Below are 72089 nucleotides of genomic sequence, written 5' to 3'. Positions count from 1 at the left end.
ACACACACACACAGACAGACACACACACACACACACACACACACACACACACACACACACACACACACTCACACACTCACACACTCACACACTCACACACTCATACACTCATACACTCACACACTCACACATGCACACACAGACAGACACAGACAGCAGCTAACAAACACATATTGCACAATATCACAGATAAGACATAGATAAATATCACAAATCAGAGCACATCAGAGGACAGCTCCCCACCTCTGGCTGTCCAGTCGGGGATGAGTGTGTCCCTGAGCTGAGCCCAGCCGGCGTAGTACTGGGCCAGTCGCACCAGCGCTGCAGGGGAGCACGGAGACTGGGAAAGCTCACACAGCTCTGACACACACTGGCTGTGCCTCTGCAGAGCACTGGCCATCCTGAGAGAGAGAAGGAGAGGGGGGGCACATACACATGTGAGGAGCAGTGGACCAAAAGTGTGCCTGGTAAATTCTTCACTACCTTTGATATGAATATATGTTGTGTGGTTAGAAAATGGCTCAACAGTGGCTGTAATGTGTGAGTGTGTGTGTGTGTGTGTGTGTGTGTGTGTGTGTGTGTGTGTGTGTGTGAGAGAGAGAGAGTGAGTGAGTGAGTGAGTGAGTGAGTGAGACTGTGTGTTTGTGAGAGTGTGTGTTTGTGTGGTCTTTTTAGGTCACCTCAGGAGAGGTTGCGCCCTCTGGTGGCAGCTCAGCTCACTCCACCCCTTTAAGCTGTTGGCTGCACTGGAGACAGAGCCACTCACATCCTCCTCCACTGCACACATCAGGCTGCAAACAGTCCTACCTGCAGAGACAAGAAGGCATGGGAGACAGAGACACACATACACACAGAGGAGTGTGTGTGGGGTAACAACGTTACTCAGTTAGTCTCCAATACCACTGCCACCTTAACAGAGATAACTTTGTAAAGATGTTTTAGTTTGGGACTACACTCAGCCAAAGATCAAAGAGAAGGCCTGGAGTATCTGAGCTCCATGTCCTAATTTAGAGATGTGCGAGCAAGTGTGCCCTGAGTCGCTGGTCAGTTTAAACTTAAGCCTCTGCAAAAATGTTAAGGTGTTCTGCATTTCACTTAAAACTCACACCACAAAAAAACTTAAAAATCACTGCACAAATGAAGACACAAATAAGACTACCATCAGATGTGACACCAGACTAGACTGACAAACAAGGATGAAAAATCCATCAACAGACAGAAAAAAAAAACAGGAAAGCTGAGATTTCTGAGGGGTTCTCATTTCTCACCCATGGAGTCTGTTAGGCTTCGCGTCTGTCTGCCTGCTGGGTGAGCGAACTTCCCCTCCACAAACAGGCCGAGGGAACCATCCTGCTGTTCCAGCCAAGACTGATAGACACACAGAGGGAGGACTTTAAGGGAGGGACGATTCCTGATTGTACTTACATGTGCAATATAAATCCATCTAAAGATGTTTCTCTCACACTCAACCAGTCTTGCATAGGGGGATACCTGAGATATAAATGTTCTCTTTCAATGTGTTTGTGTGTTTGCGAGACTTTATGTGACTGAGAAGGTCATGAGAACCTCAGTCTGCTGCTGATAAAAGCAAGTTAAGTGCAGCTAAGACCAAAGGCTAGAGCTCTATTGAAATGACCTGGACTCTTACGGGAATTCACTACCCTTGCGGAGAGATTCATGTGGGAGTGTTCACTCAAAGATTACAGGAAGGATTCAAGAACAAAACATGGTCTATTGGCAGACACTTGTCACCACCTCCCTTCGTTAACCAATGACAACGATATCGTGGTGAATGTTTCACCCCGTCAGTTTGAAGCTCCACTCTTACTCTGTCACTCTGTCACAATAGTGAACTTCAAGCCCGATCTTTGGCCTGGGATATTTTTTTACAGAAAACCGAGTCTGGCTCTCTCCAATCACAAGGTGCAGATGCATGAAATGTCAAGCACAACGTTGAACCCCGAACCTCACTGCCGACTCACATGTCCAGCATGTGAGTTCACTCTGAACATGCTAATTACATTAGCGTGCTCGTGCTGAATTCACCCTCATACATCATAACGAAAACTGAGAATAGTTTTTTGACGGTTAAACACCCAACGTTAACGTTATCCGTCATAGAGCTGTGAAATGATTTCATGTTATCGGTAGGAGCCAACGTGCGCCTGTTTGACATCTGTCATTAACTTTACCTGAGCAGTGGAGAAGGTCGAGTTGGATGGTCCGTAATCCATTGTCTGAAAAATCTCGAAGACCGTTTTAGTGGTGCTACCAGCCATAACACCTGTCCAGTTGATAAGTCCGTCAAAGACCAACGTTACATCACAAAGATAACTTTAGACAACTACAGCTGATACATTTCTTTTTTGCAGCATAGCTAGTTTATAAAGTCAATACCGCTGAACTGCGCTGAGATTCAAACAATATATATACAGACACTTTATTCACGAACTCCATTTGCAGTATTATTTTAGTATCCATTGCATAGAAAATACAGACCTTTTCCCACAAATACTAATAATGCTGCAGAGCCACAAACGTGTTCCCCAGTATGAAGCAGAGAAAGTCTTACTATTTCCTTCCTATACAGTAATTTCTCCGCCCACAAAATGTAACCTTCGTCTTAAACGGCAAGTACAGATTTAACAACCATCAGTCACGATTGCTCTCAGCGATGCAGTGGGAAGTTTCGACTGGCTATATTATCTACTTGTGGTAAAGCCTATACCGATGCCATGGAAGAGACCAGAGTGGATGGATTCAGATGGCAAAGCTGTATACAAGCGCTCTATGTGTCCTATCATAGTATGGCCATGTTTACTGCTGCAGTGTAATACAAGGAAGATATACATTTGCACTATTAACAGCAGGAAGTTGCCTTAATTTCATAGATTCATTTCATAATAAAAGTCAAAAGACTGTATATTTTTAAGACTGCGTTGCCAATATCAGAAAAGATTGTTAAAAATTAAAAATAAAACATTTAGCCTATCTATTCAGCAGGGGAAGGTTTCTTAATAGTACCATGAAAGCAACTTGAATATCTTTAGTTATTTGTTTGATCTATAACAGCTAGTTCCCTATAAGGTTGCACTCATCCCACTTGAAATGTCTTTTTTCGTTTTCATCCCACACTGCAGAAGGCCTGCATCTGTTTCTCTGCAGGGCAAACAGGGTCACTTGTAGTTATCAGGGCTGCAAAACAATACGTATTTTCAGTCACTGAATTGCTGTTGTTTTGTGTCATAAAGAGTAGGGGGAGAGTGTGCAGGGAAGTTGTGCCATCCCCTGTATCTAGAGAACCATAGAAGAACTCATTGCATGAGAGATAAGCACATTTAAGTTTAAAGGTTACAACGTTGTTTGCCTCCCAAAGTTTAATTTCTATGATCAAGATTTTCTAAATGTTGTGTTTGAACAGTTATAGACAAGTTTGAAAACATAGTAAGAGCTAGCATGATTTTAGCTCAAAATTGCTGGATGATGCATTTTTTCCAAAAAAGGTGGGATTGGGGTGATTTGTGCCAAAGGGCCTGGGTTAAGTTGTGTAACTGAACATGTGTTCATGTAAATTACCTTTAAATAGAATTGCCTGTTTGTTTAATAACTCAACTTTGTTCTGATGTGTTCATGAAGCCCTAGGCCTTGTTTAAGAACATTAACCTTTGTTGTGCTCATGTCGCACAATAGGCTTGTAGAAAATTGGCCTTTGATGTTGTAAAATAACTTTAAATAAAACTTAAATTAGTAATTTTGTATTGAATTTGTCTAGCTTTTATATAGCATCACAGTTTCTGAGATGAAAATATACTGTTTTTCTTAAATTATCAATGGCACAATTTTCCCCAATGTATTCTCTCTAACGGCACATCTTAACCCGCACAACTTACCCCGCATATAGCTTTTTTTTCCCCAGAAGGCTATATTTCTTAAATACTATATTTCAGATCCAAAGTGATTGTTCCCAGGAATGCACCACATCCTGAAATATATGTACATAGTTTAGTTGGAAGCATTACTGTCATGGCCTCGCTTTAAAGTCACTTTAAGTAAAAACTGGCACAACTCATCCAACTCTCCCCTACTGAACACTCATTTAATTTATCCAAACGCCAGAAGCTGTTAAGTCCTCTCATATGCTCTGTTTTCAGGCATTTACTTTATTAAACTGGCAGGCCTTTAAGTGCTATACAGTTCAACTGGAGCTTTCTAAAGCAGCATTAAGTATAAGCAACGTCACTGTTTATGTGTGATAAGTCAATGAGGCTTCATGTGGTACTCTGCTGTTTAAGGCCATTTATACACTTTTATCTTTCATATAAAAGTTTTATCTGATCATATTACAATAGTAAAAGTAGTTATACTTAGTATAGTTAGAAATATACCCTGATAAATAGAAAGTATACAGTAATACAATTCATTTTCATGAACTTGAGTGAAATATACCTGAGATTTATTCTGTTGAGAAAATCATACACACAGAGGACACACAATGAAAATTTTGGCGTAAGATTTTATTGTTTTTATTGATTTTTTGTGGACCTTTTCTTTTTAAATTTGATATGTTTTGTCGTATTTTGTGTTTTTTGTTATTTTATTGTTATTTTTCCTATGTGTGATGGAGAAGAGTTGATCAGGTAAGTTAGCATTCACATTCAGACTTTCATTCTTTAATAATAGAGCTGTTGTAAGTCTCGCCTTTCACAAACTTTGTTAAATTACTGTTTATTCATTTTTTCATTGTTTCAAAAATATAAAAGGTAAGTAATAAACATTCCATTGAAATATATTTTATACAGTTCTGTAGACTTTTTTCTTTTTTATATTTTAAAATCATATTCAGCATCAGTCTTCAAAGCATAAACCATCCAACCATCATTTTAATAACCATCTCTTTCCTCCTGCTCTCCAATTTTCCCCTCTCTCTCCAGATAAGACGGCAAGTTGGTGCCGTTGTACACCTCCACCAGTTAGCATAGTTGCAGGTTAACTTGTGTACAACACAAAAAGCATCTGAGATAGGCTTTCTAAAAAATTAAGCACATTGATAATAATAGAGTGAGAGTAAGCTTCTTCTTAGCAAACAAACAAACAAACAACAAAATGATACAAGTTGAGGGGACAGAATTACTGCTTTTTTAATCCCCTGATATAAAGTAATGCCCTTTCCAGCTGCCTTTTCACCTCCACAGGCCCCCCACTCTGTCCCAGGGTGACAACACAAGGGCTCATCTGGTTCTCAGGAAGGGGACATAAAGTAAACAACGCAACACTGTCTTTTCTGTGATTTTAGATTAGATTTCCCAGCACCATCAAAGTAACCATCTGTGCAGACGTCATTCATCGGTCTACCTCATGACTGAATAATTCATGCTGACTTTACTGCCTGTCTTGTATATATGTTATGACTTATTGACTTTTTTGGCAGTCACTTCTTGAACCTAGTCTTGAGGTGGCTCCCTGCTTAGGCTGAAATAAAACAAATCCTTGACTTTGTCTCCCTGTTCCTTCCGTTATCGTTTGCATCAATATCCGTCAAGGTCTATGAAGATATGGCCATAAGAGGTGTTTCTGATGTGTGAGTGAATGTGTTTTCCTTTGTGTGTCAGGTGATGTTCATGTGTATGTGTGTCTGTGTGATTGTTTGTCTGTCTATCTATGACTCAACCTGCAACACTGGGAAAACCCTGCTTCATGAAACTCATTTGTAGGGCCGAAACATAACAAAAACATACAAAAACAGAAATAAAAGAGAAAGGGTCAAAATGTAACGATATTTCTGGTTCAAGGTTATGCTTTTAGTTTTGCCCTCCCTCCTTCCACTCTTAAACAGATGAAGAGAGAATCAGAGCAGGATAACAGGTGAAAGAGAAGGTTATTTCAATCTGGCCATTCACAGATACATTTAAGTTTTCTTTTTTTCCCCACGCATGCATTATAATTCAGCTTCAAACAATATGATAGAAGAACACAAGAGAACAACAGATGCAAAATAGCTTCCTCCTCAAAACCAGAACAGGAGGAAGAGCAATGAAGGTGGGGATGGAGGGAAAACAAGAGGAGAAGAGAGAAGGGGAGTGGCAGCTGAATCTGGCTCGATTTGTTCTGCGCCTCATTGATATGTTTTATATTTGGGTTTCAAGTAAACAGTGTAGCTGTCAATCACCTCACATGGGCGTGGCTTTGCTCTGAAACACAGACCCATTCATGATGCATCCCCCCCCCAAAGCTAAGACAAACAGAGACAGGCAGATTCACACTCAAACACGCACTCGCACACACTCATACACATAGTAGCAGTAAAACACACATAGTAGCACTAACAATCAATGACATTCACAAGGATCCCCTGATTGCTCTGTGTGGGTAGATTCCAACTGACTTTGGAATTTGTCATCCTATTACAAAATCTTCATCCTTCTGCTGAGAAAGTTTGGACTTGTTATTGCTCTATCAGACCCCCTTGGACTGTGGATGAAGTACTTTTTTGCTGTTAAAAAGGGGCTATGATAGGCCTGCCTTTTTACCTCTCTTCCACTCACTCTCCCTGATAGTAACTCATCCATACTGCTTATGTCTACCACTGCCTAATTCTAATCTGGTGCCTAACTGAACTGTCCTGAAGAATGGGGAAAAGAGATGCGAGACTGAGGTACAGTTAGCTGGGGGAACAGGGAAGTGAAATGAATGTCAATGTAAGTGATGCTAAAAGGGGAAACCGACAACTGCATCACTCTTTTACCTGAAGTCAATGACCCTGTCATGGACCATATGCATGGCTACAGTGGGACTGGGCTAAAAGTGACCATAGGGACTACTCACTGACCCTATGGTGGCTCCTGCTTAAGTGTCCAAAACAGATAGAACCTAATTTGAGACTGGCATTCTTGTGCAAATAGGCCCTGACACTACGGCTGCACTCTTGCATAGTTAACTGCTCACCTCAGAGAAGATTCTGGTCAGGTCATTTGCACGCTGGTTGACACAAATTGAACCGTCAGTGCAGCACTCATTCAATTGATCCATATGTATCTCGATGGATAATCGCAGTGATAATTCAACTACAGTGGATATTCATGTGTGAGAGTAATATTAGGTTGGTTATACATGAATGACATTAAGTCTCATTACAGGCCATGATGTAGATGTTATTCCCTACACCTTATCTCTGGCCAAACACCATTGTAATATGAGCAGAAGAGGAAAATACAACAAAGAAAAAGCAGCACACAATTAATGGCACCAATTATAAATAATAATGACAAATAGTCACTATGTCCTTTTCAAACATTATCACTTGCAATGCAAGTGTTTTTCTTAATTTTCATTTATCATTTTAAAATAATTCAAATCCCCAACAAGAGATTGTCTTTTTGGATATACAGGACAGTAGGTGGTGGTCCAAGGTGGAGACTAAACCCCAACAAACAGTAACTGCATGAACAACAACTTTTATCATGTCAACATAGTATATCTCTCTTGCATGTATATCCTTGCTGGTCTTATCCATATAAAATCTTATCCTGAAGTTATCAGAACTAAAATGACTGGTTTGACACAGGGTAGATTTGAGCCATAACATTTTTAAGATGGACACATTAGTGTTGAGCTACAGAAGAGCTGAATAATGGCGAACAACACAAAATATGTAACTTTTAAATCAGCAGCATAGAGCAACGTAGAAGTGCTTAGTGAAGGGGGTGGGGAGCAAACATTATTGTGAACCTGTGACAGCTATGAAGTTGTGATGATGGAGAAAAAGGATCTGAAAGGAGCTCCCCCTTTGGAAGATATGGAACTAGTATTGCTGGGCTACAATCGCAAAAGTTTGTTCAAGTCGTCTCATACTGTCCACCCACACACTGAACCTCTGTGAATGTACAACTCTTCAACAAACAGAGCAACATGGACTAAAATAATACACTCTACTTCACATTATCTGCGCTGGTGTGGGTAGCATCTCCTCCAGTGAAGCGATACCCCTTGACCTCCTGATGTCAGCGCACAGCTGTGGGTGCAGAGGGGCGAGAGGTCAACATGGGAGAGGAGAATCGTCATGATGCAGCCTGTGCAGCAGGGGGCGACGGTGGGAGAGGCTGACAGCAGTGCAGTAGGAAGGAGCAAGCAGGAGAAGTAGTACAGCCGTATACAACAAGAGTCCTCATGGTAGGATCAGTTACAAGAACAGTTGTAGTTATAGAAGTTACTATAGAAGCAGAAGTAGCAAGAGAATTGTTCACATCCAGTACATTTGGTGGGGTGTCTTACCTTATATCTAATAAAACATAGTTTGTTTATCTTGCAATCTTATATTTTTATTATTATTTTTTGTATTCAAAAACAAAATATAGATCCTCTTTTAATATAATCCTCTTCTCTTCTAAGTTGCATATAACATAAATCTCTTTTGTTTTTTCCCCATTTGGTTTTGTTTTTGAAGGGATTCCGAGCCCCTTGCTCTTTTCAGGGGCCGCGGCTTGCCGAAGTAGAATCATGCAAATTAGTCATGCTGGTAAACAAAGTAAGAAAATGCATTTTCGATTTGCGCTTTTTTTCTGAATTGTTCAAAGTTCACCATACTTCCATTCTCTGTTCTTCTATTGGCACCATGCGTTTTTTTTTAATTCTTCCAGCTTGAACAAGTCAACCCATGTGAAGGTGAGGCGCTTGCATTCTCTCTTTTGTCCACTCTGAACTCTTTGTCAGCAGCAGGGCTTGTGGGCCACGAGCCAACTTCATGATCAGAGATTTTTTTTTTGTAACAGAAGAAAATAAGGACAACGCAAATGCGCCTTTGTTTGCTAACTGAAGTTTCTTCCTCCATCTACTTGTTCTCTACTTCCTTGCTTGTTTTTTTTTTCATGCCATGCAGTTCACTACAGAGTAGACACGACGAGATGCAGACAGGTGGAGGTTGAGAGGGGGGAGAGAGGACACACAATAGCATGACCGATAGAGGCAAAGAGAGAGAGAGACAGAGAGAGAAACCAGCTACAGGGTAACCAATCATCAGGATCTCTCTCTTTCAGCAACTTTTCTGTTTTGCTGAGTCACAAGTCCACGCCAAAGAGTCCCAAGAGTGGTGCTGCTTGTAAGCCTTCATGAAGCGCAATTTTCTCTTTTTGTGGTATGTGCATACATCTTTGGATGAAACTAGGTGCCGAAATCTATGGGCTTTTCCATTGAGACCAGAATAATTTTGGGTGGACAGTAGTGACTACATCCTCCAGCTTAGTTGCTATGATCAGCGAGTGCTGGAGTAGTTTTGACAAATCTGTCAGCTATACAGTGGTAGTCACAATCCCATAAGTCCCAAAGCTTCAGTCTTTGATATTTTGTATGTCTCTTGTATCTCTGCATTTACTATAGTATATAAGATCCTAAGCATTGAGTATGTGTGTGTGTCCAGTGAGGTCCGGTTTCTTGATGTTATTATTTCATGATGTTAAAATTTAGTTTTTGTCCACTCTTTGCCTCTGTTACGATACTTGACGTAGAATAACAATGTGACTCTCTTCTTTTTTCCCAGTGTCTTCTTTTCCCCAGGTCGTTCACTCTCTTTCTCTGCCTCTCTCTATCTTCTACATGGAAGTTGTAGTTCTTCTAATGGTGCTTCCAATGGATTAATGGTATCATTTTCTGTCTTCTTTTTGAGAGAAAGGGGGGGGGGTAATTTAGAAACTCAACACTGCAAAGAAAGGGAGAAGAAGCAAAGAGACAGGACATCAGTGGAGACAGTCGGAGTAAACACTAAGTCCACTCAGCAAAGGAAAACCACTACAAGAACAGTTCTACACGGTGGACAACAGAGCAACTGAGGTAAGCCTTCGCAGCTCACAGGCATTTGCATATCCTTACTCATAAGACAAACCGCACATGCCTGTGAGTGCACACACAAACATATGATGATTCATGAAATTAATTTCTTCTCAGCCCAATCTATCCATCCCATGTGAATGTGAAACAAAGAGGAACTGATGAAGAAGCCCACCTACATGCACTCAAATCAAAGACAGATTTGCCAAACTTTGTGTTGAAAACAACATTTGTTTCTCATTTGTACATACACTTGGCTCATACCTTTCTCTGCTCCACACACACATGTACGCACACACACACACGCACGCACACACACACACACACTCACAAACGGATGATGGTAACTCCAGTCTTTGAGGCCCAAAGTTCTGCTGGTCACCACTTCTTGTTAAATTGAGGATCAAATGTGAGTTTGTGGCTCATGAGAGTAAAGCACAAGACTGGCAGGTGACCCCTGCAGGACTGAGGACCCCTGAGGACGATGGAGACAAATCAGAAGAATCTCCCCCTCACAGCAAACACAGAGAGGGGCGGGTGGGTCCCAAATGACACTCTCAACCCTCTGCTCCACAGTCTCCCAACTACCACCCCAGTGCCCAGAGAGACCTGGCTGCCTTTGTACTGGGGACTAGTGAACACGGAGGGGGTCATTTGCGACAGCGAGAAAAAACACGAAACACAGCAAAGAAAGGGAATAAAAGCTGAACACAAAACCACAGGAAAACACAGCACACAGTTAAGCACACTGCACTGAACATGAAACATGGCAAAAGGCACACTCACACTCACACACAAAATCACAAACAGGACATGAAACACACATTCTTACACTGAGAAGCGATCAGTTTCCATCCTCCTCTCATTTTCATTTTGTTCTTTCTTCCCCAAACTGTCCTCCATTTCAGGGTTTCTTCCTTTGATGACAATCCTCTTTTTCAAACAGTTCCTACTAGTCCCTCACACAGAACAATCTGTCCATCTTTCTTTCATTTCATGTTAGGGTCTGTCCGTCTATCCATGTGAGCTCTTTGTAATCCATTTCCAGCAAGATCAAATTGGAACATGTTTGTTTTGTTAAACCTCAGTTCATTTTTTATGCAGTTCAATATTTTTGGTTAGTTTTTGGAAATTGTACAAGAAAAATACATGAAAACAAAGAACGAAAATGGAGGGGAAAATGAAAATAAAACTGACTAAGAAGGTAGTAAAGACACTGAGAACAAATGTAAGGGGAAAGTGGAAGGAGTATGAAGCTCACAGTCAGGAATTATAAATTCACAATTTCTTCTCCACTACATTCTCTTAGACATCATTTTGGAAGCACTGATTGGAACAGAAGAGGAGGATTATACCTGAGTAGTGACAAGGGAAGAGGAATATGGAACATTCTGGAATATACACTTGTTCCAGAATTATGTTTGTGATATGCTTCTAAATGAATGATAGCCTGGGTTTAAAGGAGTTCTTTTCGGTGATCCTAAACTTTGCACAGGCTGTCAAATGTTTCCAGTGCTCCACAACAGCAGTGCCATTGACATCAACCTCTCCCTGAGTGTTGTCTCACCTTTCCTAGATAGCAACTAAAACAACCCAGCTCACTTCACATCACACAAATACTATCCCTCTCGCTAAAATGGAGATAGACCATGCGATTATATACAGGGGGAAATTAACACAAGATGCACATGGATGCAGTAAGAAGCATTCTCATGACTCTCAGGTCTGCATGCATACAGGTTTGGATATTCAACTCAGATTTTTTTTACAGGCCTCTTGCCACCATTAGGCTCCAGACTCCAGATCTGCTCAAAAGTAAAGACGCCTTCCCCAAACCTGTGAGAACCATCTCACCATAAGCTGACTGGTCTCACATCTTACATAGGAAACATTCCTTGAACGTCTTCCCAAAGCAAAGCATTGCTACTGTAGAATCTACGCTGACAAACAACAGCTTATGATGTAATTGAAACTGTGGATTGTAATGCTACGTCAGTCCCTCCAGGTGAAATACCTGGATCTAAGCATGAGTGTTGCCATTGGTATTCGAAAAAGCCTCTCTCCTCTGATTCTGTGGAACACTTCATGGGAAATGTCAACTAAGAGAGTTCAAAGCCTTGAGTGGGGCATGGACAACTTGAACCAGTCACTAGTAAAGGCTAAGGAGTTAAGGGGCGGGGGGTGGGGGGGTGGGTTGGGGAGGTTGAGGAGGGGGACAAATATTGGTGAGATGAGGATGACTGAACACCCTGTTGTGTGTTTGTGTAGAGGTGTGCAGTGGAAATGGATCTTGATTGGTAAGGTGGACTATGCAGGGGGAATGACAGCTTGTTTCAGTGTTAATTCACAGCTACTGCTTCTTTTTGCATATATCTGATAAGCACATGGCTTTCAGTATAGTTATCTGTGAAAAGATGAAAACAGAACAAATAATAAAATGATAAGATAGAGATCATAAAGGTCAAAGACAGAAAAAAACATTAGCAGAACAAATCCTTAGTGTAGCATTGCCCCGATCCCCATTCTTTTCTTTAAAAAAACAAAACAAAAAAAAACACCCAAACCAGTCCCCTCCCTTGACAGTAATAATGGTCTCTGCAACCCAATAGCATCCTAGCATGCAGATCTAAGTCCCACCCGATTCAGCAGTCAAATCAATTACAGTAAGAGGATTGGAACAAAATACCAATCTATTGTAAGCATGCCATCAATCAATATGTATGTGTATATAATTACATACATACACATCCATATGTTCACACACTTACATATGAATATACACATACATAAGAGTTCTGATAAAATCTGTTTGCTTATAAAACATACTCCCTAATCATTATATTATATAAGTCCTTATTGCTCGTGATGAAAACCCATGCGGGGAGGGGATGAATTAGAAAACTGTACACGACTTAGAGCAGCAGCTCGCTTGACCCAAACACACTCATTTAGAACAGAATGACTCAGACCATGGAAATGAACAGAGGCAGGAGAAGAAAGAGAATTAAAAGGGTTACACAGAGATAGAGTCAGTTGTTGGAGAGGGTTTGCTGATGTCCCTCAGCATTACGGTCCTGAAACCTGTCCATCTGCCTCACTTACTCCGCCACTCTCCTGCCTGCAGATTTATATCTGACCTCCTCTCCTCCTGTTGTTTCTTGACATTTCTCCCTCATGTCCCTCACATCTTGATCCCCACCTAACTGATTAGGATCATCGTGAGTGAATGTGGTACCTGAAAAGGCTGACACAGTGCATCCTGAACAGTTAAACCCTCTATCTTTGGAAAGAATGATGACATTTTCCCCCTTTTCTGTTTTAGGACCCTGATCTGCTCAGCTAGGTGATCTTAACCTCTCACTGCAGTAACAAGCTACAACTCATTCTTCTGTGATAAGCCTCCCTTTTCATTCACTGGCAAAGAAAATGCAACATATGACATTCTCTACTAGCATCCATCTGTGTATGGATGACAAAAAGGCTAGGAGAAGGAGAGATGAAGACAGGTATGAGAGAACTGAAGAAAAAATGGCAGAAACAAGCTACAGACTAGCTGGTAAAATAAAGACTAAAAGTTTTTTCATTAAAAAACAAAATAAAAAAAACAACAACATTATTTGTCACAATTCTATCAACAATGATGATCATTCTTTTCTCAAAATGTGAAATTCTGCCCAAAGAAGATCGCCTACTGAAAATACAAATAAGTAACATTTTCAACTCATAAGTTCTCATCAGCTTCTCAAGAATGAAGTCATATTTGCTTTACATGCACCTGCAGAAAACAGGTGCACAGACCTTCTCTCTTTTTTAAACAAAACTTGACTTTAAAATAAGAAAGACAATATCAGTTATTTCTGCTTTCCTTCTGAGAGGAACATACAGTACTTGTAACTCATCATGTTCTAACGAAAATGAAAGAAGATAAACAAACTTTTGACAGGCTTGAAGGTCATGACTGACAACAGAGCAGCACATCTCCATGGCAATACATTATTAGTTTACATTGCATATTTTCCTTGTAAAGGTTGCTCGCTAAAACATTTGCCATCTCTTTCCTTTTCTTCTCTTAATGACAGCTGTCAGTCCAGCATCCATTCCATGCCCCCTCCTTTTAAACACAATGAGGTGAAGATCAGCATCCAAGAAAGTGAGGGAGGCCGAAAGGAAAAAAAATAGAAATGAAAAACGAGAAACCCGAGAGCACAATAGGTCTCCTGTACTAAGTACAGAGTCAAAGCAGTCAGAGGAGCAACCAGGATGAGAACAGAAAGAGAATGGAAAGGAATGGGAGTCATGAGGGAAAAGCCCAGCCGAGTCTCAAGTGAGAAGCAGGTAAACAGGCAGCTGCAGGCCTCTTCACCCCTGCCCTCAGGAAAGGGGTTGCAGTGATATGGCGGCATATATATATATATGAACAGTTTGGTTATGGGAAAACTGTGTTTCCCATCATGCACCTGCACAAAAAGGGGGTGGTGCTGGTTCAGTGCATAAAGGTTTCTAGGCCCTTGATTGGGAGACTCCTCCCACCATCTGCTTTTCTCCATGGACAGGTCTTTACATGTCTTCATGACCAATGGGTGAGTGGGGTGGTGGGTGGGTGTGTCAATGAAAGTATCCCAATGCCCAGTCTACACATACCTTTAGCTCATTTCCCTCCCCTTAAAGTGCAACCCCACTTTGCCCCTCTAATCCACCCCTTAATGGCCTGAATCATTCTTAGAAAAATAGTTTTTTTTAATCATTCACATTTTGTGAGTGACACGAGATCTTCTGATGACATTATCTATTCTAAATAATTAGATTTTGAATCACCTGCCACAAGCATCCGGTTGATAATCTTAGGATGATGTTTATAAACGCTGGCTATGATTGAACAAATGAAAGAAGATGTACTGTGAAACAGGAGTCTCTGAATTATGACAGGATTGGTGAAAGTGGCCTGGATGAGGTGAATAATACATTTCAAATAAATTCTATACTGAGGGGTGGTTCTGGTTTATATATCTACATTGCACTTTTTTCATACTGCAGTCTAGCAAATTATTTTTGTTTGCACTGTTAGTGGACAAGGGGAGGGTTGTATTTTCTTTTTTGGTATAAAATTCTTCTAATTTTCCTGATTTAAGTCACGTAGATTCTTCAAGCATGCACTATACATACATGTTTGGTTTTGTATGTTTGGTTGCTGTCATTCCCTACGATTGCATCACTTATTCAGTCTTTCATGTGTGTCTACAGCAGGTTTTCTTTGAGGCTTTGAAGCGTTGTATAAAAAGAAGCGAATGTGTCTGGTCATCTACGTACTTGACTTTACAAATCCATGGTGAATGTTCCCATGGTGACTGTGGCAGAGCTATAGGGGCAGCCAGCTAGCACACTATGGCATCCCATGTCATGTACCTTATAAATGACCTGTTTCTTTCAGGGTCTATGAGCCTGGCTATATTTAATCAGAAATAGTACTGTTTTTTCAAGGCTAAATATTGCTATGGACAGACTGCAATCCTAATAGTTGCCAGTTTGAAATATTGCCGAAAGCAAATGTATTTAATGAAACTGTTTTTCCCGAGGTGAGGCATATTTCTAAAAGGCATTGTACTTTACTTCATAATATTGGGGATTACTATCTTCCAGGTCTGTGGTTATATCAGAAGATGTCTATCGATATGGGTTTTTTTATTTTTTAAACTTCGTCAGAATTTTTTCCCTCTCTTCTTGTTCTCGCCATGCTACAAAATGGAAGGAATTGGCGATCTGCAGCGGCGCAGTGGCCCGGGGGTTTCAAAGGAGTCGTAGGGGCTGCTGTTGATGGGGGTGATGGGCGTGAGGCGCAGGGGAGCCCCCGTCATGCCAGATATGTTGTTGAGACTGCGGGACTTCTCATAGCCAGTGGCTAGACCACAGAGAAGGTATTACCAGGAGGACAAATTTAATTACACGTGTGACAGAGGAAATCAGATATTTTTTCCACAAATATATAAAGGAACATATCAATGTTAGAGTGTATAATAATTTTTGCGGCATTATATGTTTTTTTTGTTGGGTTACATTGAAGGTTGGTGGAAAATCGAATGGGTTTTGATTTTGACGAGGATGAGGTTTGAACATATGAGTAATAGTGGTAATGTAATGAATACATGATTCAGTAAATAATAAAATAGGAGTAAAGGACAGGCAGAAGCAGACACACAAACAAACATTGAGACAGACAAACAGACAGACAGAGACACAGACAGACAGACAGACAGACAGACAGACAGACAGACAGACAGACAGACAGACAGACAAACAGAAGGACAAAACAGAAGAATGAGAGTTATGAGATATGTCAACAATATCTTGCTACAATAGTTTAGAATGAAGACCCCGCTCCCTTTAGTGGCAATAGCATACTCATTAACACCAGGTGCATTATGGGAGTGTGTGGATAAAGCACCCAGTGTTTCCCTGAGACAACTGGCATCCCACTGAGCAGGACCGTCTGCTCCAGAACTGACACACAGGTGTTTGATCCAAGCACTGACACAGACCTTTGCACAGGTAAAGAAAAGAAACAGAGACAGCCACAGTGGAGCTCTGCGGCCCGAAGCTCAGAGCCGGCTTGAAGTGGACCGCATGAAGAGGTCAGAGTTCAAATCCAGTCACAGTTTAAACCCTCTGCATTGAAGCGGGTCCATTCATAGTCATACATTCTTAAAGTGATAGCTAACTAACTAGCTAAAGGAAGGCTGCTGGGGTACCGTCAAAGACAGCTTCTGTGGTCTCTGGGTGTAAATGTCCACGTCGACAGCCGTGATGCCCTTATTAGTGTTCTGATATACAGTATATACAGCGTACACTAGTGCCTCATGGAAACACTGACATCTTCACAGGGTCCAAAAGCACCTGGCTGCCATCCTTTCACACCCCTACATTCCTCTCAGCCACTGAGTGACCTTTAAATAGTCAATTTCTCTGCCTCTGTCAAATACCAAGAGCTTGTAGGCTTTAACTAGCTTGTTTGTTATTCTATATATCAGTGTAAAGTGTGATCAAATCTGCCTATTTTTCCAAGAGAATAAAACAGAGAAGGACAGAGTATGGCAGAGATGGGGGCACTCTGCTCAGCGTGGCTTAGATTGAGTGTGGATGGGGAAAGGAGAGCAGAATTAACATGTCATCCAATACATTTCCCTTCTAAACAGACAAACACAGAAGGACACCTCGAAACCCACAGGAACACACAGAGTAATCATGGGAAAAAAATCTGAAACAATAGTAAATCAAAACAGGAAGACGTATGTCCGTAGTGATCTGAGAACACGCAGTAGGCATTATTTCTGACTACTCCGTAACTTTACGACATCAGATCAGGTCACAGGGCTGATTTAGAGTGAGACACACTGGGACTGCATCATGGTGAAACATGTACAAACACACACACACACACACATACACACATACACACTACTGTGTCAGAACACCTGACTCATGATGGACCATTCCCCTCTGCTAATGTGTGTTTGTATGTGTAAGTGGAAAGGATCTGTTTCTTTAGAGCTATGTGAACATCACATCACACCATTCCCTCTTTCTCTATCCTGTTCTACATGTTTTGTCTTCCATACAATGGCTCTCCCATTTCTGGCCTGCTTCTAACTGGATTGATTTGGATAAGTATGGGAATAAGCATGTCTGACAAAAGTAAAAGGTGTCCAAGCTGAACTGAATATCAAGTCTTCCTTTATTCCATTGCGAAAGAATCCATGGAATACTAAAATAAGTGATGTGTAAATTGTACATAGGCTTTCTATGACCCTCTACCAACACAGCACACATACCATGCAAAATGCAAGTGAGAAAATAAAACATGAGAATAATGAAGGGATATAAAAGAAACTAGAAATTATTGGATGGTCCTCTATAAATATCTCCAAAAAGATAACAAGGAATGGTGTGTAACTGGAAAGGCAATGGCCATTCTCATTAGAAATATACACGTTTCTAAAGCAATGCTACATGAATGCAAAGTGGTATAACAGATAAGAGTGACACACACATACCCACCGAAAGACAGATACATATACAAACAAGTAGCAGTTGTGCAGTACAGTGCAAGTACAGTGTCTGCACTACAGATTGGAATCTAACTGAGAGATTACACCAACATTAATGGGGAGTGCTGAAAATATAGCACAGCTTGCAACTGAATCACATGATTAACTTTATTGCTTTTCTAAGAGTCAACAGTAATAAAAACAGGTCAGTCATTTTGAAAAGACAATGTGTTTGCTATTAAGTGATGTTGTATTTCAGATTAATCTTCAAGTAATCTGAAGATTTAATCTTCTGGTAAGTAAATGTAAGTTTCAACATAAATAAATATTCCAAAAAATTTGGTTGAAAATAGTCATGCTCCATGTAGCCACAATGGAAAGAATATCATGTAATACATTTTGTCACATGCAGTTTAAAAAACTGTAAAAATAGAAGAGATTGTGCAATGGGAAATGTGGTGAATGAATAGAAACCAATGAGATTTGAGGACTTTCGGACAGGATATGAATTACATGTCACGTGTTCTAAATCATTTTGAGAAATGTGTTTGTAACTCAAAATCATTTAAACCCACTCTGCTCTATCACTGTTGGCTCCTGCACTGTTGTTTCTTCAGCACTATTGCTATCTTTTTTTATTTAAAGAAAGAAGAATGTATAGACAACACTTCTAAGTAAAACATTCTCAGAGTATATTTGTTTCAGTATCAAATCTAAGACCGCGTCTAAGACACCCACACCGAGGCTTTGCAACTGTGATAGAGCATTGCATTCATGGATGTTCACACGCATGTTACACAACAGACACTGGATACAATCACACACTTTTTTATGTTCACGTGTGGACTTAATGACTATGAGAAAGAGTTCTCAGTGGCTTCCAGGAGGTACAGGTGGCTACTTAGTGGTCTCACATTCACTTAGACAAACGTATTATAATTTGACCACCACAAGAGCCGTGTCCCAACCAGAAGACAGAAAAGATGTTTCCCTGCAGCATAACATGGATAAGGCAAAGTATCCGAGCCCAAGCCAACACCGGCCCAGCAAAGCTCGGCAGAAGGCCACACAGTCTGTCATGCGGAGACTGGAAGGGCCGAGGGCCAATCCAAGTGCAGCAGAGGAGACTGCTGGATTACGTACCTCTGTTCAGACCTTAGTTATGCTACGGGGGCTGGATGTACGGCCTGGGGGGGATGAAGAGGGTTAGTCTGACAGGCAGGGAGGACAGGAGAAGACAGGAGAGGACAGGAGAGGAGGGTGGACCACCATGAGGACAGCAAATATCTACCCTGGGGCTCCATTCTGAACAAACCAGCACTGCATCAGGTTCTGACTGACTGCTACACATGCAGCACTAACTGTTAGAAAGATGTTGTGCTACGGCACACTATAGATGAGATAGAAAATATATTTTTTCCTCTCCTCATCTTTGCTACATTATAATCTTAATGACTCTCAATGTTAATTAACAATGCTAATTTGTTGGAACCCAGGTTAATATTTGTCAACACATTTTAAACATGGAAATATGGTATCACTGACAAATACAATGGAAATATGGTATCACTAACAAATACAATGAGATGCTTTTGATAAAGACAATAACAATTTGAAATATGACAGGAGAAAATGTCATAGTCTGACATGAGTAAAAGTTAACACAATTAATGAAAAAAATGAACCATCACCAAGAACAGCAAACATATGAGACCACCTGGATAAGAAACAACAGAACCTAATATCGGTTTACCTTGTATGTGTTTCATTATATTGGATAAACTGGTACCGGCCCATACATGATCACCCAGAGACAAGGGTGTGTGATTACACTTATTATCTCCCTCTGGAACGAAATACTGTTTTCTGATTGGCTAATAGGGTGTACAATAAGTTCGTATAGATGCACACCTTGGACGTAGTCCCAGTAGAAAAGTTAAATCGCCGTTCCATATCAATGCTCTTGAATGGTTACCATTGGCAACCAACGTAACGTGTTTTTTTTTTTGAAAAACAGCCTGTTCCAGGCACTACTTTCTCTAACGGGAGCACTAGGCTTCAAATCAAGAATTCATCAGGTTATTATGCATATTAAGTTTCCTAAAGATAAAGGGAATTCTAAATAATAATAATAATAATAATAAAAACATTTTTGGATGTTGTAAACGGGAGATAAGCGGGATAACGGCCTCCGAGCTGTGCAGTTCTACAAAGTTAATGGACTTTGCGGAGCAACTCCGCTGCGCGTCGTGGAGTTCTTTGCCCCGCAGCTTCCATTAACTTTGTAGAACTGCACAGCTCGTCGGCCGTTATCCCTTACTAATACCACACAGGAAACCATGGCAACCCTGAGGTGTTCTACAGAGACTATTCAAACTCGTCCATTACCAATATGGCATTCATGTATGTAGAGATTTGATTGTAAGGAGAATGAGAGGGGGAGACAGACTTGTTCACAAACTATCTAAATATACATATTCTACAGAAACAAACAAGCACTACCACCAGAGTTGCGCTTGTTTGAAATGTAGGTCCTTAATCCTGCTTTTGCACAATCACGATGTTTAGTGGACAAGAGCATTATGTTCCCTTACACTATATCCTCCAACTATGACAAGAGTAAAGGATGGAGACAGAGGACACTCGAGAGGAAAATGTGTGTTGGCCAATGGCACACTCCTAGACTTACAAGCAAGGGGAAACTATTCATGCATGTAGAAACCACCCATGACCAAGTATGACCAGTACCAGGACCACGGTTGACCACTGAATACATGATAAGGGCACAATAACACGAATGTGAGATGAGAGAAACCATTCACTCTGTCACACATGTATAGCACAAACACACAGACAGATGCACAACTGTTTTTACAGTCCTGACACATCCTATCCCTTTCAAAAACACACACTACATCTCCAAAGTACCCCTCTCGACTCACTGGTTTATTTAAGTACCCAAATGAACCATAACTGCTTTTTTATAATACCTTGTTGGTGGATTTAAAATAATATATAAAGTAGGCATTTGCTTACTTTCTGTTAGTCCCCTTGCCCTTATGCTTTTCTAAATGAATCAACACAGCCATTTGACCTTGCCTGGAGATCTCCAAGTCCAGTCGAGCCTCTCTATTACTTTCTTTACAAACTGGACTCTCTTTCAGCGGACTTAACCATGGCATTGTGGCAAACCCAATATGGACGATACCGCCACAAAAGTCAGCGCTGCTAAAGTGATCATAGCATGAAGCTATGTGCATGAACAGAGGCAAGAGGCAAATTAGCTTGTTTCAAACATAGGGAAAAATGTTCTCTTCTAAAACGGTAACTGTGAGTGGTTTTTAAAGACGGCCATATCGGACATATTACAAGGCTTCACCGTGAATTCCGCAGCAGAGGAGCCCATCCCTCTCCCTCTCCCTCTACCACATCCATAACTTCCAAGCGACCTGAGCAAAATGAGAACTCTGCGTCTCCCCCTGGAGATTGGGTAAATCTATCTTGACTCAATGGATTACAGCCTATGTATGCAGAACTGCTAAATGGGCCTTCACCATGGCTGCATGACGTATCTTTAACCAAGAGGATAGGCTTCTGTTTGGACTGTATATGAAAAAGGAAAACCTCAGATTCCATAATTTGGTTGGCCACAAAGACTGTGGTTTTTAAGTGTGCTATTTCCTTCTGACCCTGAGGCTGGTGGGGTCTGAGTACTAGTTTATAATGCCCATCAGGAGACTGCTAATGAAATGAACTGAGGGCGTTTACACTTAAGCCCTCGAGTGGTGATGATTCACACCTCAGATGGAGTGGAAAGAGGAGAAATCCTGGACTCTCTGCTCCCTCCCTCCCTGCAGCCTCCTGCTGAAAACATACGTAGCTACTGCAGTCGCTCCTGCATCCAAGCCCAAGAATGCTGGGGAACTCTAGCGCCTTCTGCCTCGTCTACTCTAGAAGAATACTTGGCCAAGTGCACATATGCTGCTTCTGCAATGTCCACTCCACAGGGAGGGAGTGAGAGAACCACTCCCAAGAGGGCAGGAACTCTCCTGCAAAAGGCCCATATGGGAATAAGCCCTTGCTGGAGAGTGATTCCTCTGCAGTGTGCCCAGAAGGTTCTGTCCTGTGCCTCTAAATGCAGGCCGGTGCAGTCTGCCAGGGGAATGGGCCAAGACACTCACTGTGCTAAGGTTGTCATCATAAAGGCAACAAAACAAACTCTCAAATTGGAACAAGCTGCTCACCCAAAAAGAAAGGAACTCACATGCAAAATTGGTGATATATGTGAATGCAACACAGCAGCAGTAGCACATAATAAGAATGAACCATGGTACTTGCAGTGCATCTTGGGAGCATGGTTTGGTGGTTGGACGTAATGAGCATTCATTACCTGGTTGCTTTTAGAAGTCTTATAATCTTAAATACCACTTTGTTTGACTCGTTAACATATCTGTCCCATAATGCATTGCTTTCAAGTCCCAGAATGCTCTCTTCCACTGTTTCCTTGGCAACAGTGGGCAGGAAAGAGAGAAAAAGGAGAAGAAGGAGCTGAAAAAGTATTATGGGTAAACAGAGTAGCGGAAAAGAGGGTATAAGGAAAAAAGGAATAGAAACAAGAAAAGAAAATAGAATGGCTAATAAATAACTAGATGCAAAGAAAATGAAGACACAACTACTAAATACACACAAACACATACAATGACAATAACGTAATCTGCAAATAAATTCAATGTAGAATACTACTCACACACAAACACAACTGTAAACACTGATGATTACGAGGTTGTGTGTTAGGTTTATGTGTAGGGTGTAACAGAGGGGGGCAAACTGAGGCAGCAACATCACCTCTAACCTTTAACCTTTTCTGACCCTTGCTAGTTGTTTTTGTGCATCTGTCAACAGAGGTCATAGAAGTCCTAGAAAATGGTGGCTACCAAGCAAAAAAAAAGCCAACAAGCTGTGAGTGCTGGTCTGTGGTGCAGTCAAGAAGTGAATCCACCTCTTTGCCATCAACTCAGCTGCTTGGCTTTTAAAGCATGGAGAAAGCACGCAGGAAGTCTACATAAACACACACACATACACACTCACACACACAGAGCACAGCAGAGCGCACGCACCAGCTTACTACAGTCCCAACGAGTCTCACAAGTAAGCCCTCTGTGTCACCTATCCAAAGCTGTCTCTGCCTATCAACTTTCACTCTCTTCCCCTGTCCATCTCTTCCTTTCAGTGGGTTTTGACTCTTCCTTGACTAGGTAGACACGTCAATGTATTTTAATAAGTCTGTCAGTCAAAGCAGTTAGTCTTTCTCTACATGTGTCTTAAGAGGTCAGTCTGTGTTTCCTTAGGGGTTGTAGCACGTCATTGCTGGTAAACCTCTGCTAGGGTTTTCTGATGTTGGTGCATCTTTTCTGTAGTTCTCATTCTAATCCAATTGGTCAGCCAGTAATGTGTATACAGTAATGTGTGCTCTTAGTCCTAAATCTTAATCTCTTCTTCTCTCCGTTAGCCTTCCTGCCAGTCCAACATCTGGTCATTCGTTCGCCTAATCACTTGTCCAAGTGTTTCGAGACCAAAGGACTGTAGCACATCCTCACAGCATCAATGATCAATGTTTCAGCACAGGCCCTTGACATTATCGGCTTCGCCTCACACTTCTTGCCCCCAGGTTAGTCTGATTCCTCTGCGTTTCAATGGTGAATATCAGTCAGTATGATGCAGAGGGTCTGACCTGGGACCAGTGCAATGGAGGCCTTTGGATGCACTGTGATGAAACAAAGCTCATTTGCGCTCGAGTGGAGGGCAGATCCAGGACAGAGAAGAAACCAGCTTTGTGTAAACAAAGGAAATAAAAGAATATCCCCAGTGACTTTTACCTTCATGAGAGTGCAGTGCTGAAAAAACACTAAATTGCCACAAAAGTAGCACAATAGTGACATATTGATGAGAACTCCGCTCTGTTTGTGTATTTGTTTGTTGTTTTTGTTTGTTTGTTTTGTTTGGTCAAAGGTTGATATGGGCACTCCAGCAGGTAAAAGCCCCAGAGCCAGAGAGGAGGAGGACACAGCAACACAAAAACACAACACACAACACACGACACATGACACATACAGGGGGAGGACAGGACAGAGAGAGGAATGGATAGCAACAAGAGCGAACATACAAACGCATGACACGACACAACCTGAGGAAGAAAACAACAACAACAACACAGCGTGTCAGACACCTCACAGCACCCCCAGGAGAAAGAGAAAGACAGAGAGACAGTGAGGCAGAGAGAAAGACAGAGAGGGAGAGAGAGATGAAACAGCACCACAGGCCCAAAGGCTATCATCACAGTCAAACACACACACACACAGACACACACACACACACACACAAACAATCCTGTAAATTGTACTACTATAATATTAGATTACACTAGTACTTTGGCTCTGTGAAGCCAAACGAAGCACTGTGTATTCATTGAGTCGTGTACGACCCCAACTTCCAACAATGTTAGTGTTATGCATGTGTGCTTGGAAAAGTGTGTATGTGTGGACACACCATGATAGGTATTCTCAGTGGTGTGATTCAGAAATGTGAAGGATAATGTGACGTGTCAACATAAGCAGACAACACCTAGACCCACAAACATCAAACATTCACGACACACACATATTACACCTTGCCCCAATCCCATTTTCACAAAGAATCATGATCCACCATGAAAATGGTGAAACACACAACACATTCTTGAAAATCACAAACCATCAGGCATGCACTTTTAATACACTCTGTACAATGATACAATATATAAATACAGGAAGAAAGACAGGAGTGACAAAAGCAGAAATACGAGAGGAAGAGAGACTGTGTTTGTTGCTAAAGATTGGGCTCTTTTGGGTTTGTGTCAGAGATGTTACATTGTGTGTAAGACCTACTCATTATGTGTCCATGTGCAGAGATGCACACATGTGGCTATGGAACGCCATGTGCACTGAATACTTGGATTATGGATGTCAATGCATGTGTCAGGGGGTGTTTGTGTGTGTACATGTCTGTGCATGTGTCAGGGGGTGTTTGTGTGTGTACATGTCTGTGCATGTGTCAGGGGGTGTTTGTGTGTGTACATGTCTGTGCATGTGTCAGTGGGTGTTTGTGTGTGTACATGTCTGTGCATGTGTCAGGGGGTGTTTGTGTGTGTACATGTCTGTGCATGTGTCAGTGGGTGTTTGTGTGTGTACATGTCTGTGCTTTTGTGCTGTGGTGTGTGTGGACCAACAGATGTTCAGTGCACTTTACATGCCTTTCGCTTGTGTGTGTGCCCATATAAGTGCATGAACAGTCTGGGCGTGTATATGTTCAGCTTGACTCTGCCTCATAGTAGGTTAACACTGCTACTGGATTAGTCTCTGATTGAAACTAAGGCAGGTGATAATATTTGTATTCATTTGATGTGTGTTACCTCTGTGGTGCTACGGTTTGATCCAGGAGGAGGCAGAGTTTGCATTGAGGTCCTGCTGTAGCAGAGGCCCCTCCGGCTTGAACCATTCCTCTCCCGTGGGGGAGATTGGGCTGGCGGCAGCTGCTTCTGGTGTGTTTTGGGGGAGTGTGGGAGTAGGTGTGCAAATGGGGGTATAGAGGAAGTTAAGGAGCAGGAGGTACATGAAAAAAAATGGGAAAGCCAGCGTGCATCCGGAGGAGACAATAATTCAGGAATGATAGGAAGAAAAAAAGAGTGGGAGCGGATGGATAGAAGATGAATAACAACCAAAAGTTGGGTAAGGGGAGAGACCAGTGAACAGAGAGAGCATGACCAATTACAAAATTAATGAATGCCAGCAAGACAGATAGATAGACAGACAGATAGATAGACAGACAGACAGGTAGATAGACAGACAAAAGATAGACAGACAGAGAGATAATAAATAGATAGATAGATAGATAGATAGATAGATAGATAGATAGATAGATAGATAGATAGACAGACAGACAGACAGACAAACAGACAGACAGATATAGATAGATAGATAGATAGATAGATAGATAGATAGAGATAGATGTAGCCTCAGATGACAGCTTGATGAAGCGAGTTTGCTGACTGCTATCAGCCTGTCTGTGTATACATGAATATATGTGTGTTTATTGTGAATTATTTTTTATATTGTGTTCTTGGACAGACATATAATTGATATGCAGTATACAGTGCCACTTGAAAGTATGTGAACCCCTTGAGCACTTTAGAGTTTTCTGTTGTTTTACCATGATTTTTCATTTTTTTCATCACCAATTTTCCGTAGATGAAATGTCAGGTTTATGTTTATCATTTGCATGTACTTGTTTAGAGGGAATTGTTTGAGTAGCCAAAAAACTACATGAAACATGGAATTAGTGTATTTTCAAAAGTAAGTGAACCCCCAGCTGCATTGGTAAAGTCAAGCAGGTAACAGATTCGGTGAAACATATTTGGGTGCTTAATTAGTCAATTAAGCAAACCAATCAACTGAGACATCCTTAGGAAAAGGGTTGGGCAACACAGATTAAAAGAGAGAGGAAACCAACCAAATGACTGTAGTGCCAAGGTGTACCCACACAGAACAACCATGCCGAGAGGAAAGGAGATATCCGAGAACATCAGGAAGAAGGTACTGACAGCCCATCAGTCTTGGGAAAGCTAAAAGACCATCTCCAAAAGATTCCAGCTCCATCCATCCATCCAAGACAAATCATTTAGAAATGGAGGGCATTCAACATGACCGCATCTCTGCCTAGAAGTGGACGCCCATCAAGACCATCACCAAGAAACACCAGAAGAAGAATAAATCAGGTAAAAGTCAACCTACACATCACCTCTAAAGAGTTTCGGACCTCTCTGGCAGCATCTGGGGTAAATATACAATTCCCTCTAAACAAGTACATGCAAATGATAAACATAAACCTGACATTTCATCTATGGAAAATTGGTGATGAAAAAAATGAAAAATCATGGTAAAACAACAGAAAACTCTTAGTGCTCAAGGGGTTCACATACTTTCAAGTGGCACTGTATGTGTGTATGCTGTGTTTGTGTGTGTTCTTTTTTCTGTGTGAAAGCACTGCGTGTAATGTGTGTGTGTGTGTGTGTGTGTGTGTGTGTGCATGCATGAGCGGAGCTGAGAGATAACATGGACTGCTGCAGTGAAGCAAGCACAGGGGAACTCTAGAGAGCAGGCAGACTGCTGCAGAGGAGCCGGAACCAGTGGCTATTGCAGCAGAAACGCTCCCTCTGCCTGCCACCGCCACTGCTGTCCTGGAAGCTATCGCGCTGCCACTGCCTGTCCCTTCCCAGAAACCCAAGCCAGACTAGCAGGGGGAGCGGCACAGCAGCGACGTGTTGTCAATCAAGATGACTGATGTGGTGGAGCGATGGAAGGGATGGCTGAGGGAGAATGCGGGGAGGTGTGGTTCCTCTACTAAATATGTCCCCCTGTGTCATGTAGTCAGTGTGTGTGTGTGTGTGTGTGTGTGTGTCTGTGTGTGTGTGTGTGTGTGTGTGTGTGTGTACATGTGTGTCTCTCTGGAGAACAGTTGCTATGAGAATGCTGTCTGTTGTGTGGAATAAGGTCTACCGCACAGAAAGTATTGAATTGTATTGAATGGGAGTTTTATAGAGAATAAAATATTCATGGGAGGACGTTACATACCTATAGATTCAAATACATGCAGTGTAAGCGTAAGCGATATCTGTGTATCCATGTATGAATTTGTGTGGGCGGGTGGGTGTGTGTGTTTTTGTGTCACAGAGCCCAGTGGCGCGTACCTTTCCTGACATTGCTGTCTGTGGTGCGGAACTCCCCAGTGCTGAGCAGGAAGCAGGCGCGGTCATGGGGGTAGCGCTCACGCCCCGTGCCAAGCCCCCCTGTGGCGGGGCTGCGGTCGTCCGGCCCCAGCACCTGGTCTATATTGGGGCAGTCCTCATTGGCCAGGGCGGCACTTGCAGCATCGCCATTCTGCTTGGAGTCTGAGGGAGGGGAGGGGGGAGAGGGGGGGAGGTGGAAAGAAGTGAGAAGACGGAAGAGAAGTGGAAAGAGACAGATTGTGAACAAGAAAGACACACAGGACAGAGGGGAGGGAGGGAAAGGTGTGAGGGAGGGTCACAGAGAGAGGGAATGACAAAAAAAAGCAGTACAGAAAGACAAACATCGGTGAACAAAGGATGAAAAAATAAGTTGGGTTTATGTCAGGGAAGGAAACAATAGAGGATATAAGAGGAGAAAAATAGATCAAGTCAAAGGTGAAGAGAGGGGGAAAGAGATATGCAGGTGAAGACAAAAAAGGCTCAGGCAATACGATGAGACGGGTAACAATTAAGAGAGGGGTTTGAAGAGGGAGGGGAAAGACATGGGTGTAGAAATGGAAAATAATGAAATGAGAGAAAAGAAAAGCAAGAGATCAAGGGTGTAAGGTTAGGGGTGGAATGAAGGAGGGGACGAATATTAGTACTCAGACAGACAAGATCACAGGATGGCGTGACTATCACCAATATATTGTCCAATTGCATGCACAAGTACACACACACACAAACAGATACTTACACACACACACACACATACACACACATAAAACACACATGTATGCACAGGTGCTGCTTGGCAGCTAGTGCTTATAGCTTAAGACACAGCTGTCAAATCAAATATGGCATGAGTTGACGTGAGATGCTGTACAATTTACAGAATAACCTCAGGCACAGCACTCCAAATACACAAACAGGCAGACAGAAGGGGGGAACAGAGAGGGAGAGAGAGGACTAAGACCAATACTCTCTTACACAGCATCGTTAGTTGAGTGCATAGTTTATCCCCTGAGTTTGAGTGAGATTGTTGTGTTGACAGTTGGAATAGAGAGAGGGGAAAAGGAGATGAGGGAAGACAAAGGATGAGAACAAATACATATACACGTCATAGAGTGCTTTTGAATTTAAATAGAATTTTCAGTAAAATTGAAACTCCTTTTTAATGTCTGTTTCACATTTGGACGGCTTAATGCTGCTCAGGTTGCCATTCATTTTCTGTTGACACCTATGAGACACCTATGTGAAACTGGGCCCAGCAAGGAGACTAGTCAGAAAGGTTTACAGAAATTGTTCATAATGGGAGGAGATTTCGTTGTGGTGACAGGGCAGAAGCAAATCACATAAATGCTTGCAAGTGCCAGGGCTGTTGTGATTTTACACATGACAAAGATGACATTCAAGCTAAGTGGAAACATTCCTTTGGATAAATGTCAACTATACAGTATGTGAAACAGACCTTAAAGTTATTTTGGAGCTAAAAGACTATGCATATTTTATTCAGACATGATTGTCAAGCACAACTCCTCCAGTGGCCAAATTCAGACGGAGTGTCTCCTGTAAGCAGAAACACCAATTTTCTTCTGAAAGTGAACAATCATGGTATACATCTCTAATAAGCATACTTCAACCTATTCCGTCAGGGTGTGGGTATTCCTGGAAGAGTAGAAACAACTCAAAGTTTTGCTGGGCGACAATTAATCAGGCCTCAGACCATACACCAGCTCATTTTCGAAGAAATGAATTAGAGTGGAGACCTTGGCCTTCATAATTACTGGTGCTTCATCCCGCAGACCTGTGAAACGTCTTGCTCAACAGAATATTTACATAAAGATTACCATCTTAGTAACTTCACTTTCAGATTGCCTTAGTCTTAGATGACCTGTTATATTTGTGAGTAGAAAAACTAAGTACGCACTAGCATACCAAAGGTAATCATGTAGCCTGTATTACAGTTATCATAGTGTGTATGCCTGTAATGTGTAAATATGTAAAATGCGCTTCTCTTTGCAGTGTGAGCTGACCTAGATCAACAGTATATGTACCAGTGTTCTAACACCCATTAGTGTACCTGGTATCAAAGTAGCAGTCTCTCGCTTGGCTCTGAGACTTCATTACTGGGATTGGTTAGATGGAGAGGGGAATAGAATAGGGTGCCCAGTTTACTTAATGCTATCATAGGCAGTGGACGGAGGGCCTAGCAGAAACCCTCTCCCTATAATTCCCTGCCCTCTCCCTTGAGCAGTGCACTTGACATGCCTTGACATGTTCGGACACGTTCTCACTCTCTTGGGCTTTTGCCACCAATGTTGCCAATCATTCCCCAAAACGTTGCCCAGGGCAGCAATACACCTTCGATGCAACTTTGTCCTTTTGAAACAGCTGTGCTTCAAACTGTAATTTAGAGATCTTGCAGTGAATAAGAGAGTGCAGAGTAGTGTGGCATCCTGTGGATACAACAGGCAGCACATAGAGTTTTAGATTACAGAGCAGCTGAAGCTAGCTGAAACAATACAATTTCAGTATGCCTATCAATACAGACTTCATACATACAGTCATACACTGTCTCCTCCCCCACACAGTCCCAGGCCCTCTCTCCCACACAGACACACACCTGCTCTGTTGATCTCTATGATCTCCTCCTGGGCCAGAGGGCAGTCCCCGCCCATGCTGCCAGACAACCCTGTGCCACCAATCACGTTTCCCATGAGCCTGTTGGGTGAGGCTGATGCCATGGCGAGTGCATCTGGCTTGCAGTAGTTGGGCGAGCCTGGCTGTGGGGCCCGAGGGATGTGTTTGCCTTTCCTCTTGGGCAACTTCTGTTTGGCCATGGCTAACGAGTAGTACATGCCGAAATTATTCACGATGACGGGCACAGGCATGGCGATGGTCAACACACCAGCCAGGGCACACAGCGCACCCACCAGCATGCCAGACCACGTCTCTGGGTACATGTCCCCGTAGCCCAGTGTAGTCATGGTGACCACGGCCCACCAGAAGCCAATGGGGATGTTCTTGAAGGTGGTGTGGGCACTGGCCGTGGGGTCAGCGGGGTCGGCTCCTATGCGCTCGGCATAGTAGATCATTGTGGCAAAGATGAGGACACCCAACGCAAGGAAGATGATGAGCAAGAGAAACTCGTTGGTGCTGGCGCGTAACGTGTGGCCCAATACCCGCAGACCCACAAAGTGCCGCGTCAGCTTGAAGATACGCAGGATTCGTACAAAACGCACCACCCGCAGGAAGCCCAGAACATCCTTGGCAGCCTTCGAGGAGAGGCCACTCAGCGCCAACTCCAGGTAGAAGGGCATGATAGCCACAAAGTCAATGATGTTCAGTGACTGCTTGAAAAACTCAGCCTTGCTCGGGCAGAAGATGACCCGGGCAAACACCTCAATGGTAAACCAGATGACACAAACTCCCTCCACGTAGGTAAGCCATGCGTCTGTCTCCACCACAAAAGACAGCTCCTCCTTTGTTACGTTACCCACTGTGACATTCTCCGTCACGTTGTGGATGGTGTTGAAGGCCTCATGCGTCTCCAGACAGAAGGTAGAGATAGAGATGAGGATGAATAAGAGGGACAGAAACGCCACATACTGCAGGAAGAGAAAAAGAGAGACAAAGAGCAGACAAATAATATGTACGATAACACATACTAGTGAATTCCACAGTTAGCACACTGATTAACACACATAACTCATAAGGCGTCACACTTAATTAACAGAAAACAGTTAACTAGGTATCTCAAACATATTCATATAAGCTATGTCTATTGAAAAGATGGTAATGTCAGGAAGCTATGTTGCATATATAGCAACATGGGGTATACAACATCATATCTAACATTTTATCCACCTTTCATTCAACCCAATTTAACTACTACATAATTAAACTACAAACGTTCAGTAGTCTAGCTAAGGTCAGCTCAGCTAACTATTTGTTCTGCAAATTTACTTAATTATGATAGCTAGCTTGCCGTTTTGTTTGGCTAGCGTTAAATTACCAGTTATTTTTAGCTGTCAATTGTGTTGTGTTTTCTTCTTTTACGGAAAATCCCATCACGTTGAGGATTGTGACCAGTTATTGCAGCTATTACGAACGTCGTTTTAAAATGTATTTAGTAAACTGAGGAGGTCAGAAGAAAGTGCACGAGCGTATAATAAAAAGCGTATTTAGCAACCTCACGTCAGTCCTTGTATGTTGGAACACTGAGAGGCTTTTAAAGAACTAAACCTTCGAAACAATCAAATGTTTTCAACTTGAATGTATTATAAATCCCAGTACAATTTCTTTCATCTTTCCAGTAGGCCTACAATTTCTTTCATCTTCTGTTCTTTCTGCTTTTTTGAGGTTTTTATTTTCCTTGTTATGTTTAAGGACTGCTTTGTCTGACCTCTATTGCAGTAGAATGTTTTGCTTTTTTTGCCTGGGACATAAGAGAAACCTCACTTGAATACAGAAATACAAAATAGCAAAGTAACTAGTTAACTACAGGCTACACATACGCTATTTCAGGTTCCCTTCGGTCAGTGAAACACAGAGTAGGCTAGTATTGTGTGGCTGTAGTTAGAGCTGGTGTCCCTTTTAACCATAAAAGGTACACTGAGCATTTTCATTCATCTAATTCATAAGTAAAATGTTCAAATTTTGAAACATGATGGATTTGGTCTTTCCTACTGACAGTCATCAAATACTAATTGCAGAATGTTTTGACACTGCAATTTCAACCACAAACCCAGAATAGAGCACAACCCAAACAGTTAAGTGAAACAGATCCTGCCCTGATAAAGATTGGATCCATACTAGATCAGAGTTGGGTCCCATCGAGAGTCAGCTGCCATCAGGGTAAATGCTTTATTTAGCGTTGGAAAGACTGGACACATAGTCAGCAAAATGGCTTTCCTATCTTGACCTACAAACTTGATAAGCAGAGGGCAAGATGAAACAGGCAAGCCTTCATGTTGTGTAACCAGGGTTGTGCTTTGTGAAAAAAAGATGGTGCTATGTGAGAAAGATGGTCTGTCTTCTCAGTTTGCGACTGAGAGGGTACAATGTGTCTTGGTTTTGGGCCATTGCAGAGGTTCGCCACTAGCTCCTCCACCAGATGGAAGAGAGGGGGCAGCAAACACAACACAGAGTGTCTGAAAGCAAGCGTGTGTTTGAAAGGGAGGGAGGCAGAGACAGAGAGAGTGGGGGAGGGAGGTAACCTCCTCAGTGCTGCAATCTCACCGACACCACACAGAGACTGAGGAAGAGCAAAGAGGGAGGGAGGAGGGGCGGCAGGAATGGGGTAGCTGCATAAAGACGGGGAAGGGGGCTGGAAAAGGGAGAGAGAGGTAAGCTGAGAGAGCAAGATCGAGAGGCATGTTGAGTTATGGCATGGTGCATTACCACAGCCACCGTTATGAAAACAGAGTTGTCATGTTCTTTCTCATACAGATAAATGTCCATTGATCGAGTAGCGCACGTGCGTGTGTGTGTTTGTGTGTGTGTGTGTGTGTGTGTGTGTGTGTGTTTGTGTGTGTGTGTGTGTGTGTGTGTGTGTGTGTGTGTGTGTGTGTGTGTGTGTGTGTGTGTGTGTGTGTGTGTGTGTGTAGCCCTATCAGCCAGGGTCAATATCATCTGTTCTTCTGCCTCACACACATACACACTACCCAACACATATAATTCATCTTTTTTTATGTAACACATCATTACCACACATTTAGGCATGCATGTGGATCTTTGTGTGTGTGTGTGTGTGTGTGTGTCTGTATGTTTGTGTGTATTTGTGGAGAGGGCGAATGTTCTCCTTCCCTCTGTCCACCACAAATTTCTATTTCTGTACCTTTATAATTCTGCTATCGTCTCCCCCCCTCCATTTCCTTGCTTTCCCTCTCTCTCCCTCTCTCTAAGCTATGCCTCTGGAAGGCTGCGCAGCCCAAGCCCTGAATGGAGGGCTACTTTAAGAAAGCTGGTACCAAGCCATTTATGTCTTGAAAACGGCTGATCAGATTGTAACACCGCATTAATCCTGTAGCCACATCACATGTATTGTACCAGCATGCCTGCAGTGCTCAAACACAGCTTCAAACGCTCAGATTTTCGCACATAGATTCACAACGAGAAATACGTTTTGAGGACGTTTCCCAAAAAACCACAGCCAGGTCAGTCCTCCCGTGATGTTACGGAGCAGCCTAATGAAGGGGAGAGGGATCCTGGGAGACTTGGCAAATTCCCCGAGCCGATTAGCAAGAGCTAATTTAACAAACCCATTTCATCTTCCAATGCCCTAGAAACAGATGAGGATCTTGTTGTTGAGTCAATGAGACAAGAGACCAACCCGCATGGTCTCAGCTCACGCCATAGGCCAGCACCCTGGTAAAGGTACCTTGCAACTCCCTTTCAATGCAGACTTTCTAGTGTGCTTATGTGTGTGTGTTCGGGCAGTGTCAATGCAGACTTATTTGTGTGCTTATGTGTGTTCGGGCAGTGTCAATGCAGACTTATTTGTGTGCTTATGTGTGTGTTCGGGCAGTGTCAATGCAGACTTATTTGTGTGCTTATGTGTGTGTTCGGGCAGTGTCAATGCAGACTTATTTGTGTGCTTATGTGTGTGTTCGGGCAGTGTCAATGCAGACTTATTTGTGTGCTTATGTTCGGGCAGTGTCAATGCAGACTTACTAGTGTGCTTACGTGTGTGTTCAGGCAGTGTCAATGTAGACTTACTAGTGTGCTTATGTGTGTGTTTGGGCAGTGTCAATGCATAAACTGTAGGTGTAGTATTATGCTGCTTAGGCAATTGATAGTGCCAGGTGTTAATAACACATCAAGGTCATGTGTTTGATTCCCAGGGATCACACATATGGATGATGGTTTCTCTAACCTGCACTGCAAGTAGTAATGGTTAACATAGGTCTGAAAAAAAGGCAATAAATGTATTGTCATAAGTCAACATAAATCACCCATGTTGTAAGAATAAGAGTCTCATTGTTCTATAAAGTGATATAATTGTGCATGAATATGCATTGAATGATGTGTGTAAATGCTGTTTATGTGTGTGTTGACATGGTGTCTGTGTACTTGTGTGCATTGGTGCCACTGAGGTTTTTTAAGATCCTTACAGAACCTGGCTCCAAGAGCTCTAGTGAATCACAGAGAACAGTGAGATGCTCTACAAAATGTACAAAGTAAGCGATGGCTTTGGCGGAGAGGCCTATCCTCAGCCATGTCCTGGAGTGGCCCTCTACCTCTTTGCCTCCTCCTCTCTCCTCCCCACAGCAGCAGCAGCAGCAGTAGGCTGACCCCTGACCTCTCACACCTGATACCCTCACCCCACTGCTCAGGCCTCATTCCCTCTCCACCTCACCTCTCACCCTTCCCACTATAACTCCCACTGCTCCCCTGCTCCCCTCCCCACTCATCCATCACTCCCTGTGCAGCCTCATTACCTCAGGCCAGATCATACTCACCAACAGCAGCATTCAAATATATATGAAATATTGTATATGGCTACTACTAATATAACTAAACAGTGCCTCAGCCCAGAAACAGACAATTGAGATGAACAATTTCTGGGATAAGTGATTGTGGGAGAGTTTTGAGAAGGGATAATGAGTGTAGGGTTCACAGAGACGGATTCAAATTGGACAGTTGATATGACAGAATAAACAAAATGAACCAGGTTTTTTGTACACACACACCTGTCCAGTTATTGTGTCAGTAGATGGTTGTTAGCTCAAGTACCCTCTCACTTTCTTTCTTTCTCTTGTGTTTCCTCTCCCAACACACTCTGACTTCAGTTTGTGACTTATTTCCTGATCACATGGTGTTTAGCATTATCAATGTTTCTGCTAAAGGGATATGACATACATGTCCCTTCATCAGTGTTACCTGATGCTGCGTGTTAACATTCATGATACCCATAATGACAGACAGAACATTTATGCCACTGTATTTTTTAAAAATTTCAATAATAGCAATAGCTTTCTGGAAACTCATGAATGTATGAGTTGTCCAGTGCAACATAAGCAATGATATTTTGACGACATTTTTGCACCAATACATTCATATTTATATTGCCTAAGTGTGTGTGAGAGAGAAGGAGAGATACACATCCCTTCTAGTGAGGGTTGTGATGATGGAGAGAGTGTGGCTGAGACCGGGGTAAAATTATAGTAAATAAACACAAGCTAAAAGGATGGTCAGCATCACTGTTTCAAGGGGTCATCATGAAGGCTGTCTGTCAGGCAGTATTACACTGTGTGGTCAGAAAAATCATACAAATGACCCATGAATGGAGCTGTGTAGAATGAGTGCAGCTGAAGCACTCTGGGGGAACAAACGCCACGGCCCTTTTTGAAACCACTGAGCGCATTCACGGCTATCACCAAGCCCTTTTGAGCTGTTTGCTGCATGAGGATCCTTCTTTGTGTCACACAAGTCAACACTGATTCATCTGACTGGCTGTTTTTTTTACGAGATCTTAGGAGAGGGTTTTGTGCTGAGCACCCCAAATACGACCTTCTCCCTTCTAAACGTCTGGATGGGCTGCTGCAAAATTAAACAGCCCACTCACACAGATTCAATTTGTCAGTATATTGATTTAGACTTGCCTTTATGCTTTCCTTGCACTTCAAACTAATGCAGGGCCATTACAAACTAGAAGTGTGTACTTCTGACCACAGGCGCCCGCTCATGACAGATGTCTTTTCCCAGAGAGGTAAAGAGCAGCGTCCCGTCAAACACTGTTCGCCGTGAGTCATTAAGGCCTCTGTCAATGGTGTACCTGACTAACATCATCTCACTGTCACCACGTTTTATTAGTATCAATATGCAAGTCCATGTCAGCAAATTACCCATCATCAGCTATCTATCTCAAAACTAAACATGTGCTTGTGATAAAGCACCTACATGCAGTGTGCCCCCTCTTCATCAGTGGTGTGGTCATTTCTCTCGTCCAAACTATGTGAACGAAACACGGCAGAAGGAGCACTCCACTCACTGCCCTGTCAATGCAGCCCAATGCAGCAGACCGTCCCTCAGTACACTGGTCTGCACACAGCATATGGTGCTGGGACCAACACAACAAACGCACTGGCACATTCAGTACGGCTTACAGTGGATTAGATTGTACACAATTCATATGTATGATATCATATATCTGTGTATTGCCCTTTCTAATAGCACTTACAGTATAGAGGAACTCTCTCTGTCTCTCACTGTTAATGTTGCCTCTCACTTGCTTCAATCTGTCTTATCTTTTCTCTTGACTCCAAGTGACCTAGTTTCCACTAGTGCAGTATCCTCCACGTTAAACCCCAGCCCAAGCCCCTTACTGCTTATCTATTCACCAAATACTCCTCACCCTCCCGCTTTTTATTTCATCGCTTATGGCCCTGTCTCTCTCCCTGTCTCTCTCCCTGTCTCTCTGCCTGTCTTTCTCCCTGTCTCTCTCCCTGTCTCTCTGCCTGTTTCTCTACCTGTCTCTCTCCCTGTCTCTCTACCTGTCTCTCTCCCTGTCTCTCTCCCTGTCTCTCTCCCTGTCTTTCTCCCTGTATTTCTCCCTGTCTCTCTCCCTGTCTCTCTGCCTGTTTCTCTACCTGTCTCTCTCCCTGTCTCTCTACCTGTCTCTCTCCCTGTCTCTCTCCCTGTCTCTCTCCCTGTCTCTCTACCTGTCTTTCTCCCTGTATTTCTCCCTGTCTCTCTCCCTGTCTCTCTACCTGTCTTTCTCCCTGTATTTCTCCCTGTCTCTCTGCCTGCCTCTCTGCCTTTCTCTCTCCCTGTCTCTCTCCCTGTATCTCTTCCTGTCTCTCTCCCTGTCTCTCTGCCTGTCTTTCTCCCTGTCTCTCTGCCTGTCTTTCTCCCTGTCTCTCTCTCTCTCTGTCGCTCTGCCTGTCTCGCTCTCTGTCTCTCTCCCTGTCTTTCTCCCTGTCTCTCTCCCTGTCTTTCTCCCTGTCTTTCTCCCAGTCTCTCTCCCTGTCTCTCTCCCAGTCTCTCTCCCTGTCTCTCTCCCAGTACTTTCTCTGTACCTTTCCACTCTCTCTATCGGTCCTCTATTACTCGGCGTGTGGTTTTACCTACTGTTTCTCCTGTCCCAATGTTCTTCTCTTAATGACCTCATGTGTTTTGGCTTGTTTTTTCCCCTCTTCTGGCATGCTTTTTTAAAGCATGGTCACCCTACTTAAAATCACCCCACCACTGGTTTGCTCTAAAAAGAGGTAAACTTGCTTGTTATACACATTATACACCGTTTTAACACTTGAAATAACCTTTAGGAGAAACTCTGTCGACTCAGTTGCAGTGGCCCAAATTGATTCTCTTCCAGGATCGATGAATTAACTGTCTAAAAATGGAATCGTTTCCAGGTGATATGAGCACAAAGAGAACAGTCTGATGCTAACACACAAACCCAGACCCATATATCAACGCTTCTACATCCCCTACCTAATATTTCCCCTACCTAATTAATTTGACAGGGTGTACGGAAATGGGTCACAGAAAAAATAGAGAAGCTGAGAGAGTAAAACAGCAATCGGAAGAAGTAGCAATGAGGAAAAGACAAGTGTCACTTGGAAAAAAAGAGAGAGGAAGAGAGAGATCTAGACTGGTGATCAAAACAGACAATTAGCATCAATTAGCATAAGAGGCCTAGGGACTGCCTGGACATTTCAGGGCTCATCGTGAAGATCTGACCTAACTATGTCAGTTAATAGCAAAGAGAATAGATGGGGGAGGCAGTGGATTAAAAAGAACTCCAACACAATTACCCTGCGCCTATTATAACCCTGTACTTATTATAACTACGAAACAGCACTAGCTACTATGCGTTCCATGTTGCAACGTGCAATCAAGCTTCCCTTTTTTTTAAGCCAATACTTTCCTTTAATGATTCATATTATGTGTTTCATAACCCTCTAAGCAAGTAGATGTGCTAAGTGAATAGACGTCCAACCCCCCCCAAAAAAATACCAAGGAGATTTTTGAGGACAAAATACTTATATGGACAAAGAGCATGCTGCATTCCGCAAAATCATTGGCTTATTACATGAATGTATTGCAGATATATTATTATCAAGACCTAAACCTCAGAACATACAGGGACGGAACAGGTCACTGCTGAGGACATGAATCTCTTTGTTTTCTGTGGAGCCATATGCTTTTTTGTTGTTGCTTTAGAACGCTGTTTGAGCATCTGTGTCTGCTACAGTTCATTTGGAGTGCATGTTCGTGTTAGCCCAATCGTTCTCTTAAGTGCATGTACGGAAAGTTTGCCGCATCAGTGCTGCTAATGTAATGCTATGAACAAGCGAGAAAAAGAAAACAAATAGAAAGTCAGTGGGAAAGAAACAGGTAAAGGGTTTTAAAGCTGTGAGGAGACACCAGAGAGATGCAAAAGAAAAGCTGTCCGAGGTGGGGCTGCAGCAAGAGAGGACAGAGAGAAAAAAAAAAGAGACACATGGGAGAAACAGTGCCCTCTATCTATGAGTAGTGGAACTGGAGTCTTGCTTCCACTGCAGCAGCCAAGGTGCATTGACAAGATCTGATAAGGTCCCCTCATTGTCATACAGCACCACTACAACAAAGCACAGAGAATCCTGGACATGTGATGGAGAGGAAGTGCGTATGCGTGTATGCGGGTGTGCTTCTGCGAATGTGTGTGCACATGTGTGCATGTGTGTGTGAGAAAGGGGTGGGGGGGGGGAGCAATGAAAAAGCTAAGTGAATAACTTAAAAGTAAATGAGGGCAAGGAGGAGGAAACATAGTGTGGAATGAAAAGAAAGAGGGTGACAGAGGTAAGAGAGAAATGAAGGAGAAGGCAGTGCTGACGACATCTTTGCCTGCCATCTGAGACAGCTATTGTACTGCACCATTTGAACACACACACACACACACACACACACACACACAAACACACACACACACACATGGAAATGCATGTAATGCACCACCTGCTCATATTCACATTCTCTCTCTCTCTCTCTCTCTCTCTCTCTCTCTCTCTCTCTCTCTCTCTCTAACATACACACACACACACACACACATACAGTACACACTCACATACGTATGAACACACACCTAAAGACTGTGATATCTAAAGATAACAAACCATATGTGAAAGACAAATTGAAAGAGCTCGATTTGGAGAGTCAGCTATTTACCTCTGAGCCACTATGATAACCAATTGAGATCATATTTCAGAAATATTGTTTCATTTATAAATGTACTGTATGTTTAGGATTCATAGCGGTAGCCTCTCACATATGCCTAGCTAAGAATTAGTTGGTGACATAGACTGTCATTCTACAGTGCTTTTGGGCCGTTGTGGTTTTACAATAGTCCTAACATATGCTTTAGTTTTACAATAGTCCCATATGCTTTGGTTTTACAATAGTCCCAACATATGCTTTGGTTTTACAATAGTCCTAACATATGCTTTGGTTTTACAATATTCTCAACATAGTATGCTTGCTCACCTGCTGACTGTTGTATTAAAACATGACTAAGAGTCTCAGGCATTGTAAAAAACCCAAAACTCACTCAATCCCCCAAAGCACCTGAACTTCAGGAGATGCTGCAAAGGTTCCCAGAACTAGTTCTAAAATGCCCTCCAGATCATTTCCAGCAGTGGTAAAGCACCTGATCCAAACAACTAGTCTAACTAGAGTTCTGTACAGATGTAAAAGCACCTGATCCAAACAACTAGTCTAACTAGAGTTCTGTACAGATGCACTGCCTCGTCAGACCTTTTAGGAGTTCAGGAACTTTCTAATGGACTAGTACTGGAGAAGAACCAGGATCACCAGGGCTTATCTTCACTGGCATGTGCATACTATGAAGCCTACAGGTGATGCACTGTGTTTCTGCGGTGCACAGGAGACACAAAACTACAGTTGAACACACACACAGGACGACTGTGAGAGTGCTACAGTTGAACACACACACAGGACGACTGTGAGAGCGCTACAGTTGAACACACAGGTCGTCTGTGAGAGTGCTACAGTTGAACACACACACAGGACGACTGTGAGAGTGCTACAGTTGAACACACACACACAGGACGACTGTGAGAGTGCTACAGTTGAACACACACACAGGACGACTGTGAGAGCGCTACAGTTGAACACACAGGTCGTCTGTGAGAGTGCTACAGTTGAACACACACACAGGACGACTGTGAGAGTGCTGAGGTTGAACACGCAGGACGACTGTGAGAGTGCTACAGTTGAACACACACACAGGACGACTTTGAGAGTGCTACAGTTGAACACACACACAGGACGACTGTTAGAGTGCTACAGTTGAACACACACACACAGGACGAATGTGAGAGTGCTGAGGTTAAACACACACACAGGACGTCTGTGAGAGTGCTACAGTTGAAGACACACACAGGACGCCTGTGAATGTGCTACAGTTGAACACACAGGACGTCTGTGAGAGTGCTACAGTTGAAGACACACACAGGACGCCTGTGAATGTGCTACAGTTGAACACACAGGACGTCTGTGAGAGTGCTACAGTTGAAGACACACACAGGACGTCTGTGAGAGTGCTACAGTTGAAGACACACACAGGACGCCTGTGAATGTGCTGATGTTACTGTGTCTAAAATGGTGCCTGAGGCCGGGGCAGATGGCGGGGTCTGGTGGAAATATCATGGGACCATTTGTATTGCAGGCACCCGCATTACAGTAGGTCAGGTTTGGCACGTGGCTCAACCCCCCCAAGCCCCCCCACCACACACACACACACACACACGTTCCCTGCCTCTGAGGTTGCCGTGGCAACAAGGTGGCCAGTTCCAGCCGGCCGTATGTGACTTTTGATTGTGTGATTCTAAGTTGCACAGCTCGCAAAATGGTCACGAACATGAGGGCTCACCTCGTACACACACACACACACACACACACACACACACACACACACACACACTATGTACATCCTTTGTACATTCCCTGAAACCTCAGCACACCTCTATGCTTGTCTACACCCACTCTTGAAGAAGGAACTCTTTAGTTCCATCAGATCTGATGGTTTTGTAGGTTCTGAAGAGAAGACGAGATCTTTCTGACATCATATTAGACATGTGTCCTGATTCAATACTTTGCAGTCTACTGTGTACCTGCAGCTTCTGTCATCAGTACTTATTTCCTGTTAATAAAACCAGCATAATACTTTTTATCTAATTAGGGGGAATGTTCATTTAACAAAGCCAACATCTTCACACGTGCAATACACATACTGTACGTATACTCCTTCCCCCATGCCCAGGTCTGACTTTCTAACAGTAATGTTAGCGAACTTAAGCTAGCCCATAAAATCAATTTCCAGGTTGAGGAAGGAATTTACTGCTGTTAGTAGAGAAGATAATAATCTGCTAACAGTCAGATTAACTCTGCTTCCTTCATGATTTCTGCAATAAACATCTTTCAGAAGACACACGCAGCAAAGGGTGCAAATGGTCCTTTTAAATCTAGTTTGGGTTCTAGGACCTGAGCCTACACTCCAGGAAGCCAGAGAGGGGAGGAGCAGAGAACACATCCTTCATGCACGGACCCCCCCCTCACACACACACACACACACCTCCCCCATCCACCCCACGAGTGCAGCAGTGACCAGCAGGCTGGGCTTTACCGTCTGCATAAGCGAGTTCGCACACCACTGAATCAGCACAAAGAACACCAAAATCAATAAAATCATTTGGATGAAAAACAAAGCATGGAGGAGGGTATTTAATTATAAATCAATACATGAAATCCATCGACTAAAAGCATCCTTTAAGATATATCAAAAATATGACTGCAGTCTGGGCTTTCAGAAGAGTATGAGGAGTAAACAGCGGGTTTTGAGAAGTGAAAGGCTTTCTCTGACTGATAATTGAATGTGCTAAGCAAGCGTATTTGTGAGATACAGGGAAAGGGGGGTAGGTACAGAGAGAGAGGTGGCAAAGGGAGGGGGAGAGCGGGAGAGGAGGGATACGGGAAGGGGGGGGGGGGGGGGGGGCACTGGATAGCTTCACACTAATGTATTGCCTAGAGTCTCTCTCTCTCTCTCTCTCGCTCTCTCCCCCCCCCCCCCCTCTCTCTCTCTCCTTACTGCACCATAATGACACGGACCAACGGATACCCAAGGTGGAAAAGAGTGGGAGGAGGGGCTGTAAGGGAGAAAGAGAGAATGAGAGAGAAAGAGAGAAAGAGATGCAGTCATAGAGCGATAGTACAAAAAGCATTCATCCGTTGTGTTCAGTACAGGAATGCAAACAGCCCTCAGCCACCCGCTGCAGACAATCCTTCCTCGTGCCAGTCCATGTGTGTTCCTGAGTGCAGCTGCACACATCAGCACACCACAGACCTATTCTCTCTTGCTCTCTCTCTCCTTCCCTCCTTCTTCTCCCGCCCTTTTCCCCCCACACATCTCTCTCACTTCTTGCTCTTCTCTCTGTCTGGTGTTAGGGACATACAGATGAGTCCAGGTGGAACAATGGGTGCATGATAAGAGCTCATCCAAAGGCCTGAACCGTGGACGGAGGAGAAGAATAAAGGCGTGATGAGTGAGCACGGACGCTCTCTCTCTCTCTCACAGGAGATCTTCCTGCCGTGTAAGCTGATCACTGAGATACGCAGTCATTGGCTCAGTCCCCCTGCTATTTTGACGCGATTGGCTGACCACGGTGTTCTCTAAAGGTGGTTAGCTGACCACCGTGGACTCCGCAGTGATTGGCTGACCGCTGAGCGCTCGGTCATTGGCCAGAGAGAGAGGCTTCTTTGGCCAGGAAGCAGAGGTGTACTGGCCAATCACCTGCGGGGGATACTTGGGGATCGCTGCATGTGGGGATACCAAAGCAAAATGGGTGGGAGTGAATGGGAATGAATGATGCACTGGAGCCTCATCCAACCCCCCATTCCTTATTGACCCGGGACAATGAGGTGTGTGTATGTATGTGTGTGTGTGTGTGTGTGGAAGGTGGGTGGGTAGAGTGAGGTCATAGTCGAAGAGGGTCATTCTCTAAACTACCATGATATTGATTCATCATCGTATATTTGAGTGCTGACAGCGTTTGAAAGTGTGTATGTGTGCACACATGTATTGAGTGTCTGTGTGTGATTCTGTGTATGTGTATTTGTGTGTGTATCCATTGCTGATCTGTTCGCAGTTACTGTGATACCTATGTAATCCCGGGTTGTCTGTGTTACTATTTGTGTATGTGTATGTGTATGTGTATGTGTATGTGTATGTGTGTGTGTGTATGTGTGTGTGTGTATGTGTGTGTATGTGTATGTGTATGTGTATGTGTATGTGTATCTGTGTGTGTGTATCTGTATGTGGAAGTGTATCTGTATGTGTGTGTGTATGTGTCTGTCTGTCTGTCTGTAGTAATGAGAAACAGAGAGTGTGAATGGACTCCTCTGAGAGGCAAGTGGCACGTGTGAAAGTGAGCAGAGAGGGAAAGAGCAGGAGAGGGAAAGATCTGATGCCAGATCAGCACTCCTGTTCATAAACATCTGCCTTAGAAAAGTGCAACTGATCCCAGAACAAGGAGAGAGAGGAGCGAGGGGATATGAGGAATAGGAAAAGGAAAGAGAGGAGCGAGGGGAAATAAGGAAAAGGAAAAGGAGAGAGAGGAGTGAGGGGATATAAGGAAAAGGAAAAGAAAAGAGAGGAGGGAGGGGATATAAGGAAAGGGAAAAGAAAAGAGAGGAGGGAGGGGATATGAGGAAAAGGAAAAGGAGAGAGAGGAGCGAGGGAATATAAGGAAAAGGAAAAGGAGAAAGAGGAGCGATGGGATATAAGGAAAAGGAAAAGAAGAGAGAGGAGGAAAGATAAAAGGAAAAAGGAAAACAGAGCTGTATCACAGAAATGGAGGGATGAGAAGAGTGAAGAGAGAAAAAGAGGAAGACAGGACGTGAAAGGAATGGAGCTGGAAGAGAGGAGAGGGAGAGCCAAAGCGGGAGAGGTAGAGCATGAGTGCGCAATGTGGGGACCAGCCATACAGCAATGGAGCCATCTGGGAGCAGAACACCACAAACTGTGCTGCGTTTCCCTGGCCTCTCTCTCTCTCTCTCTCTCTCGCTCTCTCTCTCTCTCTCTCTCTCTCTCTCTCTCTCTCTGGTGCTGGCAGTCCACCAGAGCCAGAGGCCCAGACCCCCAGCAGCCCAGCATCTGGTCCCTCCGCCTGACCAGCCAGAGAGGAGAGGGAATGAGGGATGAAGGGATGGAAAACCCCACGATAGAGAGAAAGAAAAACGGCAGAGCAAGTGAAGGTGATGGGGGGAGGGGGGTTGGGAAGAAGAGCAACCCAGAGAGGGTTAGAAGAGGGATGTGGAAGAAGACACTGTGCCAGGGGTGCTCTGCAGACCCACTTCCTTCCCAGAACACAGTTTGCTGCTGTGACTCTTCGCCTCCCCCTGCCCCTTCCAACCCGTTCATCCCAGCCATTCATTCTTTTCTGCTGCTATGGCAACAACCCTGGTCATAGCACATGCACCATCTATAGGATAGAGCAACAGCACAGCAACTTTCACACTCCGGTGGTGGAGGAAGCAAAAGACAAATGTGCTATGTGTGCATTTCTATATAGGTTAGATGTCGGGCTTGCTTCTGTTTTAAAGCACTGATAAGACAAACACACATTCTCTCTAGTTGAAGGTGACACGAGCCGTCCACCTATATTATGGTCAGAGCGGACATGTTGCTGGTTTCACTGAGTGCCCAAAGCAGTGCACCTGAAGTAAAACAGGAGACAAAAAAAACTCTCATTTTGACTCATAGGCACACACAGACACACACACAAATCCTCGCTGCACACTTCAGACTGAAAGGTTATAACCTGTCGTCTTAGCAGTATCTCAGAGGTGACCTGGTCAGAGCTGCCTGCTAGTAAACATGAGTGCTGAGCCCTCAGAATGCACTCCATAAACGGCAAGAGCAATAAAGCTAAAGCACTGATTCTTAGTCTTCCTGTGAAAAATGTCTCTGTCTCCCCAATCCAATATCTTAAAGGTGTGAGGAGGAAAAGCCTACAAGTTAATGAGTGTGATATCACGTGCTTGACTCGCTGGTATGGGGTGTGAAGTATTACGATGCCCTCTCCTGTTACTCCGTAAACAAACCGTTTCATACAGTTGGAGCTGCATTTCAGAGTTTGCCTACAAGGCTTCATTTCCACTGATTGCATGGAGCCATTCCACTCGGGCTCTCAGTAGCAGGTTCACATCTGCTGCAGTGCTGCAGGCGCATGGAGGCTCCACAGGCTGCATGCTGTTGTAGCCGGTGCCACTGCACAACCTCACGTGTGGGTACCTGTGCGTCTAGAGGACAGGGGTGTGTGTCCACCACATCTTATCCACAGAGTGGATCAGAGTGTGTGTGTCGCGTTGGATGGATGTGTGTGCAGCATCAAACGCTGACATGAGTTACTATGTTTGAAGGCGTGTGGAACACAAGAACGCAGTACAGAGTGCGCTCTTAAGACTTAAGCAATAACGGCGGAAAAGGTTGTTTTGACGGACGATGAGTGCATTGCATAAGAGCAAAGTGATGGAGGTAGCTGGGGGACGAAAGGAGAGGGAGAGAGCGAGAGGGAGGGAGGGAGAGAAAGATAGAGAGAAAAAAAAAGACTCCAAGTGATGGAGTGAATGAGGGGAAGGGATGAGTGAGAGTGAAGGAAGAAAGCGGACATAGGTGAGTGAGGTATACTGGGTATACTGAGTGAAGATCAGGTCACATCTCATTGATAAAAATGCATCAGAACTAGAGGCTGACTGCATATGAAGAGACGAATGCAGGGTTAAACATCAGCTGCACCGTCCATTCATGTCTGTCTCTGTCTGTCTCTTTTCTTGGTTAACTCGCTCTCTCTTTCCCTCTCTGGTCATCCTATGGTCAATCCATCTGCACTTCTCTCCCTCCTTTCCTCTTTCCATGATCCTTCTTTTTTCCGAACTCTTTCTCTCTCCTTTTGATGTACTTCTCCTGGCCACTCAGACATACAGCCCTTCAGACAGCCACACGCAGAGTGGAACATTTATATAACTGGCTCATTCAAGAGTAATGAGGAAATTCCTGCAATGGCCAAAGACACAGTCCAGTCTTGACATGAAGGTCCAATACACGGAAACCAGCACCATCAAGTCTCAAAAAACAGCAGATCACACAGGCCGACAGGAGAATCACCTTAAGTCCTAAAAACAGCAGATCACACATGCCGACAGGAGAATCACCTAAAGTCCTAAAAAGAGGACATTACAGGACTAAAGGCCTGTTCCCCTTCGGATTTCTGAAAATATCACTGGGCACTACGGAAGAAAACATTTCTGATGCCACAGGGACTAAACAACAACTATGCAAGGAAATAAATAATTAATGGATGATGCACAAATTTTAGTGTTTTGCCCCAATCGTTATTTAAATATTTATATATGGGGGAAAACACATAAGAAATAATTTACTCTAAGTATTTTACGACTAAATATAGTTTTTTTCTTCTTCATATGACATTCTTTGCAATGTTGGTCCATGTCCTCTTGCTGTTAGTACATATAAATGACATAGAAGATCTGGAAAAGTATGTGGGATGAACAAGAACATTGCAAAAAGAGCGAGGTGTTTACTGGTTAATGTCACCTCCTATGTCCTTGTAAGAGACAGAAGAGACAGAGAGAGAGAGGGTGAGTGAGGTGAGTGAAAGAGAGAGAGAGGGAGAGAGAGAGAAAGAGAGAGAGCACACATCTCAAAGTCTATATATAGTCTCCATATATCTAGAGTAACCTTCACTATGCAAAGTTTAGAAACAACGCTGCGTCAGGCGGACCTATGGCAGTTCTTCATCAATCCCGTTTTTGAACAAGCACACACACACACGCACACACACACACATACACACACACATACACACACAGACACACATACACACACAGACACACACACACACACAAACACACACACACACACACACACACACACACACACACACACTTAATCTAAGTGAAACAGGCACTGTGTTTTTTCTGCTTAGCATTCAGTTCTGATCACTGCAGCACCTATGTGCATTTGTCCTTGTGCAATGTTTTCCTCTTGCTCACTATCGCCCCACTCTCTCTCCATCAGAGGCAGCCTCACTATCGCCCCACTCTCTCTCCATCAGAGGCAGCCTCATTATCGCCCCACTCTCTCTCCATCAGAGGCAGCCTCACTATCGCCCCACTCTCTCTCCATCGGAGGCAGCCTCACTATCGCCCCACTCTCTCTCCATCAGAGGCAGCCTCACTATCGCCCCACTCTCTCTCCATCAGAGGCAGCCTCACTATCGCCCCACTCTCTCTCCATCAGAGGCAGCCTCATTATCGCCCCACTCTCTCTCCATCGGAGGCAGCCTCACTATCGCCCCACTCTCTCTCCATCAGAGGCAGCCTCACTATCGCCCCACTCTCTCTCCATCAGAGGCAGCCTCACTATCGCCCCACTCTCTCTCCATCGGAGGCATCCTCACTATCGCCCCACTCTCTCTCCATCAGAGGCAGTCTCATTATCGCCCCACTCTCTCTCCATCAGAGGCAGCCTCACTATCGCCCCACTCTCTCTCCATCGGAGGCAGCCTCACTATCGCCCCACTCTCTCTCCATCAGAGGCAGCCTCACTATCGCCCCACTCTCTCTCCATCAGAGGCAGCCTCACTATCGCCCCACTCTCTCTCCATCAGAGGCAGTCTCACTATCGCCCCACTCTCTGCCCCTCATCCCTCACTCAGAGCACCTTTCCAGGCCCTATCTTGATCAAATACTTTGTTCCTCTAACTGTGTTTCACAGAGCACTCTCATCTTCCCTCTCCCCTCCTCTTCCTCTCCTCTCTCCCTCTCTCTCTCTCTTCTCTCCCTCATGCATTTACTCTATACTCAGCAATGGCATAGGCTGCATTCTCCTTCTCTCCCTCACTTTTATACCTTCTCTCTCCCTCCCTCCCTCCCTCTTTCTCTCTCTCTCCCTCCCCATCTCTCTATCCCTCCCTCCCTCCCTGACTCCTATTTTGGCGTGTTCTCCTCTCCTCCCTGTTCTGTTCTATTAGCCATGATGACGGAGTGCTTTTCTCCTTTGTCCTTAATCCCAGTGAGAGCTTCCCTCAAAAAAAAAAAACGCTTCCTCAGAGTAGCTGGCAAGTCAGGGACATTCTGGACTCTCCTTCCTCTTGGCCAGGTCCCATGAACACAGGCGCGCATACGGATACACACACTCATACAACACACACACACACACACACATGGACACTATTCATTTTTAATGCGTACCTCACACATATGCACAGCAAATAAATGCTGATAATGACCACAATAATAAATACTTGAAATAAGGAATAAACTGAATGAATCACCAACTGGAAAGGTACACATTGCCAACACTGCATACCAAGCAAGATATTATGTCTGGAAAACAATCTCCTTCTCAGATGTGCCTGCACATGCACACACACACGCACAAACGCACACACGCACACACACGCACACATGCACACAGCAAGATAAAAGGCTAATTTAGCTGGAACATACTCATACACATATGTGTGCAGGCAAGTGTGTGTTGGGGATAGAATGACATTGCTCATTTGCAAAACTTCTGTGTTTGTCTTAGCCTCATTCTGTATCTCTCCCTCGCTCTCTGCTGTTCTCCCCTGCAGTCTGCAGGCAGCGCTTTGAAGCTGTTAAGCCACGGGCGTGCACCATCTTTCCCCATTCAAACTGATCCCCCTCTTTCACACCCCTCTCCTACTCTAGCACCTCCTTCTATTCATTTCCCTTGAGTAAAGTCCCTCCCTCTCTCTCTCTCTTACTCTCTCCCTCCCTCTCGCTCCCTCTCTCCATCCGATCTGTCTCTCTCTTCTGTCTCTCTCTTCCCCCCTCCCCATCCGGCATTCTGCAGTATTACAGTCATCATCATTTCATGAGTCCCACTCTCATGCTTCTCACCACACACTCACACACACACACACACACACACACACACACACACACACACACACACACACACACACACACACACACACACACACACACACTCACACACGCACACACACACACAGAGGATCTACTGCATGTCGTCTTAAAGGTATACAGTACACTGTAAAATGTTACCAGAGTTTTACAATATTTTACTGATATATTTCACAATAAATCATCGTAATCTTACTTTACAGGCTTTACCTGTAATAATCACAATGTCATGTTGTAATGTAGACTTTACTGTGAAATCAATGTAGACACAGTAAGTTACTGTGAAAAAAACGATACCGGGATTTCACAGCATTGTATAGGGTTATTTCACAGTAAGATACTCTATTCAAATCATCCTTTGAGATAACCCAATACATTACTGTAAATTTGAATTGCACTTGAACTAAGCTGTATTGTGGGTTCAAGAAGAGACAGTTGGATCCACGGTGACTACAGACGCAGGCAGGCAGCACATGAGAAGGGCGCGAAGGTGGATACAGCACATGAGCTAGAAGATAAAGGTAAGGTTGACAGAGAGCTTGTCACAACTCTATAATAATAACGTTTTAATAACGTTCGTTGTCTGGGTTAGTAAATGTCAATGAACGATCTTTTGGATCAAGGTCAGGTCACTTAATGAACCACTTTTTAAGAAATTCCAAAAGCTGTTTTCTCCGTGAAGCTTTGCCTCACAGAGAAGAAACTTATCTTTGTAAAATCCTAATTGTGAGTTTCCATTTAACCTTAATGGTCTCCACATGTCAATTTTAGTCATGTGTGTTAGTTATTTGACGGAGAATACTCGAATTAGCGTGAAAGTTAAAGGAAGCTAACGTTAGCCTCCAGCTGCAGCAACCAGCTAAGTCATTTTAAACCATTTTTCCCCGCGAAGATTTTCCTCACAGACAAGTAATGTATAGTTGTTTTGGAAAGCTCAAATGATGTGTTTTCATTTAATGCTGTCCACATGTCCAGGTATAGAGTGTGTAATTCGACTGAGAATACACAAATAAGCGTGACAGTTATAGTAAGCTAACGTTAGCCTCCAGCTAAGTCATTTTAAAGCCATTTTCCCCGCCAAGATTTTCTTCACAGACAAGTAATGTATAGTTGTTCTGGAAAGCTCAAATGATGTGTTCTCAATAAATATTCTCCACGTGTCCAGGTATAGAGTGTGTTATTCGACTGAGAATACACAAATTAGCGTGAAAGTTAAAGTAAACGTTAGCCTCCAGATGCAGCAACTAGGCTATGTCATTTCAAAGGAGCTAATTTTAGCCTCCTGATTTGCGTTGCTTATATCAATCTTGCTTGGCTTTCGATACTAACTTATTTGGTGCATGTGCATGTGCCTTGGATAAACAATGCCATATTAAATCTGTAAAACTGAAAGTTGTCTTTGCTTATTGTTTACAGGTGCTTCTTGGGCATCAACCCAGAGCAAGGCTCGAAGAAGAGGCGTGGAGGGATAAATGCAAATGTCAGCACACTCCAGAGAAAGCTTGTCGACTTCGAGTGGTCATTGTACATTTTTAATTGTTTTTGCATTTTTTTTTTTTGTAATTGCATTTAATTTTTGTTTATATTGTATATGTTCCGAAGTTTTGTTTATATTTTATATGGTCTGAAGACAGACAGAGTTATTTAGGAGAGTCTACGTTCTGGAGTGTTGTGTGTAATTTGAGTGTTTTAAACTTTTTTCATTGTGTATTAGGATATTGATTAATGAATTTGACGTGTTTTTAACTTTTGCTATTTGTATTTGGGTTTTGAGTTCTAGGGTTAGGGTATTGAGTAATGAATTTGACATGTTTCAAACCTTCAGTAATTGTTATGTAATTGGGTATTGATTTTTTGCGTGTTTTTAAACCTTTTTTATTGTAATGTATTTAGGTATTGAATAATAAATATGACGTGTTTTAAACCTTCATGAATTTGTATGTATTTGGGTATTGAGTAATGAATTTAAAAAGTTAAAATTAGCATTGTCTTTGTTCTTGCTTTGACTTTTAATTTAGCAAATCCAAAGCACATTTGTGTGAGAAAATCACAGTTAACAAGTCAAATGTGCAGTACTTAAATTGTAAATGTACAGTTTAATGTACTAGTTGCATAACTTAAGTTTTACAGTAAAAATACTGTAAATGATATACAGCAAGACAATGTAATTCTACAGCTACATACTGCCAAATCACAGTAATCCAATGGCATTAAACTGTGAAATTACAATATACTGCTGTAGTTGCATTGCATTTTACTGTGAAATTTTTACAGTGCATTACTGTAAAACATGTGCAGTAAATTACTGTGAAATATTTACAATAAATTACTGTAAAATTACCGTGAAATGAATGCAATTATTAGCCAGTAGTTTACTGTAAAATTACGGTGAAATATTTTACAGTGTAGACATATCCACCTTTTGCTCAGGACCCCATTAAGCGCAATGATGGACAGGCAGTTTTACAGTGTAAATGTGTGTGTGACGGAGAGACAGCGATGAAAAAGATGGATGAGCTCTTTCTCTTCTTTCCTCATTCCTTTCTTCTCTCTCTCTCTCTCTTTCTCTCTCTCTCTCTCTCTCTCTCGGATCAGTTACTCTTGCCCTGCGCAAAAAATGAAGTCTTGTGGGAGTGTGGCTCAAAAGGAGGAGAGGGGGGAGGTGAGAGGAGGAGAGGGGGGAGGTGAATGGAGGGTGAATGCAGGGGCAGAAGTGCATTGTGAGAGGAGGGGTACGACTGATGTCAGTGAGACCAGTGAAAAGGGGAGCAAGGTGAGGAGGAAACATAAGCTGTAAGCGAGAAGCAAAAAAAATTGATTTGTAGAACTGCTGACTGTAAGTGGTGTCAATCACCAAAACACCTTTTGCTAAACAGATGCTATTACATTTGCTTTCACCATGCCCTTCTCTCTCTCTCTCTCTCTGTTTCCCAACTCCACATCCCAGAGGAGCACGAGTACAGTGTGTGCACGTGTGTGTGTTCGCTTTGTGTGTGCAGGTGTGTATGCGTGTGTGCAGCTGGTCTTTTCTGTTTTTAGCCCACTGTTACATTTTGACCGCTGCAGGCTCAGGGGTATACGAGTATTTTGTGAAACAATCAGCCTGAGAAAAAATCACATGGGAGAATGGTAGGTCCTGTCCTTGTGTGTGTGTGTGTGTGTGTGTGTGTGTGTGTGTGTGTGTGTGTGTGTGTGTGTGTGTGTGTGTGTGTGTGTGTGTGTGTGTGTGTGTGTGTGTGTGTGTGTGTGTGTGTGTGTTTATGTGTGTGTGTGTGTGTGTGTGTGTGTGTGTGTGTGTGTATGTGTGTGTGTCCATGGTGTTTGTCAGTGAGTGCTTATGTGCATATGCATGTCGATTACTATGCTACCATTGATGAATTTGAGAGAGAGAGAGAGATGAAGAGACAAGGACAGCATTTGGGGAGGTAGTGATGGCAGGCGCTGGGGGTTGTTGAGTTGACAAAATGTTAGCCATTGTGGTGTGAACAGAGTCACTGGAGAGCTGGACCACATCCAGCAGAACTGCACACTGCGACGGTCATTTCAGGTCTATAGAGTGGAACCCGAGACCTCAGCGTCCCTTAGGTCTGATGGATGTGTGCTTGCAGAGCCAGCAGGTAAACTGCATTAGCATTTAAAGGACATTTTTGGGCGTGTGCAGCTCTAAAGCTGATTGGTGGACATTTATTTTTTGATGCGTGGGAAAAAGAAGTCAACGCACTGCACAGACCTTGGCGAGGACCAGTGAGAATGCGGGCACTGTAAAAAGCCTCTTTCTGTGATCGCACGTTGGGACTCCCTAAGGCGGCCCACTCAGCCACCGCAGTGTGCAGTACTTAGACAGTACATGGCTCTGCTTACTCTGAGGCAAAACCACGAAAAGCCATATCAGCGCAAAATTAGCCCTCGATGATGGAACCTGTCATTCAAAGACACCGGCATCCGTGGAGGGGGGAGGCGAATAAAATGGTGACGTGTTTCTACATCAAGAAGTAGTGATGTAGCACGCCTAGAGGATAAAGAGATTCAGTCAATTTGTTTATTTTTTTCTGTATTAAAAAAAGAAACCTCAGGGATAACATGGAAAAGAGGAGAGGAAAATGAGGCGTGTTCAAAGGTGACTGAACGGGACTTCCAAGGAAGCCCCCCGAAGACATGGGGGGGTGGGGTGGAGGGGGGAAATGACAGAATTCCACGAACTGGAATATCGAGCATTGCACGAAATCTGATCCTCCACTTTAACCGCGTGTGAAATGTGGTGCATTAAAGAATTACAAACCGCATTTGCTCGTACACACAGCAACGCACCCGCGGAAAACCGATAGCCTACTGGCTGGTCAATGCTTCCCTCGAGGACGCGTTTCAAACGAATGTTTGTAATAAATAAATCAAATTATGTAGCAGAGCACGAGGTGAGGTCCCGCACCAGCTCTACTTCGTTTCAGACGTGACATACTTTTGAAGTAGGGGCAGGGTGAGTTCCGACGCGCGGTGATATTTTCAACACGAGCATCCTCTTTTTACTGTCAAAACTGTTTACTAACGTCAGGCGAAAGACAATGCCAAACGAAACGGGATTTCCTTGGGAAACCACGGGTGATTCATATTTTTCACCCCAGCTGATGGTGTTATTAATGTTTTGAGTCTAGGATCTTTGAAGCTGTGTAAGATGTGTTGAGTCCTGGATATTTGAAGCTGTGTAAGAGCAGCACGGCATGGCAATGCCATAGCAAATCCATTGGGCCACACTGCACATTTATTTCACGAGAAACCACGGGTAGTAAATACAAAATCATTGTACTTGTGGTTGTCTCTTCCTCGCTCTTGAAACGTATCTCACACAGCTTCTCTGAGAATTTGGGTAATTCTTGATGCTTGATCAAGAGCACGTTTGTGTGCGCTCTTTAATTCAAAGAGACAAATAAAAACATACACCGTTTTAGTCGCACTTGAACATCGAGGGCAGCGCTGACATGGTGTCAACGGGTTATTTCCCAGAGGCCTGACACTCCAAGAAATTTCAGCACTTGGACAGCGACTGTGCGCGTATGACGCCACACAGGACAAGAGCAACAACTGCAGTTTCCACTGAATGAAATGTACACATTAAATGAGAGGTAAACCGTGAACCACCATGTCCAACAGCTATGATGTCTAACATGGATGACAATACAGGAAAATACGTATTTACATAAAAGCAAGAGTTGCCCAACACTGGTATGGCAGGTGTGTTGAATTCAGGTATGTTTATCTGTTTAGTATCTGTTTGTGTATTTATGTTTAGTATGTGTATTTATGTTTAGTATCTATATTGTATATTTATTGTTTATCTAGTAGGTCTACTACTCTGTCTTTCATATTTTTATCTAATGTTCAGTACTTATTGTTAAGTTATGTTATGTTGTATCATGTTGGAGTACTTATATGTTTATATGTTTATATGTTATGTCTTGTTATGTTATGGTAGTGTGGTATGGTGTCCTGTCCTAAGAATTTCAGTGCCCAGTCCAACTCTGTTGTTCTGTGTATGCGACAATAAAAAGACATGACTTCAGTCTGTTGATTGTTGGCAAGTTGAGTTGTTATCGTGTTTCTTGAGCTCATTTAGCACTTGCTCATCCTTGGCGAATGAGATTTTGCACGTGAACGACTATTTTGCCTTGGGTTGTTGCTGGGCTTTAATAGCATACAGCAGACGTTGCAGATGAAGAAAGGGAGACCAGTTCGCACTGATGATGCCCTGGTGCCCTGCATAATCACGGCATCCTGGCATACCAGGGATGGAGTCAAACTCGTTTGCGGCTAATGATACACTGTGCTCTTAGTAAAACACAAACAGGGATTTTATTGAAGAGAGGAATGCTACTGATTCAAAACTATACAAAACAGTCGACCTTTTGATAATTTACCATGAGGATGCAATGGACAGCAGTATTCTGGCATGTTTTCAGCATATTTATAGCACTATACACATTTGACCTCAGGAGACTGTTAAGACGAATATATAGGCCTATACAGCCTGTGACAGTGGACTCGATTTCAAGACGAAATCGTTTTTTAATCAACCATAATGCAACCCACATTTAAGATATAATTGTATATTTCATGCCAGCGTTGATTGAGGTAAAGTTCTGTTCGATGCAGGCCAGTGTACAGCTGTGAGCAGGTTTGGTGGTTCTGCAGAATAAAGTCACCCCTCACATTGAAACATATGGACTGCAAGTGGAGCAGTGAAACACGTGAGTTAGTGAACGAGCTGTGTCGTTTATAACATCCAGAACGGAAAAACGAACGAATGAATGAATAAATAAATTAATGACGGAATTAATACATTTACCCTAGATCGACACATTGCGTTACTACGGATACCCCCATCCCACTTCTCCATTATAGCGGAGTGTTTGTCTTGTGCTGCAGCAGAAATCCACGCGCAGTCAGCTAGTCTCGAGCACCGCAGTATTACGCTATAGCACTACGCGAGAAAGAGACACAGCGCGTGCGAGAGTAGATTACCTCGCCGCATCCCTGCCTCAATCATAGTAGTGCTAGGGGTGATAAAGGACTTTTGAAGGCACATACTGACAACTTAGCACTATCACGACATTGCAGAAACGCCAGTTGGACGTCCGTTGATGTCGGCCAAACTCCGAGAGGGATCCAAAGCACACAACGTAAAAAGAATGCGAGCAAAACTTTTTCCTATAGCTTAATCATTTCAGTCTAAGGTGGCTTTCAGAGTATTGATCCCGATGCCAATGACGTTTAGAACAATGGACAAGAGCTGCAACGAATCTGCCGAGTCAAACCCTTAGGCTTGGGATACTTGGACGGAGTGACAAAAGGAAACCTCCAAAAAAAACCTCAACCACCCAATGGCACAGATCAATCGAAATTGAATGTCGTATGATGGTGTATCTTTCTCTGAAGGCAAATTACAAGGCACGCTTCACTTGCAAATCAGTCAATAAGCTATCTTCATGAGGCCGAGTTAACTGAAATCGCCTTACGCACAACAGTATGGGCTTCTGTCAGGCTTCTGTCTAGCTAAAGCACTAAAATGAAGCAAAATGGAGATGGTGAAAGGTGCGTACGTAGTGTTGAACTCAGCTCTTAAGGATGTCAGAAATTCTGAAGTACCAGCGTTGGCAGAGGATTGGAATGGGGGAGGTTATGCAGGCTGCGTTGAATGTAATTATTATAGGGCCTTTCAGGACACATCTTGCGATGTATCCAGGCTCTTTCAACGGAAATGTGACTGGACGGAAGGCATTCGCCTTGTAAAACCCCTCTCCGTCCTGTAACACTCCTTTTCGCCTTTTCAGTGTAGCTACTGTTTTGAGATGATTTTGCAGATTAGTCTGCGTCTGCCATACCAAATGACTAGTCTGAAAGTTCATACATGGAGCCGAGTCCTCAAAAGGTGGCACTGTTTTACGGGCAGGTATTCTGTCTAATGATTGTTAGCGCTGCATCCGTGCCAACAGCTAAACATTCGGAGTTAACACCAAACATAGCCATCCTACATCATTCCATAATTACCTTCAGGCATGTAATACACACTACTGTCCAATAGAGCAGCAGCATATTTAGTTTTGGTAAACCAGATGCCGATTTGGGTACAGTACACAAGAACACACGAAGGGTGATACGTTTGGTGTAGTTGCGACAAAACCCAGAGAGTTTTAAAATAATGAGTTGCGAGATGCACAAAAGAGTAATTGCAATAAGCGATAACGAACGCAGACGCGCGCGTGTCTTTTAGCGTTTAATTAAAATAGAGAGGTTAAAGTGGCGTTTCCTATGTTTTTGCCAACATGTCATCAAAACCTAACGCGGACGGCACTGCAATCATCCATGAACAGGTTCATTCAATTGCAGTAATACGGTAAATGGAGTGAAACAGATCTTTCTCTTTGTGACAATATACACGGAGAAATGTGTGGCGAGTGGTGTGTGAAGCAAAAACTAGTGGTGGTGTGTCAAAAAAACTAACTAACAGAGGTGGCTGAACAGGCAAAAACTAGATGAGGGGGAATAATGAGTGAGGGACCGCGCACTGGACCCGATGGTTGCTGGCAGGAGAACGGAACATCAGCGTGACCACAGATAATGAGCTAATTGCGATAAAACGAAACACCGGCTCTGTACACAGCGGCGGAGAAATATAGTTTTTTTTTATCAAGTCGTGGGGATATACGAATGTGGGCGAGACCAGTGCATGCACCAACCTCGAAATGCAGAGTTTGCAAGCAAATTACGGAGAGACGTTAACAGTTTGAGGAGACAGGCGGAAAAGGTGCTTTGTAAAGCACCGCAACATCAAATTCACATTAAAAATCTCTCTACATGATTTAAAAAAAAAGTTTAAGCAAAACTCCAAACCAACAAGCAACAAACACTATTAATACCCCCAAAGTACAATGCAGAGCTAACAGTAATGGTTCTCACAGCTCTTGTAGTTCGTTATTTTTATATGGACGTAAGGAAACATTCTCCGACTTACCCGGGCATTTTTGGAAGAGTATGGATCCTCGAAGAGATTCCACATATACGGGCGCCACACGGTCCACCAGCTGGGCTTGTGGCCGTCTTCTTGCAGGCACAAACGCTTCAAGTCCCCGTCAGCGCCTCCCGTGAGCGCTGGGTCGTCCTCTTCCTCCGGCTCAGGGGTTTCAAAACTGTCCAGTGCCTCCTCGGCATCCCTGTGTTGGCGGTAGTTCATCCAGCAGCATGCCTCCACGTCCGTCTCATCAATGCCCCAAAAAGCGAGCTCCTCCTCAAAGAGTGGACCGCACACATCATTGGGACAGTGCAACTTCCCCGTGCGGTAATAGTTCAGAATGAAAGAAAAAGTGCCAGGGTGACGGTCGAAGAAGAACGTGTCCGCTTTGGGGTCGTAGTCGAAATTGCTATACGCGTCTGGTTCCGTTAGCCAGGACAAGCGGGTACCGGGAAGCGTCTTAAGGGTGCTGCGGTACGTCTCGTGTCGAACCCCACCGCAGTTTATTACGATTTTCTCGCTCTCTGACGGACAAGTCATGTCTGCGCTGGAACATGCTTTGTTGGACGACTTGTTCCCACCCGTGCGCCCTTTGAAAGAGGAGACACACACCGAACTGAGCATAGGGGAAAGGGGGAGGGAGAAGAGGAGAGAGAATGGAGGGGGGAGGAGGAGTCTGCGGAGAGAGAGACAAGAGGTGGGGAGGGGGGTAGAAGGAGAGATTTAAGAGCTGGTTCAAAGTTTTTCGAAGCTTGAGGGCTTATTTCTACCCTACAGCTGGTCCCTGACCAGGTGAAGACCATAGGCCATAGTTGCACTGAGACAAGAGCATAGCACCATTCCTTTGCATCAAGAAGGGCTGAAAGTGACATTCCTTAGCATCAGAAACCACGCCATGTAGCCAAAGGAAGTTCATTACTTTGAACATCACATAATGCTACGACCAGACCTGTTTGGTGCTTAAATGCATCCCACATGAATTATCTGCGCTATGAGATCATGCAGTCAACAATAAACCCGTCTCAATGATCTACTTGCTGTAAAAATGTGTATATGTGAACATTGGTCAGTGATTTGTGACAAAAGACAATTGGATTAGAGAAACAGGTATACACAAGTAGACCGGCAACATCATTTCTGACTAGATGATAAATCGGTGGGAAAATTGCACAGGGGTTAACATTTCAAACAGGATATTACATAACAAATAGGTCTGTGAAGAGGGGAACTGAGACCCCTCCTCCTCCTTTCTACCTCCCTCTCTCAATTCACTAAAACCCTCTCTTCAATTAGAGCAGAGAGATGAATATGACTGAGTGTTTCACGCCCCCTCCCTGCCTCACCATGTATCCAATGGAGAGAGAGAAGGAAAAGGAGAGAGAGCAGGAGGGTAGGAGACAGACTCAGAGAGAGAGAGAGAGAGAGAGAAAGGGGGGTGAGCTACAGCAGCAGAACGATTATTTGCTGAGCTCTACAAAATGGGCAGAAAAGACTGCAGACCATTAATGCACCGTTTCTCCACACTCTCTCTCTCCCTCTCTTTCTCTCCTCTTCCTCCTCCTCTCTCTCTCTCTCTCTCCCTCGGTGTCTTTCCTCTCTGTCCTTTCTCACTAACAACCATCATCCTCCTCCCCCTCTTGCTTCCTCATTCCAATCCTTCCAGCCCTCTCTGGTTGTTCTTATCTCCTCTCATTGCAGCATTAATATGTTATGCATTCAGTGTGCTGTGTGTACCTCTTCTCTGCCGTGTGTGTGTGTGTGTGTGTGTGTGTGTGTGTGTGCTTTCCTTTTACATAATTGCTGTCCCAGAATATAATTTAAGTAAAATCTTGTGTGCCCAGCCACCTTCCTCTCACACATGCGCACACGCACCCATTATACGTGTAGAGCAAGGAAGAAGGTTGTTGTAGTGAAGAGAAGGTTTTTTTCTTTGCTGCAGTAAAAGAGAGTGCCTCTCCTCTCCTCTGCTCTGCTCTGCTCTGCTCTGCTCTCCTCTCCACTTCCCTCCTCCCGTCCTCTTTCCTGGCTGGTCCCCTCACCTGCTGAAAGCGAGCAGCATCTCAGCTCCCCCTCCTCCATCTCCCTGCCCTGCTCTTGTGCCACAGTGGCGCATAGTAGAATCAGATTTCCCTGCTGGGATCCCGTACCTGTCGTTTACCTTCACTTTGCCCCTGAACATCCCCTGAGCACTCATTTGTCTATCCTTAGAGGATTCAACTTTTCCTTCACTGCTCTCTCAGGTTTCCCTTCAGACTCTCCCTTCTCAGGATGCAGTCAGTCTAACTGTTTCTCCCCTCATTCTTGATGTCATCTCTTCATGTCCCCCCTCTCTCAGTTTCCACATCTTTCCACCTCCATCCTCCTTTTTCCTATCTCCCTCTGTCTCACCCTACCCTCTAATGTGAGTGATAAGCCCTATTTTGTTTCATTTACTCCTCTTGCAAATCTGTTACAGAATTTTATTTCACGCCCATGTTGCCTATCTCCTCTGCATCCCCTCTCTGCCTCCTGCTCCTCCTCTTCCCTCCTCCCCCAAGCCTTTTTTCAGCAATGCCCTTTCTGTTGCCTGCTGAGGCTCGTGCTTCATTAAGTCCAGGCAAACTGCCACCAGGGTAACAAGTAAGAGGAGCAGAGGAGCCTATATGCAGAACACAGCAGAAGAGGCTCATGAATCAACAACTAGACAAGGTAAGAGATGAGGGGGATGGGAGAGGGAGAAGTGAGTGCACAGGACTTTTGGGATGGGGGCAGACTTTCAGTGCTAGGGGAAAAGAGAGAGTCGAACCCATGAACTCGTTAAGGGGAAACATTGAAAATACCATGAACATGGTAGAAAGATATATTTGCTTATTCTCTTGTTTCTCTATACGCCAAATCACGAAATGAGTCAGAACATTTCTGAAAATGATAATGTTTAAGAGCATAGCTAAATGAGGCCGATGAAAAGTGAACGTCAAAAGTGCCTGTATATTGTGTGTATTTCGCTCTGACCGATGCTAACCGGAGTGTCGAAATGCGAGGCGGCCGCATCAGCACCTCGGACAGCGCACTCGTTCCAGTCATTACAGCGAACACGAGGTTACACCTTCGGTTGTTTCCGGAAGAGTCCGGAAATATAACAGGAAAGGTGAAGCGCAAAGAAAGCCCGAATGACAAGACCTGCCGTCGTCAATGTTTCCACATAAAAGATGTCGGCAAATTCCACATAGCCGTATATATTTAAAGGCCAGAATGGCGCATAAAGTGTAATGTGACAAACATGACGAGAAGAAAGACTATTGGCCATTGTTCTTACAATTAATGAAACTAGGAAAACTCATTTATTGGATTGATTGATCTGAAAGACCTCGAACTATATTCAATCAAAACGAAAAGTGAAAAAAGGCCCACATGTATTCCACTTCATTAAATTGTAAAAGGTCTTTACGATTACAAAGGACACAACAAATAACAAAGGACAATGACTAACAACACAAACACAGACAATATATGTAATTGTAATATACATGACTGCTGGGCCACTGGTGCAGTGGCAGTCCTGAAAAACATTCCCAAGGCTTCAAAATCTATATAGGGAGGAGAGACAATGCAGTGGTGGTGATGGTCGACCCTACTGACACTGCAATAGACAGCGGTGAGTGTTTTGTGTGTGTGGGTGTGTGTGTGTGTGTGTGTGTGTGTGTGTGTGTGTGTGTGTGTGTTTGTGTGTGAATGTGGGCCTGTGAGTGAGTGAGTAAGTGAGTAAGTAAGTGAGAGAGAGATCAGGATTATTGGCTCAAACCATGGAGAAAAGGGGGTGAAGCATTAATGGAAAGAGGCAGTGGGGAAATGAAAGAGAAGCAGGAAGAAAGGAAAGACCATGAAAGAGAGAGGAAGGGTGAGAGAGAGAGAGATAAATTGGGAGGTGTGCTGACAGAGCGAAACAGGGTACCACAGAAGAAAGGAAATCATCACTAAGTATGCGTGTGTGGTGTGTGTGTGTGTGTGTGTGTGTGTGTGTGTGTGTGTGTGTGTGTGTGTGTGTGTGTGTGTGTGTGTGTGTGTGTGTGTGTGAGTGTGTGTGTGTGTGTGTGTGTGTGTGTGTGTGTGTGTGTGTGTGTGTGTGTGTGTGTGTGTGTGTGTGTGTGTGTGTGTGTGTGTGTGTGTTAATGGATAGATGCTTATGGCGTGCATATTTGTATGTGTGTCTGCAAGGTTGGCCACTGGAATTCAATGGAAGTGAAGAGGAACCAGAACACTGATAATATCTCTCAGTCATTCACAGTCCCTACTCCCCCCGCCCTTGTACACACACACACACACACACACTCCCATTCTTGATTCAGGTGCAGTACCTGTTTTTCCCTCACTAATTCTCCCCACTGTAGTGTGCAGGAGACACCTAAAGGACAAAGAAAAGAACTGCAATCCCAAAAATACTGCAGTCCCCACTCCCCCCCCCCCATCTCTCTCTCTGTCTTTTTCTCTCTCTCTCTCTCTCTCTCTCACCCTGAGTACTCGGTCAATTACAATCTCCTCTTTTTTTCTATGTGTATGCATTTTATGGAGTAAATGAGGTAATCAGTAAAGTGGTTCTGTTTCATGGATCGCTCTCCAGCTGACTGCGTGCTGTGGTTAATGTGTCAGCAGGTAAGATCTGTGCTTATCTGGAGCAATGCTTACACACACACACACACACACACACACACACACACTGACATATATATATATATATATATATATGTAGTCACACAAAATGCTGACATGGGCATTGAGAGATGAGACATGTCCCTTCCCATCCTCATATGCCTGTTGATGAAATATGCTGCTGGGACATCTGAAGTGCTCATCTGCACAGACCTGCGCTAGTGAATGTGTACCTTCGTAGAACTTGAAACAAAAAGAGAATTGATACATGACACTAATCTACATGAACTCAAGAAGAAGAATGTAAGTGGGTGAGGGACAGAGGCAGGAAAAGACACTGGTCTCAGGGATACCATGAGGCCTGTGTGACTGTTTCATTTTCTAGAACTAACAACATTCTTAAGATAGTTATAACCCTCATCCTAATCTCTCGTTAAAACCTAATTAATAACACTGCCCTCTCCGGTTAATTACCATCCCTTTATAGTCCTCCTCCCAGCTCTCTGGGATTGGACAGGCAGAGAGAGAGAGACAAAGAGACGGATATAATTGTGTTAAGCCAAATCACATTTGAACTTGATGGAAACTATTCTTAGCAGAGGGACAGGGGGAGTACGATGATAGAGAGAGAGAGAGAGAGAGAGAGAGAGAGAGACAGACGTGTGTGCATGTGTGTGTTCAAGTGTGTATGTGTGTGAGAGACATAGCCAGAGAGAAGGGGAGGGGGGGGGGGGGGGGGGGTACAGACAGCATCCAGAGGTATGAAAATGATAGGTAGATAGGTGTGAATAGGATACGGTGACATCCTGGATCTAGATGGAGGGCAGAAGCAATGCTGTGGGAAGAAAAAGCCCCGAAAATAAAATGGGAAGACATGAAGTGTAACAAGATTTTTTTTTGGGACAAGATGATGAGCATGCATGAAATATACAACAAGGCAGACTTCATGTGGAAGGACTCCCTGGCCACCATTTTTCTCAAATTCCACGCAGATATGTGTAGAAAGGAGAATAGGAAACAGGAAGTGATATCAGAATTGAGTTCAGACCAAAAAATGAGGTCACTGTGTCCTTGCAACAGAAAAAGGGTAAATTGTGGGTCACTACAAAAGAGCATTGGAAGTGATATCAGAATTGAGTTCAGACCAAAAAATTCAAATGTGATGGGTCTTCCCAATAATGAGAATGAAACAAAGCAAGAGAATGGTTGAGATTCCCGCTATTAAATTCGCTCCCTTTTGTTACAAATTTCATTCTACAGGAATCTTACACTCACAGTATATATAAAGTCAGTGGCCAAATCCAGAAGCCTTTGAGCCAGAACTCATAAAACAGAATATACGTCTGCTTTTCCATTTTTTTTTTTTACCATTGTACAACTGTGATGAGGTCCATAGCGCACTCCGCCACACACATATACACTAATAAAGATACAGAGAGAGAGAGAGAATGTACGTCGTCTTGTTGAGCTAGTTTTGATATTATGAACACATATCCGTGTGATCGCGAATGAGAAGAGAATGCGAACTTTTTCTTACTCGTACGAACACAACGGACCACTGCACAACACAAACACGACCACAAACACCTATTACAGTACTTACTCGCGTTGGGTCTGGTTGGGCCCGTGTTTGTGTAAAGTGTGTGTGTATTCAAACACACACACACACATTAACACTCAAGTAAATACGTAGATTCTTAGTTCATTTACAAGGAAGTCTTTCCACCTTATCTTCTTTTTTTCAGTGGAGTGGATCGATGTTCTTTTCTGCGGACTGCACAGATCACCAGTAATAGTTGATTCCTAGGAGAGATATAATTTCTTCCACAAAGGCATCAGAAACAATTTAATAGCAACGTGATTTAAGTCTACCAGACAATCGTCGTGCGTCTTTTTCTGCTGGTGTCTCGCCTCAGTAAATGGACAAAATTTCCCTGATACACGTGAACTTATTTCCACATCTCCCCTTCACCTAAACGCAATTTTACTTTTTCTTAAATAATCATGCGCCTTATGGCTTCTCATCAGTACTTCGTATATTATTTTTGTTTGGTGTTATTTCTGTTTTTCCATTTTTTTTGCAAGAGCCAATCAAGCGGAATGAACGAGGATGCCTCTCTCATTTAGCTCTATTCTGTTCACTGGCACGTAGCCTACACCTATTTTCCTTAAAGCTGTCGTCTAACAGTGAAACGCATTTTTTCTTCTTTTTGTTAGTTTTTTTCCTCCTTTAGTCGTAGTCCATTCGCTGGCAAATTGTTAAAATTAGTCAGACAAGGCAATTGCCAGAGGCAGAAGTGTGTATTCAGCGTTTAAGTCGACAAAGCTCAGTTCATGTGGATAGGCAGGCCTGATTACATTTTTTACAAATTCTACCATTGAACTGTTTAGTTTCCTCTCTGCCTTTGAATCTATACTAATAAACAGACAACTCTACGCGACATGGGTCCTTCAAGTAGCCTAATACGGCCGTCTGCATCTCCCTCTTTCAGTCTCTGGTGTCCCTCCCTCCTTCTCTCTTTAAAGGGAAAGGTGATCCCTGGCGTCCCCTGAACAATCACGCCCCAGTTTCCGTCAGCAGCCGCCCAGCGGCGATCATCCCTCAACATTGCAGACGTTTACGTTCAATGTTCATATTCACTTCTCTGTTTGCATGGGGGAGACCCCTCCAGTGTTCGCGCAATTACGAGTATTAGTAGAGGGTGTTGGCGGAGGGAGTGGAGCTAAGGTCTTGTATGCGAACGGGTACAATTCGCTTGTGCGAGAGTCGCCATTTTCGCTTCACGCGAATCAGGCACAATTCGAGTGGGCGAGAGTCGCCACTTTGTGAATGAAGCGCGCTTCACTTAGGACGCGAACTATAAAGACGACAACTCATTCAAAGACAAAACAAATAGCTACACGTAACCTATAAACGTTGTTGAGACTTTTATTAAAGATCTTACTCATTATCGTAGTCGGTAACAACAACAATAACAAAACAGAGACAAATAGCCACACGGTCAAGCAATGTAATTTATTACGTTCTACGAATCCAACTGATACAAACATGTAGCCTACTGTTCGGGTAATAATTTACAGCAACTCTTGAGTTCTATTGAAAGAGATTTAGAAATCCTCAAAACCTGGTTTGATGTTAATAGATTGTCACTCAATAGAAAAATAAAAAACTAATTCATGGTCTTTGGAAATCGAAAAGGAAATAGGTAAGGACATTCAATTAAAAATAAGTGATGCTGACCGAGTGACCGAGATAACATTTCTAGGAGTGGTCATTGACCATAAATTAACATGGAAACCACATGTTTATTATATCAAAGGAAATTTTGTACAAATCAAGAAGCATGTTAAACTATAAGGCCTTACATATTATTTACTGTTCACTTATACTTCCCTACATATCATATTGTGTGGAAGTCTGGGGATTGACATATAAAACAACTGTCAATGAAATCATTGTTTTACAAAAACGAGCCATAAGAATAATAAATAAGGTTGATTATTATGCACCCACTAACCCATTGTTTATGAACCATTGTTTATGAAATCATTTGTTATGAAATTAAATGATCTGGTATATTATAAAATAATGCAAATAATGTATCGAGCTAAATCAAACCAACTCCCAGTCAGCATACAAAGGTTTTTCTCATTTCAAGAGACAAAATATAATCTCAGAGATGTTTGTAAATTTACTGTACCAAATGCCAAAAAAGAAATTAAAAGATGTATATCTGTTGTTGGAATTTCATTATGGAATGATGCTAACATAAGATTATGTTAGCATCATTCCATAATGAAATTCCAACAACAGATATACATTCAATTTCTAGTCTTTTTTACACGTAGTAAGTTCCAATAACTCCATACCATTACATATCGACATTCAAGGAGCAAGGATGAGACGTCGTTGTGTGGTGAGAACTGATAGAAAATCGTAAACAACAACAATCGCCGGTGGGGAGAGGCCATTTTTCCATTGACTGGAATCCTGCTTTATTTATTGGTGGCACCAATAAATAAAGAAAATGGCGGCGATTGTTGTTATCGATTTTCTATCAGTTCTCACCACACAACGACGTCTCATCTTTGCTCCTTGAATGTCGATATGTAATGGTATGGAGTTATTGAAACTTACTACGTGTAAAAAAGACTAGAAATTGAATGTTTATTTTTAAGCCTTGAAAGTTGCACTGGGTGCCTTTAACATAAGATTGGGACAGGAAGTCTAGCCTTTGCCCGGTGAAAATGAAACAAACAAATCACAAGGTACATAATTATGAACAGCATGTACTCATCTCAGTACAGATTCTATTGTTGTTCTTTACCACAGCACCCAATCAGCTGGAGAGTGATCGATGAAACAGAACCCCTTTACTGATTTACCTGAGACCTTATACCTTACAGAACACTTCTACACTATGATTTTACTCTCTCTTTTACCCTGGGCAATGTGAACTTAACATCACATCAGTCTATAAGAAAGTATCAATAATTGTCAATACATTCTCTTCACAATATTGTGATCCCTCTTGCCACGCAAATACATGCAGAGGGAGACTAATGCTCAAAACAATGAAAATCCTCAGCAGCAATTCACACTTCATACACACTATCAGTGGCGGCTCGTCCATAAGGGCGATTGGGGCGACGCACTGCCTATGGGAAAAGGAAGAAAATAAAAAAATAAAAAATGATAATTCCTGATGTATAAATTCAATTGCACGACTACATGTAAATGTAAATTTCATATTTTTTTTCTGTCGGATTCTACCACTAGACCGTCTGATATGGCTCTGTATGTCTTTGTCGAATCAGGTAACAGTCATTCAGTCAGCCTAGAGTCGTGATTCAAATCGCCCCGCCCCTTCAGGGCGATCTTGTGCGAAATGAAAATCGCCCCAGACCTCTCCCATTGACTCCCATGTTAAATGCGTTTTTTTCACAAAACAGAGCATTCTCTATGGCTTCCGGGAGGGCGAGCCCCTCCAAGTCTAGTCATAAGTAAGCGACGCAAAAGCCTATGGTAAAACGCAATGAGGACGTCACACAGCTTCGACAAAGACATCAAGATGGCACCTGTTCAGCACAACAACTCCATCCGCTCTTTGACAGAAACTTCTTTTTAGTCAGCGTAATATTGAAGATAAATTGACCAAAAAAACAATTAGCACTTCCTAGACCAAAAGTATCCATTCAACAGTTTTCTACAAATGGAGGGAAATTGGAACCAAAGAAAATCGCGGTCGTGAAGTGGCTAACGCGGTCTGTATCTATATACCACTGTCACTTTTCATAGGTTTCACAGTGTGAACTAACTTTAAATTATTTTTAATGTGATGACTTATTTTGCTTTTGTAAGCCAATACTTTCAAGATCAGTCAATACATATCGTTGGTTTTGACGTATGTTGCCCCCTTCTTTATGTTGTTAGTGGACATATCATGTGTCCTGTTCATCTATGTTACATCATACAACATTTGAGACGTGTGGATAATGAAAAAGTGGGATCATTTAATGTGGAGCCACATCATGTTTGCTTATGAAGGCTCCTGAATGTAACCTACTTCCATAGCGTTCCACTTGTATCTTGCTACTCTAGCTATGTAGAAAGAGGGGAGATATTACTGTTGGTTGCTGCCAATAGTGGACAAAAAGGTTTTGCTGTATGAGTAAATCGGATAACTTAATGTACCTACTGAATAGGTCGCCTTAATCATTATCAACAAATTGCCCTCCCTGAGATTTTTTTCAGGAGCCGCCACTGCACACTATGGACACCACTTATGCAGGAGTGGGGTTTGCAGTAGAGGATTATTTTTTATAAATCTAGCTTTGTTTTCAACTTTGGAAAATAGTAAGGATTCATAATTAACACAAAGGCAAAAATGTGTGATAATTTCTGTTCAACAGTGAAGGCAACAAGTTAGTGGTAAACCACAGGTTTCTGTTTTCAGTGAATCCTGAGGGAAATGCATTTCTTAATTTTGTGTAGCTATGTACTATGTTCTAATGTAAATAATTTGTACAGATGCTGGAGGACATCATCCTCTGTTTCTGTTGTGAATACTGCTGAGAACATCATTGGTGACTTATGGCATCAGCACAAAGTAACCCTCATGCTCTGTATGACTAGCATTGCTATTTTCCTGTCTTCTTAGTTTGTCTTATTCTCTATCTCTCTCTCTCTCTCTCTCTCTATCTTTCTCATTCTCTCACTCTGTCTGGTCTGTAGCTGGAGGGAGAACGAGGAGGAGTGGAAAGAACAGGTGGGCGGCAGAGAGAGGGAAGCAGAGCGGAGGGCAGGAGTCTGGTGGATTCAGAGGCTAATTTGTGGGATGGTGCCAAAGAACCTTAGACTGTCTCCCAGTATCTCTTTGTTTGACATCCTTCCGGTCTTGTTTCTCCATCTCTGTTTCTTCGCCTTGATCTTTATCTCTACGTGACCCAACCATGTTCTTCATCTCTTTGTTTTATATGATATTTCTCTGTGTATGTGTGTCACGCTCTTGACCTGATCTAGGGGTTAGGTGTAGTACTATTCTAATAACCTAATATTTTATGTGTGTGTGCACCTGTAAAATGAAATGAGATTTTAAAAAAATGTATATTGCCCATGAACCCATGGAGGCTAGCTAGACAAGCCACCTTTCAACATAACACAGAACATAAAAAACAGGTCTATCAAAAGCCATGCAAAGTCAAACAAACGTGTCATGCAGTCATTCTGTCCAGGCTGTCTGTCGTTTGTTGCATGTGCCTCCAGTTTGGAACACAGGAAAGGAAAAGAGCTACCTTCTTCTACCTTGCCTATAAAAGATTTATCTAGGCAACATTATTCTTGGGGCTCAAGTGCTGTTTTTTAAAGGGCATCATGAAAGAGAATCTCAAAAACTTGAAAGGATATGTTATGGTAATAACCTGATTGACTTTGAAATCACCCGTTGCCTTTTCTGGTTATTCATAATACTCTAATTGAAGCCATTATGGCTACGATTTAGGAGGCGAAAAGGTTGGAGATTTGTTACGAGGCAAAGATGCAGAAAGGAAAGGAAATATTACTTATGATGGCAAATATGAACTTGTTGGCCAAACATATGGCAGTTGCTGAACTGGCTTCAAGCAGAATTGTAAGATGTCTTGCCATATGTTCTTTCATGCATCAGTTGTACGCTATGTTTCACCATCGTTTTTTGTTGGTGTGGGACTGGATATACCATGTAAGAAAATAACTGTCTTCATGTATAAACACTCCTTTGTACTGTGCTGTAGAGACCACCAAAGCAGCTGGATTCCAACCAAACATCAGTTTGTTTGGAAAAGGGAAGGGGTGCTTACATCATCAGTATTTTTAGCCACCAAGTCCGATTGGTTCTTATGTCTCCTCATTGTATGTTGTGTGTGTGTGTGTGGACCATCTCTTTTTACAGCCTTTGTGTGTGCTCTCAATCTCGTCCATCTCTGTGTGAGACTGCATACTCAGCAGTATTCCTCTATCAGCCTCACCCGTTCTCCACATCTTTTCCAGCCCTGTTATATCCCTTGCACTGTCATTGCTCCCAGCCTCTAATAGCCAAATTGTCTAGGCTTTCATCTCAAATGTACACGTACTTGTAGGCAGCCATACATACAGTAAAACACAAAACATTGGACATATCCTCACATGAGTGCAGTAGCCACAACAAACAGATCAATGAATCAATCTTCACAAATATTTTTGAAATACAAATATTTTTGAAATACAATTTTTTTTTTATCATTTCATTCAAATATAGTCAATACACTTTCAGAAATATCAATATTAAAATGCTATATGAAAAAAGGATAAATTGCGTGCAGGTGGTGGTTTCCACATGCTGTATATTCAAGGTGTGCTATGTGCTCATGTGCTGGGGCTGGTGTGGCAGGCTGTGAGGCAAGGCAAGAGTGGTGAAACTGTCTCTGTACTGAGATGTGTAAGCCCTGTGTGGCACGGGCACAGAGCGGTGAGGCAGCTGTGGATAACAGGAGGCAGGGGCTGGGGCCTTATGGGGAGCTGTGTGGCTGTAGGCACAGCTCTTTGTCAGTCCTTGACGGAGTGAGTTCCCCTGGCCCGAGTATGATGAAGTCAATTCAGAACTTGGAGAGGAGATATAGGGTAAGCAGGGTCAGAGACAGAGAGAGAGAGAGAGAGAGAGAAGGAGAGAGAGAGTTACTGAGTGAGTGAGTGAGTCAATGGTCAGTGTTAAGGAGCTCTATCATTAGTCCATTAGCTCTTCAGCTGTATTGCCATATTAGCCATTCACTTAGCATTGTTTAGTTTGTAGCCCCTTTGAGGGAAGCACTTCCTCCTTTTTGACCAGAAGGTGCTTTTGTGCAGCATTATATATCTGGCCTGTCCTGAGCATTCCCTCCTCCTCTGAAGCAAACAGAGTCTCTTAACACAAATTATTTGGACAGCGGTCAGCATTCTCTTTCCCACAATTACTGAAGACTGCAACTTTGTAGGGTCAGTGTGTGTGTGTGTGTGTGTGTGTGTGTGTGTGTGTGTGTGTGTGTGTGTGTGTGTGTGTGTGTGTGTGTGTGTGTGTGTGTGTGTGACCTGTGACATCTAACCGAATAATAATGTACTTGTTCAACAGGTCAATTTACTATGTTGTGTCCGTGCATGTCTTGGCCTATCACACAAGGTGAAGATAAATATAATTTGCCCATCCTTGGGCCACCACCCAGGTCGTCAAACAAACACATTATTTGAACTCCTACATCCAGACCTCTCCTTAAAATTAAAATAATTAAGCAAGACATATCAGCCATTCCACAACACTCTCTCTGTGTTCATGCGGGAAGAAGCCTTGTAGAAGCTAACCTTTAGGCTTTAAGATACTCAATTTTCTTTTCAAGCGCTGCCCTCTGGTGGTAATTTCTAGGGGCTACATCATCTATTGTTACCACCAGTGCTGGAGGTTTACCTGTTAAAGACCCTGTGATCTCTGTGAGTGGTGCTGAGGACTGCACCTGAAGCTGCCATGGTCCGATCTGTAGCAAGCTTTCCATACAGGGCCTTAAGAATGATCCAGAAATGGGAAAAGAATCATCACTCTTCAATGCAAGACCTCTGCAATACATCCTATGTATAAAATGGAATTCAGAATGTGTCATTATTGAAAATAAATAAACAAATAAAGGAGGAATTTGACACTTCAAATAAATGAAAACAAAAGTGTTATGGTATGGTGTTGGGTGTGTGAGGACCTAATCTGCTAGGGCTGCACATTACCAATAACTCATTGTGGTGCGCTGTATGGGGGGCGATGCGTGCTGGTTGGCCGCTGTAGTTGTCCCGTGCCTC

The 72089-nt window shown here is 43.2% G+C and overlaps 2 protein-coding genes across 10 annotated transcripts in view; both read right to left on the bottom strand.

The window, feature by feature from the left end:
* aldh16a1 (aldehyde dehydrogenase 16 family, member A1) overlaps nt 1-2542 on the bottom strand; it is a 13068-nt gene extending 10526 nt beyond the window's left edge. Inside the window, exons 1-5 of one of the 2 annotated variants that reach the window (XM_080855773.1) lie at nt 2500-2542; nt 2193-2284; nt 1269-1368; nt 681-807; nt 244-401 (exon numbers count right to left, since the gene is read on the bottom strand). In XM_080855773.1, the coding sequence (XP_080711899.1) occupies nt 244-401; nt 681-807; nt 1269-1368; nt 2193-2279 (472 nt within the window). In that variant the 5' untranslated portion in view covers nt 2280-2284; nt 2500-2542. Of the gene's footprint in view, nt 1-243; nt 402-680; nt 808-1268; nt 1369-2192; nt 2287-2499 lie in introns of those variants that run through there. The other variant, XM_080855774.1, reaches the window with a different exon arrangement.
* Nucleotides 2543-12155: 9613 nt separating this feature from the next.
* On the bottom strand, nt 12156-58794 carry kcnc3a (potassium voltage-gated channel, Shaw-related subfamily, member 3a; the record flags this gene model as incomplete). 8 transcript variants are annotated; one of them, XM_080856933.1, is made up of 5 exons in its annotated part: nt 15549-15712; nt 24019-24039; nt 27637-27837; nt 30281-31265; nt 58136-58779. In XM_080856933.1, 5 exons carry the CDS (start codon nt 58754-58756, stop codon nt 15549-15551), a joined length of 1992 nt encoding a protein of 663 aa, XP_080713059.1. The 8 variants fall into 8 exon arrangements, with proteins under 8 accessions (XP_080713057.1, XP_080713059.1, XP_080713052.1 ...); XM_080856926.1 differs by having other exon boundaries at nt 30269-31265; nt 58136-58756; XM_080856931.1 differs by lacking the exons at nt 15549-15712; nt 24019-24039 and adding an exon at nt 12156-12220 and having other exon boundaries at nt 58136-58756.
* Between the last annotated feature and the right edge of the window lie 13295 nt (nt 58795-72089).

The sequence above is a fragment of the Sprattus sprattus genome (assembly GCF_963457725.1).
Source record: "Sprattus sprattus genome assembly, chromosome: 18".
Taxonomy (NCBI): Eukaryota; Metazoa; Chordata; class Actinopteri; order Clupeiformes; family Clupeidae; genus Sprattus; species Sprattus sprattus.
The sequence above is the reverse complement of the archived record's forward strand: the minus strand, read 5'-3'. Positions and strand labels throughout refer to the sequence as shown.